At 47.0% G+C, this 72,089-nt stretch overlaps 1 protein-coding gene across 2 annotated transcripts; it reads right to left on the reverse strand.

Annotated features, from left to right (window-relative positions):
• Nucleotides 1-14,336: 14,336 nt before the first annotated feature.
• SLC16A1 (solute carrier family 16 member 1) lies at nt 14,337-50,607 on the reverse strand. Of its 2 annotated transcripts, XM_065404415.1 has the most exons (6): nt 50,560-50,606; nt 43,334-43,389; nt 29,364-29,621; nt 20,488-20,631; nt 19,096-19,968; nt 14,337-18,279 (listed from the first exon to the last, which is right to left on the reverse strand). In XM_065404415.1, exons 3-6 carry the CDS (start codon nt 29,578-29,580, stop codon nt 17,948-17,950), a joined length of 1,566 nt encoding a protein of 521 aa, XP_065260487.1. In that variant the 5' UTR covers nt 29,581-29,621; nt 43,334-43,389; nt 50,560-50,606; the 3' UTR covers nt 14,337-17,947. The 2 variants fall into 2 exon arrangements, with proteins under 2 accessions (XP_065260487.1, XP_065260486.1); XM_065404414.1 differs by lacking the exon at nt 43,334-43,389 and having other exon boundaries at nt 50,560-50,607.
• Between the last annotated feature and the right edge of the window lie 21,482 nt (nt 50,608-72,089).

Raw genomic sequence — 72,089 nt, forward strand, 5'->3', positions numbered from 1 at the left:
CCTTCACCTGCTCCACTGCTCGATACTCATCAGTCGCTCTGCTTCATTGCCAGCCAAAAGGAGAGCGAAATGGATGTACAGAGCCGCGCGAGAAGGGATGCAGCTAATTGCCTGACAGGGAGGAGATGAAAATGAGACACTGATCTTTAATTGCAAACAATTACATTCACAAGAAACAGGCTCATTCTCATGCACAGCATGCCAGTGCTAATTCAATTTTAAACACATGTTTCATTTTCTCCCCCCCCCTTAATTTTCAGTAAAAAGGAATTAACTTTCTTTTCTGCAAGTAAGTCATTAATTAATACTTTGTTAATTATGACCAGTATCATACTGTTTCGATTTACGTAGTGTTATTTTTTTCTTATACAGTTAGTCTCCAGCTCTCAGGAAGTGACTCTTTGGTGGAGGCTGATTCTCCAGACAGGAGTGTTACCCTGGAAGCATTCGACTCGTGGGGCGGGAGTTCACCTCACGCCAAAGCCTTGGGGAACCCACTACCTGCACGCAGGGGACAATCCTGCCCTGGCCCTTGTGGGGGAGCACCCGTAAACAAGCGGTGACGTCAGCGCTCTGTTCCTCTCGGAAGAGCCCAAAGGCCACCCGTCCTGCCACAATTCTCTCTAAATCTCCATTTCCGAATGGGGCAGAAGCCAGAGAACCGAGGCCAACTTGCTGCTGCAAGAGCCTCTAGCCATGTGGGGACAAAAAGGGCTCCCCCAGCCCCCACTGTGTGCCTGCCTCCGGCAATCACCGCTACAGAGCTCAGCCACCATGCTGCTGTTCTGTTAGGCTCTGGCTTCCGAGACGCTCGGACGCCCTGAACCCCGCCCCAGAGTCCCATCTCTACAGCCCCTTGCCCACCTACAAAGTAAGAAAATTCATACCTACATAGGGCCCAGCAGTGCCCCTCAGTGCTGACCCAGTGTGTCCCGCTCCCTCCCATTATTCCCTCCCGGGCTTCCCACACAGACACAGCTGTGCTGACGCCCTCAGTGCTGATCTGCATTCCTGCCCCTCCCGCTATTCCATCCTGGGCTCTTCACCGATGCCCCTCAGCCTTGCTCTTTCAGACAGGGAAGTTCCTGTCTCCAAACGCTGCAGGACTTGAGTTAATCACCACATTTTATTATACAATGTGACGACTAGAAGCTAGTGAGCTAAGGACACACACACACACACACACACAGGGCTCCAGTGCAGAGATCCAGGCCCTGGGCGGCAGACCTCCCTTCACATCCTTGGGAATATCCTGTTGGATCTTTATTTATCCAGCTTGCAAATTAAAGCAAACATCCCCCACGACCCTGGAAGAGCAACTCTGTAAAATGCCTCAGAGAAAATCAGCCACTACCATTCTCCTGCACAAACCCACAGGCAAAGAGGTTGGGGGCCAGGGAACCATTTATTCTGCCCCCTCTTGAGGGCATCTGTGGTTATCCCTTAACTATATGCAGCAACAGTCCTTCCAAGCTAAGCCGTGCGTTAGCGTTCTGGTGTTCAGATTCCTCTTTCTGCACATTCCGCCCGCTCTCCCACGCTATCGGAAAAACAAGGTGGCAGAGCAAGAAACGGAGACCTGCCCGGCCCAGGACAGAGCGTCACCCTGCCCCATGCTAACTGGGCCTGGGGCTGTTTGCTGCACAGCCCCTAAGGAGACCCAGCAGTCCCAGGTTTGGACTGGGAGAGGCGATGGAATTTGTCCCAGGTTCATGCTGCCCCCAATGCTGGGAGCAGTGAAGGCTCCGCATGCCCCGGGTCGCTGTGAGCTATAGGAGGCAAACAATGCTCTGTGTCTGTTATGGGGCCCTTCTGCCTGGGACGCCTCCAGGCAGGGACCTGCTATTTCTCCTGGCTTCATTCCCAGCCTCACACACACTGCTATGCACGTGGAAAGACCCACAGGAGCCTGGGTACAGCCTGGTCCTTGTGCCAGCTCTGCAATAAGCAAACCGTGCAGAACGTTACTGCCAGGACGGGATGCAGGAGCAGCAGGAGAGAGCTGAGACAACATCCCCCTGCTCCTGAGCTTGCAGCACTAGTCAGATGTTGGGAGGTGAAGTTGAAGCCATTTGCCACGAGAGGGCGCCTCAAACTGCTGGATTGTACCAAGCCATCATGCTTAGGGAAAGTAACCTCGGGGGTGTAGTCAGCGGGGCTCCCTGCAGCTCCCCCAGGACCCAGGGCATGGCCCTTTGTGTGCTCAGATGTCTGGCAGCTGATGGCAGTCCATCTCCCGGGGCAGGGAGATCCTGGAGCAGATCCATGGTTACTTCCAAACCCATATCCCAACCATTTTTCCAATGCGAGCGCGAGGGGGGGAAAGTCTGATGCGGCTGCCTGTCACCTACACCCCTGACCAGCCAGACCAGCCAACAGGACCTGAGCGCTGTGGTCTTCAGTGCTACAGACAAGAATAGGTCCCCAAACCACCTGCTTCTCTCTTCCTCATAGGAGAGATGCCTGGGGCTGGCAAGGGAGCCAGTCCCCTTCGAAAACAGAGGGGATAATTCAACTTGGATCATTAGTTCAGTGAATTTTACCTTTTCCTGCTGGAATAATAGCGTCAAATCCACTCCGCAAATATCCAGCCAATCGCAACTAAGCAACACCGTTCACATTTGGACTGTTGAGGGTCTCCCATAAAGCATTTGAATTGCTCGGTCACATGGTGTTTTGTTCTGTTCCTCGAATGGACAGACACCCCTGAGGGTCATAGGGATGTGTGAATGCTGAGCGCTTCACCACTAGGAGCCTGAGCCTCAAGCCCTGGAGCTGAATGAATAACTCCGTTAAGCTGTGGCAGTTGTAGGCTGTTGTCCTCAGTGTGACCCAGGCGTGAGAGGCGAGCATGTGACATGCTGGATCAATGGCTTACACAGGCGTGTCCCCTCTGAATACCTGGGTGAGCCGATTTCACAAATGGTTTCCATGAACATTTGTGCCAATGAAACTTGGTCACGTTGTGGAAAAAGAAGGCGGGTTGAACATGAATGAAGCAAATTCACTTACTAACTCCCACGACTATTGCTGAGGAGCGTTTCTCAGGGTTCACCCAGTGCTGAGCCCACCAGGCCCACCAGAGCCTCTCAGTTCATTAGCCTTTCCCTTGGGCTCCGAAGCCTTGCCCTGCAATGAGCAGACGTTCCTTAGCTGTGAGGTTCAGGGACTCTTCGGAGCGAGCTGACAGATGACCACGCCCTGACACACTGCGGGTGGGGCCTTTTATGCTGGGAGCTGCAGCCCATGCTGATAAACCTGACTGAGCGCGAGCCCGTTTGGTCGAGTTAGGAGCACGAGTTAGCTTCAAGTTGTGTCACAGCCCAGCCTGCGCCCTCCCTGCTTTCAGGAAAGCACCCAGCACTCAATGGCTCAGCAGGCCCCGTACTCAGCTTGACTCACAGGATGACAGTGGGGCCGTCTGTGGGTGGCTGGAGTGTCCATCCCAGCAGGGGTGTGTCATGGGCTCTGGCACAGCTGCAGGTCTGGGAGCAGCACTGGGGCTTCTTGTGACGTGCAGAGACCTTGCCCTGCTGCCGTGGCCGCCCTGGGCCTGAGCCAGGGGCATCCCGGCCTTCTCACTCAGCAGCTGCAGGGCCAGTGAGCCCCTCGCTGGCCTCTCTGGGGTGAAAGGCTCAGACGCAGCAAAGGGCCTGTGTAAGGGCATTCCCATTCGGGGCTGGGCAAGCTCACATGGCCCATCCCCCAGGCATCTCTCCCCCAATGCAACGACATTCCCTAGAGGGCCACCCCGCTGCCTCTGGTGCAGCAAACGTCCCATTCTGCCCCCCCTCCCAGTGCCGGAACATCCCTGCAGTTCATTCCCCTCCCAGTCCCCGCCCCTCTCCATTCCCATCCCCAGGACAGGAACCTTCCTTGCTTGACTAGCCAGTTGCTCTGGAGGGTGAGCCCATGCCGGGGTGGGGGGGCAGGGGCGGTAGGTCCCGGACCCCTTCCCCTCATCTTCATTCTAACAGCGCCCAGCTACTCTGGCTAGAAAGTCCAGTGGCTGGCTCTGCAGTCACCGGCTTGGCACCATTTCCCATGATTAATAGTAATAATTAAATTCATATCAAACAGCAGAGAAATGTAACGGAGCGGCCTGGCGAGAAAGCTGCTGGTCAGAGGCTGACAGCGGAAGACGGATGGGACCTCTCCGTGTGTGGGCCGCAGATGGGGAAAGCTCCCCGCATGGCTGGGTGAATTTATGGCAAGTTAAGTCATCCCCATGATGGAGAGGCGATCTACATATGCCCAGAACGAGCCAAGCCACAGCTCCCCTTCTCCCCTGGAGAGAGCCGAGCCGCTCTCTGCAGGCCCTTGAGGGCTGGAAGGGAGCTGCTGGTGTCCCACACACTACGGGCTCTTCCAGAGGGATCCCTGGGCTGCGTAGGGGAGAGGGCTCGTTTCCCATCACACATCCTGGCATGTTTGTCTTCAGGCCAAGCTGTTGTAGCATCAAACAGCCCCCGAGGCCGGATGAGGGGTCTAGGCCTGGCAGGCTCCCGCCGTGCAATAGAGCACACACCAAGCCAGCTGTGCTCTGTGCCAATGGGGGCAGGCCGGCAGTAACGCCCGGGCACCAGGCAGTGGCTGAACTTGGTCTGTGAATGAGCATCGGGTGCAGAGCACAGCTTCACAGCACGGGGCAATGTCTCTTCAGGCCGCTCAGCAGTACGTGGGTGCTCGTGAAAATCTGGCCCTTAGAGTCTACAGTGACTCCCCCAGGGTTGTAGGGAGAGTGGAAAGCAGAGGTGGGAACAGAGCGCCACAGTCCCTGGTTCTGAGTCCTCTGCTCTGCCCGTGCCTGTCCCAAAGGGCTGGTACATTCCCCCACTGGCCCAGAGCCCTCTCGGTCCCAGCTGGTCCAGTCCCCAGGCTTCCCCCAGTCCCTCCACAGCTTCCCCCAGCAGAGCCTAGAACGCGGCTCTTGTTGAAAAAAGTGAGGGAAACACAAGAGTCTGGGATGCAGCTGCAGACGCTCGCAGAGAATCAGACAATCCGTGTAGACACCTGGCGTTAGCAGGGAGTCCCACAGCTTTGCTGACAAGGAAAGCACTGAGTCACATTGCTATGTGAATCCCATGTGCTTTTCACCTAGGGTGAGGGGCCCATCAGCCGGCCTTGTGGCTCTCCCATTACCACCTGCCGGGAGGGACTGAGCAGAGATGGGAGTCAGCAGGGCCTGGCTTCTATTCCCAGCTCTGCTGCTGAGTATCAGCATGAGCCTTTGCGCCTCAGTTTCCCCACCCATCAAACGGGGCTGCTGCCCCTCCTCCCCAGCGGACGTGAGGATGAACTGGTCAGTGCTATACAGCATTTCATACGTGCTATAACTCAGCATTGTCCCCCCGAGGGATGGGCACACACGTCAGCACAAGGCACGGCCTCAGGGCACTCAGGCGCTTCGGCCACACCAGCTGCAGCAGAGCTGGCTGCGTTCAAAGGGAGGAGCGAGGGAAGTCTCTGCTTCAGCCACATGCAGGATGTGTGCTAATATTAACCCCAGCTGCGAGCACTTGATCTTGCTGTTGTCAATGAAGGTGGGGGGAGATGGGCAGAGCTGTGTCAGGTCCCATGGCCAATGGGCATTAACGGATCTGGGGGGAATGGGGTGTTCCCCAGACTGCAGACGCAGGGGGGGTGCTGCATCTCACACTGAATTGCTGCTCCCTTGTTCCCCTTCCATGCAAAGCTTTGCAATTGCCTGGCTCTGCGAGGAGAACGCACTGCTCACTGCTGTCACTGACCAGAGAGACGCGGAGCTGGGTAAGGCCCCCGCTGCCTCCCGCAGCCCAGTTCTCCAGCAAAATGCTTTGAATGCGAAGGTTCCAGCTGTGAAAGCCCAGAACCAGACAGTGTCGCGAAGGGTCTGCTCCTGGCACTGAAATATAGAGCAGCTGAGCAGCGAGTTACATGCACCCTCCAGGGTACACAAGCAAAGGCGCCATGCAGAACAGGCCTGCGCCCAGCAGAGCCTCAGGCCAGCCTTACTCACGTACACCTACGCTGGCTCCTTGGGCCTGGAGCTGCTCAGAACATGTCTGCACCCGGCCTGGCGCCACGCCAGCCTCACCCACTGACACATGACTGCTCGCCTGCCGGAGACGGAGATGAAGGGATAGGGCTTCCCCTGAGGCTTGGCCTCTGTGCTACGTCGTAATGGGCACCGCTGTGCTTACACTGCCTGCAGGTGCCAGCCCAGAGTGGCAGTTGGCTAACAACCCCCATGCTCCCCATCCAGAGCCATGCACTGCCGCAGGGGCTTCAGGCCATGGAAACAGGCCTTCTGCTGCAGGGTTACAAGTTCTGCCCAGGGAGCACAATGAATCCACGGGGCTAAGCAGCAAGAACAAAGACCTTTCGGGCACCATGCGCACACCCTCCCTCATCCCCCCTGCTGAGGCACCGAGCGCTGCTTGCCCTGAACCAGAACCCGTTTGTCCAGAATAGGGGGAAGCAAGTGGTGATGGGTGGAATCGCCATTCCTTGCCCGGCACGAAGCATGCAGCATCTGTCTACCGCTCGTAATGGACAAGGGACAGGAATGCAGGCGCTCATTAATAGAATATAATGTGCAGTGAGAATCATTGATGGCCATTTTGCAGCAATTATCTGTCCTTGGTGACACTGCTTTGTTAATAATATATTATTGAAGATAATAAGCCTCTCTCCACACAGCTTCTAACCAAGCAGGAGCAAGCAAACAGCTGTCTGCTTAGAATTCTGCGCTGGCTGGCGTCACTTTCCCTGCCCGTCTGGATTCAGCACGAGCAGAGAATCGGTGCCAGGTTTCCATGCAGCTTGCTTTAAATATTGCTTTTGGCACAGAGGCTTCATTGACCCCGTCTGAAGGCTCAATCTGGGACCAGGCAGTTTGCAGCTTCACTTCCTGGGGAGCATTGTGGGGGACAGGGTGAGGTCTGCGTGCATCATCACTGGAGGGAAACTTCACTTGCCTCACTTCCTGCTGTGATGGGCATTCCCATGCAGGGCATGACTATGCGATTTTCAGTCAGACTCTGTTGACAGCATCAAGAAGTTAACAGGTGGGAGGAGAAGCCTTTTTATAGCCATAGAAAAAGGCCTTTCACCAAGGGCTTTGCGTTGGATCCTGCAGGGAAATCAGCACTGTGAAGTCAGCCATTTCCATGGCAACAGACTATGATGTCATGTGCACAAGATGATGCCCTCACTGCTAGATGTGGCAGGGAGGGGTTTGCAGGGAAAGGACAGGGGGTGAAGAGTCGCCCAGGGCTGGGATCAGGAAAGACAAAAGCCCTTCCTCAGCATGGACACTCAGTGGAATATCAATGTCAGACCAGGGCCAGGGCCGTCTCTCTCTTCCTACAGATGTTTTCACTGTAACATGCACCCCAAGGGAAAAGCTGCTGTGTCCCAGGTCAGGACACAAGAATCACTTGGGTTTCTGGTACTCTGACTGGATGGCCATCTGGTTGTCATCCGCTGCCCCGGGACCCTCATGGCCTGCCATTGTTTTAGGTTAGAATACAGCCAGGGCAACCCCGCAGGTTTCCCCGGCCCCAAATGCCCACCTGCCCTTTCAGATCCATTCCGAGTTGCCTTGGGTCAGCCAGCCCAATGAGTGACCCTCTTCCCCATGCCCTCCAGCTGTCTGCGGGGCCCTGCCATTCCTCGCAAGAGCCGCAGGGCCACAGCACATTCCCCTGCCCTGAACAGCTGTGCTGCACTGGGCTGAGGGGGACATGGCTGTGGGGCTGGTGTAGTTACAGGTCGGCTGAGAGGGGAGCTTAGCCACGGAGGCTGGGTTTCAGCATGTCTCCGTTTCCTTGTTTTTCCAAGTCACTGAGCTCTGGCTAAGCCGTGCTTTCACCCTCCGTGCCCCTGGGCTCCTCCATGGAACTCACTCTGGCGTCTCCACAGAGGCATTTGGAATAGAAACAAGTGTCTGCAGAGCAGCAGCCCCGGCTATTCAGCAAAAGCTGCAGACACAGCAGAGCTCCAATTCCCTGGAAAATCTGAACAAACTGCCCTGAACTCGGAGCTGGGGAGCAGTGGGCAGGGACGCAGCTCCCCTCCTCCAGCCCACCACATGAATGAGCTCTGCCACCGTGACTTGGGCTGAACCTTTCCATCTCGGACGTGGATTGCGTGCGCTATGGAAGCGTTTAGCTGCTGGACGGTGGCCTGAATGACTCTGTGTGGGCGAGTTCCAGGGATTGTGGGAGAACAACAGAACTGGCGCAAGGGAAGAGGCTGCCTTATCCTGCAACCTCTAGTCACCCTGCTCTAGACCACTCCCTTTTAGCATGTCCCCTCTAAGACAGCAGTCCCTCTTTTCAATCTCCTTATCATTTCTGCTGCCTTTCTGTGGCCCCCTTCTCTGTAACGCTAGCCTAATCTGTGCTGCGCTTTGCAGCAGAGAGAGGGAAAGCAGCTTTCACCTCTCTTGACTTTTGCAGCTCTGTATCATTTTATCACTAAGGCAGATTCATTGTACCAGCCTCACTATGGCAGTTATAGTAGAAAATTGCTTTGTCCACACTGATAATAACTTGCTTAAAATAGAAAGTAGGAAAAAAGTGACCCGAAAGTAGAGCAAAACTGAAGCATGGCCATGTGCCCAGTCCTGTCACCAGGTGTCTCAGGGTAACGTAAATAAGGGCTATAGGAACCTGCCTAGCATCTGCAATTCCTCTGGGTGCTCGCGTGACTCCTCGCTGCTCTTTGCAAGAACGGCAAGCTGCAAGGCCATTTGTTTTATAGAGGAGCCATCAGTTTCCAGCTCATTTTATTACATAAATAAAAAGTCGGGTTAAAAATCTAGTGGTGTAAAGTAAAACTGCCGCTTGTAAAATTAAAAAGGTTCAGGGTTAACAAGTGGGGAGGGTTACTTTTGACTCAGCTGCCTTAACCGCTGAAGTGAGTTGACATGTATTATCCATCGCTGCAGCTGCATCACGTGTTCTAGCACGTTGCCTTCAAGTGTGAGAGAGCTGAGAGAAGGAGCATTCCCCAGCCACACTTGCACCCCCAGCAGCCACACATCAGAGTCCTGTCCAGTGACTCCGGTGGGAACTGGCTTGGGATATTCAGATTTAATCCCCAAAATTCTTTCCCATGCACAGAGAGAGAAGTTTAGCCGGGACTATTTATCAATGCCATTAAACTAGCCAGAAGCAATCTGACTGTCTCTCACTCTCTCTTGCACACACAGAATGTTTGTCCAACCAAGGCCTCGGTTCCATCTAGCCACACACTGACAACAAGCCGACAAGCTTTGGAATTCCTTGCTTTAGACACATTTTCTTATAACTCACAGCTCAGCTGTTAAAGCTAAATATAGTCAGGACCTTCTCAGTCCTATGGAACAGGGCTCCCTCTGATGCTTTAAAAAAGGACCATTTATTCATGTGAAGACAGCATGCACTCTGCACCAGAGAGCATGCATTACAATTACATTCAGCCAGACACAGTGGCAGCTTGTGGGAAGTGAAATAGGGCCCTGTCCACTTCCTCAACGTTGTGCTTCTCTTTCATGTTTACCCCTGTGGTGGCTGTGTCAGGTGACATCCTGAATCTTGAACATGCCACAGGGACTGGACTTATCTCAGGCCAATGTGTGACACATGCAGGGAAGGGGCAGCATGGGAACATGCATGTTTGACTAACTCGCTCTGAGCTGCAGCAGGAGAGGTTCGCTCTCCCGTGCTGTTACACTAACACCCTTCACCTGTGCTAAATTTATTAAGACAAATAATTTTATAGTGTCAGTCTTAGCCTGGAGCTATGAATACTTTGTCTGGGCTGCTCAGCTGTCCCCACGCCTCCAATGCCAGGTGCATGCAGATTCAACCTCACTCTGGCCTGGTTACCCTTTTGGGCTATTGTATCCATTCGTATGACCTGACTTAGCCAGTCACCGGCAAGTCCTGCCTGCACCCAGACAGTGCCAGTACGTGGGCTGTTGCTTAAGAACACTTTGAACTGCCATGGATAGAATCATTGTGAAAGCATTTCTGGCAGACGGCCCAGAAGAAGATTGGGAAAACAAACGACGCGGGAGTTAATTTCCAACTATTTCTGCAATTGTGCCTGCTATGAAGAGAATTTTTGTTTGTTTGTTTGCTACCGAAAGGGAAGGAGGAGGGGGAAGGCCTGACAAAGCCTTCAAAGAAAATCTCTAACATCCTGCAGGGGCTTCTTCCTCTGGGCTGGTAGAGCATGCCAAATGGGGGCTGGATGCATCTGGCTAGTGAAAACTCACCCACGCTTGCCTCCAGTGGCAGCAGCTAACTGCTTGGGTCGGTCTAGCTGGAAGCACTCTTTGGACAGCTCCCAAACATGTAGGATAATCAAGGTTCTTCAATCCGGGGTGTTACAAAAGCTTTTTTTTTTAAAAACAATTTTCTCCCCAATGTCAGACCCTTCAAGCATAGGAGAATACTGATTATGTTAAAATCCAGTGCATTACATTAACATACAAATTAATGACAAGTCAGAGAACTGGCCTGAATTCAACAAGGTGACATTCAACAAAGACAACTGCAAAGTACTTCACTTAAGCAGGTAAAATCAAACACACAGCTACACAATGGGGGAATAACTGCCGAGGTGGCAGTACTGTGAAAAGGATGTGGTGGTTACAGTGAATCACAAATTGAATGAGAGTCAACGATGTGATGCAGGCGCAAAACGGGCTAATATTCTGGGGTGTATTAACAGGAGTGTCGTATTAAGACATGGGGGGTTGTTGTCCTGCTCTACTCGGCCCTGGTGAGGCCCCAGCTGGGGTCCTGTGTCCAGTTCTAGGTGCCAGATTTAAGGAAAAGAGTCCAGAGGAGAGCAACAACAATGATCAAAGGTTTAGAAAACCTGACCTGTGCGGACAGATTAAAAAACTGGGCATGTTTAGTCTTAGGAAAAGGAGACTCCAGGGGGGACCGGATAAGTCTTCAAATATGTTAAGGCCTGTTACGAAGAGGACACAGGGATCAATTGTTCTCCATGCCCAGTAAATATAGGACAAGAAGTAATGGGCTTAACCTGCAGCAAGGGAGATGTAGGTTAGATATTAATTAGGAAAAAACTTTCTAACTCAGGGTAGTTCAGCTCTGGAACAGGCTTCCAAGGGAGGCTGTGGTATCCCCTCACTGGAGGGGTTTAAGAACAGGTTTCACAAACAGCTGTCAGGAATGGTTTAGAGTTACTTGGTCCTGCCTCAGTGCAGGGGGCTGGGAGCCTCTCAAGGTCCCTTCCAGCCCCAGGTTTCTGATTCCATCCAGGTGTTTCTGTTAATAGTAAATTAGTCCAAGGTTCTGTTCTGCCTTTGAGCTCGGAGGAGCGATTCCCAGCCTGCACAGGCACACCCACCCTAACTCTGCTCCGGCTCACATGCTAAACATAGCTGTGCAGCTCAGACTAGCCACCTGACTACATACCCATCTGGCCCCCTGCATTCGTACTCATGTGGCTAGCCTGAACCGCCCCGTGCTACCCCAGCACCATTTTTATTGTGCGTGGGAATTGCACCTTCCAGACCTAGCCAAAGTGTAAGCGCAAGGCTCTCTGTTAAAGTAAAGCAACCTAGTGGAAGATGCAGACACGGGGGAGGGTGTGTGTGTATACCTCACTGCACGAGTCCTAAAAACAACTGGTGCCAGAGGGCCCCAGCTCCGGCAGGAGAGAGCTGTCATTTCTCCAGCCAACCAGGCATGCAAGCAGAAGAGGTGAAGGCAATATGAAAAGATGTGACCTTTGCTGCCTCTACCTCTTCAACCTCCCATCACCCAAGTTTAATCTGATATTTATTCAAGAAAACTGAAAAAAAAATTTATAATTAAAAAAAAAAAAAGTCCTGGGAAATCTTAAACCAAATAAAACCCCCCAAAGGGCTTAGAGGACACTGGCAGGGCTTTTCCTTGGCATGTTGCAGAAATGTGCCACAGCCATTTTTCAACTTCCTACAGTTCGAGTCACTGCTCACTACCGCTGATTAGGACCATATGCATAGGAGTGTCGCTGCAATGTGGGCCTACTGCTCGGGATGGTGCAGCACCACTGGCAATGCACCAATACCCAACACAAGCCATCAGTGAGTAACCCACTGGCGTCCACCGTACGAGCACCGGGCTGGTGGCTAAGCTACTGGAGGTTGAGGCATTTGTGCTTACTCAGTCAAAGGTGAGGGTGACGCTGCCAGCAATGCTCCCGTTCCAAGCTCTAATGCGGCTGCTAAAAATAGCGTAGGGATGAGCGCTGGCATTAAAGAAACTGCACAGGCAAAGACTTGCTAGAAGTCCAGCCCCTGTAGCCAGGAGGGCTAGAGCATGCAGACTATTCATCATTAACTCCCTTTGATTTTATTAATAGCAGCCAGTGAGTATTCTGCCCAGCATAACTCCACTGCACCCCACCCATGCAAATGGGTGATACTTGTGGGCATTGGCAGCTTTTGTCTTTACTAAACCTCCCTGGCTCAACGCATCAGAGGTGAGAGAGGCAGGTACCCAATGGGTCTCAGTCCATCTCCCTCATCCCGTGCCAGCATGATGCTACGTTCAGTGTTGTTTTCTAATGGGTCAAGCCGGTGGGGTGTGTGGATGGTCCTCAGATGAAAGGGGGCAGTCTGCCTTTGTAGGCACATGACAGCATTTACACATTATCCCAGAAGGGGACAACTTCCTTGCTGAATGTTACTGCCTGATAACAGGGCAGTGAACCCACAGCACTGAGAATTAGACCTCCAGAGATTCCAAGACTGGAAGCCTTGATTGTGATGATCTAGTCTGACCTCCTGTATAGCCCAGGCCACGGAACTTCCCCACTATCATTCCAAGGGCAGAGCTTTTAGAGTAATAGCCAATCTCCACTTTCAAATGGTCAGTGATGGAGAATCCACCACCACGCTTGGCAAGTTGCTCCAATGGTTAATTACTCTCTTGGTTAAAAATTTACACCTTATTTCCCCCTCTGAATTTGTCCAGCTTCAGCTTGCAGCCCTGGGATCATGTTATCCTTTTCTCTGTTAGATTGAAGAGCCCATCATCAAATATTTGTTCCCCATGTAGATAGTTGTAGACTAATCGAGTCACCTCTTAACCTTCTCTTCGTGAAGCAAAATAGACGCAGCTCCTTGAGTCTACATGCATCTACACACGTTCCATCTTCAGTTTCTAGGCCAAAAATGTTTTAGGCCCTGATACAGCAAAGCCCTTAAGCATGAGTAGCCCTATGGACTTTAAAGGGACTGCTGGTCATGCACAGGACCAAGCATGTGCACAAATGCTTTGCCTGACTAGGCCCTTATGCAGTGACTGACCTCTCGGTGGAAAAAAGCCTGGGAGAATGAGAACACAGGGAGCAGAAGCCAGTGCTGGGAAATGGGAGCAGAGGTAGCAGCAAGGCCTTATCCCACAAGGAAGTCCAAGAGCCCAATCTTTAGCTAAATATTAGATTTCCTGAAGTCTGAACAGTAAGTTACAGTAAGAGGCTCTCCACCCTCGTCTGCCAAGAGCTCCTTAAAAATCATGGGCTCTCCCTTTCCTGCTAGGTTTTCACTGTGCTAACCTGTGCACGTTCGCTATCCCACCATGCAGTCCTAGTGGATGCAAGGCACTGTAGTTTTACCGCTAGGTAAACCTAGGCAAGCTCCACCTCAAGCAGTGGGTGGTGCAATGCAGTGTTGACCTCACCAAGTCACCTCATGGAAAGAGCTACCATGTGTCGTGTCCACTAGGATTCTACAGCGGGGTCGTTAACCTGCATTATCTTGTTGTTAAAAACCCCCACAACCTCCACCCCCAAGGTTTTTGGCAGTGAAGACACTGCCTAAGAGGCTCTAGTACTCATGGCACTGTGTAAGATTAAAGATACGGAAAACACACTGCTTTGGCCAAGACTGCAAGAGGGCACAGTGCAGCCATTTCACAGCTCCTACAACCAAGAGAAAAGCAGTGAAACCACAGCAAGCCCAGCACCAGTCTCGGGTAGCAACCAAGAGTTATCACTATATGACCGGCTAGTGACCCAGTTCTAGGTGTTCACATCACCCTGAGTGGCAACCTTGTGGAAAGGGCCAGGGACTGAAAGGGCCATGGCAGGCAATTCCCCATAGAACTAGTCCCTCTAGGTCATGGCTGAGACTCACTGGTGGGGAAGATTGTCCAGCTGGGGACAGAACCTCGTCTCCAGGGGTCAATCTGGTACCTCATTGGTGTGAAATTTTTAGTGTTTCCAATTTGCCTGGCAAGACTCCATTGTGCGGTAAATGGAAGAACAAACCAAGTGCAAGAATATGTAGCAGCTGGTAATTTGTCTGCTCGTATATACAAGAACAGCAACCACACCTTCAGTTCTTTAAAGTTAGTTTATTGCAATGTGAACCATGACAGACATACGGAATTTATAAACATACAATATCTTGGTTTTACAAGGTCATAGCTCAATACAGTACAATAAAATCCGTTTATACAAAATACTCTATTGGCTTTATAAAGTTATTCTAGAGTATGAAAACACCCTGACCTGTTCCTTTTGTAGGTTTAGAATAGACTGCAATTAAAAAAAAAAACTCACTAAGTCAGCAGCCAAGGAAACAGGGCAGAGGACTTCACAGTTCATTATGTAATACTGTCCGGGGCTCCAAGTGACAAAGCTAAGGCCACCTGCTGTATGTTGTATATATGTAAAAAGTCTCAAAAAAATTAGTTTCAACTTTATACCTACTAGCCCTAGATCTGTATGAACTACCCTCACTATTGTTTGTCTGGCATCTTATGTTGTGCAAACTCAGTTCTTCAGCAAAGTTATAGCTTAAAAGTTTCTGGAATATGAAAATTGACCAGGTAAAACCTAGGAGGACAATGGAGAGAGGAAGCTCTAATAGAACTATGGAAGATTTCCCAGGATAGATTATGGAACCAGATGAGGTTTCGTTTCATCAAAAACCCCCATCCTTCAGCTGATTTAACATTCAGGGTTTTTGTTAAGAAATTCAGATATTTAGGCTTTTTCTTAAAACTTAAATTATATATTTTTAAAAGCCAAGACAACATGAATGGCTTCTAAGGCCTTGTCTACACTACAGGGAAAAGTTGATCTAAGCTACGCAATTTGAATTACGTGAATAGCGTAACTCAAGTCAACGTAGCTTAGATCTACTTATCGTGGGGTCCACGCTACACTATGTCAACGGGAGACACTCTCCCATCAACTCCCCCTACTCTTCTCAATCCTGTGGAGTACAGGAGTTGATGGGAGAGCGATCTGCGGTTGATTTAGCGGGTCTTCACTAGACCCGCTAAATCAACCATGCACGCATCGATCCCCCAGTAAGTGTAGACAAGCCCTAAAAATCATCTCTAAAACCAAGTAAGGCAGTGGCCTCACTGTGTGCAGAGTTGCTGACCATCTGGGGCTACAATCTACCCACATACCAAAAAAAAAAACCCCACCTTTCTGCAGTTGAGTAGACCTCTTTAAAAAAAAAAAAAAAAAAAAAAAAAGTATAAGGTGTGTGAACACACTCAGCCCTCATTGGAGCTACAGCAGTCAGTATCTGGAATGGAACACTCCCTTTAGTGTTTTTACTTTCCAATGAGCTTTGTGGGTCTAAGTTTTAAACGGAGTTTGCATCGGGGTGTGTTGTATTCTCCAGACACACAGAGAACTAAAAGTCTTTGTTCTTGTTCTGTTTTTGTTCTGCTTTGACTTAATCTCACAAGAAATGCAGCTCAGATGATCCCCAACATGCTTCTCTGTGAAATTAAGAAGTCTTGTCTCGCACCAGTAAGAGTTTAAAGTTAGTCAGCTTGTCATTTTAAAGAGATTTGAGCAAGAAATGCAGTTCACTTACTGTACCAACCACATTACAAACAAGAACACTTCTTCTGCCTTCAAAGGGAAGGACTGAAGTTCTATTTTTGTTGCTTATTCTCTTGCCACAGCCTTCCAGTGCTCACGGATTAGGTGAACTGCATTACACCACCACCTCTTACGGGCCAACCTGAAAAATCTGTAACTTCAAATATCCCACATGCTTCTCCCCCTAAAAACCTACCAAATACACACCAACTGGTACATCTCTAGAATGTGTCTATGAAACATTATACTAAAATATTTGACTAGGAAAAGAAAAAAATAATCAACATTTGGTGGATGAATTATACAAAAGTTTATTAGAAAAAACCCCAAAACCTCAGTCTCTTACAGGATATCTGTTTAACATTACTAAAACACAAGCACCAGGAGCCTATGGGTCACAGGCCATCTGCTTAATCCTCTTCACATAAGTTGTGATATTTACCAGTGCTAAAAAAATAAATATGTACAAACAGAAGACATCCTCCCCTTCCCCCTTTAAGGGTCTTTGATCTGAGTAGTTAGAAATTGCTTTAAATTCTCACTTAAACAGGAGCAAGTAGAGTTTTTTTAAGGGGCAGTTACGCAGCTTTAGCTATTTTATCTCATGGGCGTATAAGAGTATAACTGTATCTGGCCCCATTTAGTGTGCAAAATATTAGGCCTCAGAGCACACGACAATATGCCACATACTCAAGACCAGCTCCATACCAGTAAGGGAGCCAGCCATGCTCTGAACACAGGAGTGGCTCTGAGAATATGTAACAAAACTGACACCCCCTTGCTAAAAGCCAACTCCATTCCCATGGAAGCATTTGGGAGTTCTGCTGTTGACTTCAAAAGGAGTGGGATCCATCCTAGGCGGCCAGCAAGCCTTTTGCAACATCTTGTTTGGAACAGAGCTCCATGAAGAGTAGAATGCTCGATTTTACTGAGGGGGTGCACAGTTGAAAGGAAGCTTCAGGAAAGAAAAGCCACCTCTTAGGAAGCTCAGGGTCAGGGCTAGGGGAAGAGGAAGGGACATCATAGTACTGACCCACACTGGTAGAGATGCTGATTTCCTAAATAAAGCAGCAGCAGAAGACTTCCAATTCCAAAGCCACACTCACTCAGTGATAGGATTGGAAAGACGGATGCACAGACCCAATACATACCAGCATTGATTCCTTTAGTTATGACTAAAGCAGGTTCCTAACTAAACATCTCAACCTTCTGCATTTGTACCCATTTGGTTTCATAGTGTTACTTTAAAGAGAGGCATCACAAAGACAGAGTTTGGAAATTTCTTTGCCTAGGAAAAGTGGGATGATCTAAACCTGAATCCTTCCTGCATCAGCAAGTGTCATTTATGAAAATGGGATGATCACAATAAAATGAGTCTTCACCCCAAAAGGAGTGGAGTGAAGATAGTTATTAATTTCAGTCATCAATTCCAACCCAAGTGTTTCATCAAAATTTAACTAAAGGGGGATGTTTAAAAAACTACAGTAGATAAAAATGTTTTCAAGAGGTGCTAGAAAAGCCTACAAATAGAGCCAGTTGGTGTCTGGCATCCAAAGGAGTTTGGATTTTGTCTTGTTTTATTTTAAGACCACCCCTCCCACTAACCCACCCCAAAAATATTCCAACTTCCACTAAGAGTCTGGCAGTTAAGAAGTATGTGAAGCAGTATTCATTTTAGACTCAGCATTGAAGCCGGTTGAGCCTCAAAATATCCAGTATCCTTTTTTATGGCTTTAAAAACAGACATACCCTAAGCAGATCACAAAACTAACTAAAACATGGTTTACAGAGTAGCGTTAAGGCTCTTCCAGAGTAGTCTAGAGGTGGAAACTTTAAGGCACCTATTAGTACGTTCATGTTACTGTTAAAAAAAGCCAGAATATAAAAAAGTTTCCCACCCAAGTAAGAGGATATGGCACATTTAGCTGTTACCCCTGTTGAATCCAGATGGAAAAACAACTGAGAGCTTTGTTTAAAAATGAACACCTGGTTTATACACTTCTGATGACTGCTCACTACCAGCACAGCATTTTCCCCAGACACTATTTTAGAGGAACAGCACTTCAGGATTAAAAATCCCTCCAGGATTAAAATCAGTCCCTCACATGCGACTCTCCTCCTCTTTTATGCCATCTTCTGTGTTTTTCTGCGATACGTTGGCCACATCATTGTTTGCCTCATTTTGTTTCTCGGCCTCTTTGTGTTTCTCGGCCTCTTTGTGTTTCTCGGCCTCTTTGTGTTTCTCGGCCTCGTCGATATTAGTTTCCTCCTCTCTCCCTTCGTTTCTCAGCTTGTCCTCTGCCTTTTGTTCTTTCTCCAGCAGCCGGTAGTTGATGCCCATTCCCACAAACAGGTAGATCCCAGAGACGATCAAGATGATTCCACATGACCAGTATGTGTATTTGTAGTCACCGTACATGTCATTGAGTTTACCTGATGGACCAGAGAGGACAACACATTATGTGGCTGACCATCTCCCATTATACAGCGGGAATCACTCTAAGCTAGCATGCATAAGCTCTCCCCAGATGTCTAACTCATAACGTGTGTGCATGCACATGCATCTGGCCACAAGAACAAAATCTCTGCTTAAAAGCTTCGGTTTTTTAAAGCCTTATCTAAGTGTTAATCAAATGTAGTGCTGGTAAAATGGCAATGCACATGGCACTAAGCTCTAATCAATGTCAGCTTAAATTTTAAAAGCAAACCCACTAGGAAGAGGCTGTTCACGCAAGAGCCCCTTTTTTTTGGCTAGTGGCAGTCTTTTTTTTGTATGGTTTGGGTAGACCAGAAAATCCAGCTGTTTTCCAAAACTGCCTAGGAGTCCCCCAGAATTTCCTAGAAAACCTGCTTTTCGGGTGACATTTTTCAACCAGGGTATCCAAGCTGTCACTCTAGTCCCATCTCCCCAAGGTTAAAAACCAAAGTTTGCTTTGCTCTAGGGGAAAAACTCTGAGAAACTTCCCATGGACTCTGAACTTTCATGTAGAAAGAGTGTGGACACTCTCCTTGCAGGAAGACCCTCCCTGCACTGGGATATAATCCACACACACTCTAGTATGTCTATAACCACTGGCCATTCCTGTTGGGAAGAGCCCTCCATGTGTGTTCTGGCTACCCTCATGCCTTTTTGCACCTCTGTGCCTTCAATTCTCAGCCTTCCCAGCAAGTGTCCTTTGGGAAGGAGCAGTAGTTGTTCCCTCCCCACCTTGGTATTCTCACCCCAGGAGGTACATAAACATACTCTACCTAGGAGAGGTGGTCCCAGGAGCACAGGGCAACATTCCACAATTGTCACCAGCCCGACGGCACTGGAGAACCTCTGAGCTCCAACCAAATCCATCAATGTTTCAAACAAGACAGAGCTGAGCCAGCCAAAGGCAAATCCAAAGAACCCAGCGTAGATGCAAAACCCAGCATAGGTGGTGGAAAAGGGTACCAGGAGGTGGCACACTCCATTATACACCACAGAGACAGCAAAGAAATATTGGATCCTCGGTCTGACCCACTTGGTGTTTGCCACCAGTCCCATGGAAGGCCTAGCCACCATGTCTACAAAGGCCAGAATGGAGAGCAGAAAGGCAGACGACTCATTACCAAACTCTTTACTCTTGCCATAATTGCTGAGGAAGACTAAGGGAGTGAACAGTCCAAAGAACATAATCACATTGCCGGACAGATAGAGCAAGAAGCCTCTGTGTGTAAACAGGGACAAATCCAAGAACTTGTTAATAGTCTGGTAAACTGTGAGCTTCTGCTTCTTCGTCTTTCCACCAATGAGGTCCACACTGGCATCGCCAGCTCCTTCATCCGCTTTCATAGCTGACTTCCCAGCTTCCTGCAATACTTCTTTTGTGACCTCTTTCTTCAGCTGATCTGGCTTGGGGCCTATAGGTCGCATCAGAGATCCAGCTACACAGCAGTTCAGCAAAAGGCCACCAAGAATTAAAAAACTCCCCCTCCAGCCAAATATACTGAAGAAAAACTGGTTCATGGGGGCCAGTGTAGACAAGAATACAGGGCTACCTGCCATAGCTAATCCATTGGCCAATGGACGTTTCTTATAGAAGTACTTGCCAATCATGGTCAAGGCTGGGTTCAAGTTAAATGCAAGCCCAAGACCTGGAAAATAAGAGAATACATGTGAGTTTAAAAATGAGAGATCGCTACACATCTGTAGCTTCTGGGATTAATGGATTGGATACTGGGCTGAGTTCTTCTCACATTATACTAAATTTAACTTGCGCTGACCTCAGAAGGTATGTAGGGAGTAACTAACGGCAGGATTTGGCCAGTTATTGCAGATTCTCAGTGATATAGGAAGAAAGTGCCAATTTTGCTAGTGAGCAAACTATTGGGTTTTATTTATTTATTTATTTTTAGAGCCAGAATTGAAGGAGTTCCAGAATACAAGAGATAATGAAGTTTACTAGTGTGAAATAAGTCTGATTTGAGATAGGATGGGGATGTCTAAGTACCAGAACATTATCTCCTTTGATACACACATCCTTCGCGAAGGAGGATTTCAGATTCAGAGTGTGTATAGATATATAGCAATTTATATACTGACTTAGGACAAGGCTAAGCTGAACTTTTAGGATTCTAACCCTAAACATGAGGAGTCATGAAAAGACCACTCACCTCCCACAACCCCAACACAGAAGTAGAGCTCTTCCACAGTGTTACAGAAAGAGGCTGCGATCAAGCCACACCCGGACAGACAGCCCCCAGCCATCATTACTGGCCGACTGCCATACTTGTTCACCAGGATGCTGCTGATGGGACCTAGAAGAGATCAAAGGAGAGTTAACCAAAGGGGAGACATCTTTGGGTGGTAGGCATGCATTACAAAGCAGATGGACACTAATAGGACTGCATAGAGGTTTAGCTTCAGGAGTCAGTGAAAGCGGGGCATGGATGATCAAGATGAGCATTAGCCATTCCTCTTATGTCAAGAGGAGGGGGAGGCGGTATAGAAGCGCAGGAGAGCGAGGTGGATGACATACAACCATGTTGGGTTAAGTGCTCGGACATCTCACTCCAGAGCACGATGTTCCAAGCGGTTTAGAATCCAGACTGAAACAGTTCACAGTGGAACATTGTGCTGGCTCCCCTGCAAGAGCCTGTCCACTCTGCTCTTTGCAGAGTTTGAGGAAGTTTGTAAGTCCATAGGGTTGCAGAGAGCCTCACAAATATGAACTGATGCAGTTCTGCCTCCCCAGGTTTATAGAGACACAAGGGGGCAGATTAAGCCCTGGTGTAACTCCAGGGAATTCAGTGGTGTTATACCACAGATTAATTTGTCCCAATAGCTCTGAGACAAGATCTGGTCCCACCCATCCCTTCCAAGGCAGTGTGGCCTAGTGGATAAGGCACTACACTGGAACTCAGAACTCCTGGGATCTATTCCTGCCTCTAGCCAGCTGGGTGACCTTGGATGAGTCACTTCCCCTTCCTGTGCCTCAGGCTCCTCATCTATAAAACAGGGACGGTACCATGCTGACTCCCTTGGAAAGCACTGAGAGCTCATGATGCAAAGCACTATATAGGAGCTAGTTATTTTTATTATTCTCTGAACCCTAATGCAAACTCTAGCTATTCTGGGAGTGGCTCAAACAACCCACCACACATCTCCCAACACATGAACACCCCTGAATATGCTGTGTGCAACAAGCTGGTCATTTCCCTCCCCCTCAGGAGGGGGTCATGATATACAGAAAGGACATTTTCAAAAGCCTGCATGTTGGGTAAGATTCTCTAGTAAGAGCTTTTAGATGTGGTTGGTACCAAAATATCAATCGCACATGGGGGCAGAAAGGGGGAGATTTGAAGGGATTTTGTAAAATGCTTTAGAGAGTCAGAACAGAAAGAGTCAGGGGGGAGGGATAGCTCAGTGGTTTGAGCATTGGCCTGTTAAACCCAGGGTTGTGAGTTCAATCCTTGAGGGGGCCACTTGGGGATCTGGGGCAAAATCAGTACTTGGTCCTGCTAGTGAAGGCAGGGGGCTGGACTCGATGACCTTTCAAGGTCCCTTCCAGTTCTAGGAGATGGGATATCTCCATTAAAAAAAAAAAAAAAAAAAAAAAAGAAGAACAGTGCTCAAGTGAGACTGGAGTTTAAACTGAGTCAATGGTGGTTTGGGTTTTTTTGGTGTTTTAAAAAGTTTCACTTTGCTTCGGCTACAGAAGCCTGATGGAAACCTGAACGTTTGAGTCAAGCCATCCCACCACTGTGAAACCATGATCTGTTTTGTTAGATCCTGCTCCTTATTTTCCACTGGAGTTCTATACATAAAAAGCCACAGTCACATGGAAATCTTGTCTGCATGCATGTTACCAATCTAGAGAAAGGAAAAAGCAGGATGGTCCCTAAACTAAGTGTTTTTTTCCAAGTTTTCAAGAGTCATCAGTTACTCTTTAAAGCCTTCGACCAACTGACATCTGAATCAGTCTATGATGCTGGCTGTGGCCACCTCTGCCAGACTAGCATAGCTTCTGAAACATCAGCATGATTCATCTCCTGCACTAGCTAGTCACACTAGCTCAGAGTACGGTCTTCCTCTACAGCAGTGTGACATGTACTCCTTTATATCCCAGGAGAAACCTTTTAAACTTGTACATACTTGACTCCTCGGGCTTGGAGGGCAGGACAAGAAAAAAAAAATCTCCTCCCCCCCCCTTTATACCCAAAGAAAATAGTAACATGAACTTTCATTATAGCTACTCATGAAAAGAAGCAAGGGACAGGGGGAGTGGGGATGGAGAGCAGTTGTAAAGAAACTTTCCCACAGCTACTTGGAAACAAGAGAGCTTGTGTTTATTTGTGCTGCATGTGATGCTGTCCACTCTTTGGGGATATTTCTGTCCTGAAGATCAGACTGCAGTTTTCCAAACTGGGATATGTGGGTCTATCCTGTTTGCAACCATCCAAAATTTGATCGATCATTTATATTGTGGTGACACCTAAAGGAGTCAGCCAGCTCAGGGCCCTACTATGCCAGGAACTGTGAAATACATGGTAAGCAAGCATCCCTGCCCCCAAAGGGCTTACAGATCAGGAGTAACATGTGGAGAAAACAGAAGCAAGTGGGAGAGCACAGACAGGGTAACAAAAATAACAGGATGTTTAGCACAGACTAGCTGTGTGCTGAATGCACAGCCAGGGAGTAGCCACAGCTCCAAAGCCCCTTCAGCAGAAACGTTTCACGTGCAGGGGAGGAATTTTTGTTCATTTGTTATTTTAATTACTCCTCCAATGTTTGAGAAGTCAGATTGCTGTGTGCACCCACAGTTTAAAACGCTTCATTACAAGAAATCCTAATCCAAAGTAAACAGTGATCCGATACAGTGGTGCATGCTCTACAGACACTAAAATGTATTTAAATAAACTGAATGAGCACCCATCGAACATTAACAGATCTGGTTTCACCATTAACAGACAGCAAGGTCAACATGTTATTCCCGGCTACTCAGATGTGGCTTGTCCTTTTCACCTCTAGTTGAGCAGAACCTAGAAAATGTTTGAAGAGGATCCGGTGGCAGTGTCAGCAACCTGGCTTCCTATGTGGAGCCAAGGCACTCCGAAATCCCAGCAGGATTCCAACTGGCCTACATCCTCCATCACATGCAGTGCCCATGCAGATACTTCCCAGCAGGCACAGAGCCCTGAACAGTCTCTGTAAGTAACCTCTGCAATTGGAGTTGATCAACAAACTGAGCCAAGTGCGAATCCATAAGGACTGACTTCCTTTTCACATCTGCAGCACTGCATCCAGAGGCTGTGACACTCCCTCCCCCACTCAACGTGTAGGACACATCAGGAGCTTAGCAAAGTTTGAAAGATTTGCCCATTGAACGTGAAACCACTCCCTGATGTCCCTGGAGCAGATCCTGAGGACAGCACTGCAAACTACCCTGCCCCCTAATTACATACCAGGGAATAGTAGTGTGACAGTGTACCCCATAAGGCTTTATGGGGAGGGGGTGCTTATAAATGTATGTATGACATAACTGGAATATGTTTTGTGCTGCCTGTGCCAGGTAACATATCTCCGTAAAGGTTATGGTCTACTATATCTATTCATCCTATTTGTACATATATATATCATTTTCTACTTGAGGTTAAGAATATGGGCTGTATGCTTGCTTGGTTTCTAAGTAAGCTTTGGGAGGCATTTGGTCAGCTTCTTTAGGAAGGAATTCGCCAGGTTAAGTACCTGATCAGGAAACACTTGGGGAACAATGCATCTTGGAATGCTCCAATCCACATAAGAAGTCTTCCTGGAGACATGCAAGATACCATGTGGACAATGGCTTCAGCCTGTAAAGACTGAGTCATGCAGGGACATGTGACTTGTCCAGGTGACTCCAGAACTCCATCTTGGAGCTGGACTTTGCATAGGAGGGAGGTCTCCACCCACAAGAGAGTCTATTTAAACCTGGGGGAGACCCCTCCATCTGGTCTTCAGCTGGCTAAAGAAGGAGCCTCTCCACCCCCCCAGGATACTTGGAGGCAACGGAAACAAAGGACAGTAACTACAGGGGTTGTGAGAGATTGCTGGACCCAGGCTAAAAGGAGATTAGCCTGTAAAAGGGAGCATTCTGGAACTGGTGAGGAACTTATCTGTATTTAGTTTGATTAGACATAGATTTGCGCATTTTATTTTATTTTACTGGGTGACTTACTTTGTTCTGTCTGTTACTACTTTGAACTACTTAAATCCTACTGTCTGTATTTAATAAAATCACTTTTTATTTAGTAATTCACTCAGAGTATGTATTAATACCTGGGGGAACAAACAACTGTGCATATCTCTCTATCAGTGTTATAGAGGGCAAACAATTTATGAGTTTGCCCTGTATAAACTTTATGCAGGGTAAAACGGATTTATCTGGGTTTAGACCCCATTGGGAGTCGGGCATCTGAGTGCTAAAGACAAGCACACTTCTGTGAGCTGTTTTCAGGTAAACTTGCAGCTTTGGGACAAGTGATTCAGACCCTGGGTCTGCGCTGAAGTGGACTGGAGTGTCTAATTCAGCAAGACAGGGTGCTGGAGTCCTGAGCTGGCAGGGAAAACAGAAGCAGGGGTAGTCTTGGCACATCGGGTGGCAGCTCCCAAGGGGGTTTCTGTGATCCAACCCGTCACAAGTAGGACCGAAGGCCTGCTGATATATTGTCAGGGAGCAGTACGTTAAGCTTGGCTTCGTGACGTCAGCTCTTACTGTGGCAAAAAGCAATGCTCATGTCAAGTTGGGTCCAAAATTTAGGCTTCATAAAAAACCCAAAACTGCTCAGGGCAAGAGCCAGATCCAAAGTGCTCTGTGCTGGATGCGACACTCAGCCGTGCTTAAGTATCCTCACAAGCACCCTTCCCCATTCCAATGGGAAGGGGATCTTTGGTTTTGATTAAACAAAAGCTCAGATTGTGGCAGCACTGTAGCACACACCTTTAAAACTGGCCAGAAACTTTATTAACAAAATACCGACTGACAATAAAAATAGACTAGCGTTGAGAAAAGAGCAAAAAGTGAAATTAAAATGTGTTTTTCCTAATTTTATTAGTAACTGAGACAAGGACATTTCAAATTATTAACTTGTGTCCCTTTAACTCACTTGGACCAAAATCAAAGCAGCGAATACAAACCAGCATCTAAACCCAAGTGCCCTCCATAGCATAGGCCCAACTATCCTCTGACCATGGACTTCAGCTGATTCACAACGGTGTCAAACTAGAAAGAGTTCAGAATTAGGACTTGCTTTGCTGCTGCCCATTCGCCTCTTATTCTGGGGAAAGCTAGACCAATTCCCGGTGTCCCTTGGTCAATCTGGCAGCTTTCACCAGAATAAAGCATCCTTTAGACATTATGAAGAAAATTGAGTTCCTTCAAGAATGTGCTTTTCAGGATCCAAATGAGTCTGGGAGGAACAGACCATGCATTGTAGCTGCTCAACAAAGGCACAGCCAAGCAGAGTTTAGTATTCTTGCTGGTTCTCTGCAGATTTGTGAAAAAGCATGCAGAGCAGTAGTACAGTCTGTCTGGGGTGGGGGTGGGGGCAGGGTGAGGAGCTGCCTTTGCAAACGTCACACACCCCGAACTTCCTCCAAAGAGATACTAAAGCAGATTTTGTATGCAAAGCACCTCTCATTCCAGGAAGCAGAGTTAGTCAGAAGTCCTAAGGTTATAAGAAAAGAGTTATTTGGGGAAAGGGGTGGGACTGATGTCACATCTGGTGACTAACGCTTAACTCTTCGCCACACAGTTTATTATTTACTTAACTCTCTTTACAAGCTCTTGGTCCATACTGTAAGAGCTGTGGAAAGCCTGAAGCCAGTAACGCGGTGGTTGTGTGTACTTGTGCCACCCCTAAAGTCAAACACCAAAGCTATTACAGAGGAGCATTCCTGCTCTGGAAAGTTATAGACAGTTTCAAACTCGGGCCATAGTGCAAAACAGCACTTACGTCACATACACATTAACAAACCAGTTTGCAGGACCAGGCACTGGTGAGCTCAGGGCCGGCTCTAGGCTTTTTGCAGCCCCAAGCAAAAAACAACTTTGGCTGCCCCCCCTCCCCCCCCAGCCCTGGGCTCTCGTGCCCCCCCCCCCCCGGCCTCTCTCCCCCCCCGCCGCCCTAGCCCTGGGCTCTTCCCCCCCCCCCCCTTGCCGCCCCAGCCCTGGGCTCTCTCTTCCCCCCGCACCCCCACCCACACCCCCTGCTGCCCCAGGCCTGGGCTCCCCCCCCCCCCCACCAGTGCTGGCTCCGCCCACTCCCCCCTCGCCTCCAGGCAGTCCGGCACTGGCAGGGTCGCGGTAAGCAGCGGGGCTCCTGGGCCATGCCTCAGCCCAGGGTCCCTCCAGCCAGGGCTCCCGCCTCCAGGACCGGCTGGGACCCGGGAGGACAGAGCCGGGGGACCGTCCCGGCAGGGGCCTGAGGAGCTGGGGCAGGGCAGCTCCAGAGGGAGCGGAGCCCCGGAGAGCGGGACACAGGCCCGCACGGCAGCGCCCTGCCCTCTATAGCCCCACTGCTGCTTCTGGCCGCCCTGCCGCAGTCCCTGGGCGGCTCAGGCTGATTCACCCAGCTCCGGCTGCAGCGCTGAGGGGCAGCCGCCCTGCAGCACCTGCAGGCAGCTCCATGTGCCCCGTGGGGCGGCCCCCAGCCCAAGTGTCCCCTGCTCAGAGCCTGCCCGGCCCAGCCACAAGGTGCGGTGCTGCTCCCCCGCAGCACGAACCGCAGCAGCCCCAGGGCGCCCCCCGTGCAGCTGCTGCCAGGGCCGGCTCTAGGCTTTTGCCGCTGGAAGAAGAAAAAAAAAGATGGCCAGAATGCCGCCATGCCGCCCCAAGCACGTGCTTGGTTTGCTGGTGCCTAGAGCCAGCCCTGGGTGAGCTGTTGGGATTTTAAGACCTTTGCAGCCATCATTGTGAAGGAGCAACCCTAAGGCCTGGCAATTGAGGGAGGGAGGCAAATCACTTTAGAAAAAAATTAAGCAGCGTTTTGTTCCAAGAGCAGGTGACTGGTTCCATCTTGCCATGTCTCTTTTAGCCATTACTGAACCTTCTGCATATAGGCTCCCAAGAGCATTCGAGAGAACACATTCTCAGGACCACCAGAGACAGACAGGGAATGGCCTAGATCAGGTCTCATTAAGTCAGTTACAATTTACAAGCTTGTTATAACATGGAGGCAGGGAAATGTGCCGATTGCCTCACTAGCTGAGGTAGGACAAAGCAGGGACTGTTCCCCCAAGGAAAAGCCTCATGCCCAGCTCCTGCCGCCAGCTGCTTTTGATGCACAAATGCAAATATGTGTCAGGCGGTTTGCCAGTTTGGGATAGCGGCAGCACCACAATCGCCAATATTCAGAGCTGCCTCCAGGGTGGACACTATGGCTGTCACAGTGGGAGCTTCTTTTAGCCACAGTTTACCACGCACATTCACAGGCTGCTACAGAATATTGGGGAAGCGAGGACGGGGGTAAGAGCCCACCACCCCCATGTGATCAGAAGTTACCTATTTTAAGGAAAGCAATGTAAGATTGGAGGTGGTTTGGAGTCTTGCCCCCATCTGTCCAAACCCCCAGGATGTGGAAGAAGGGGGCTTCACCAGCATTTAAAAAAAAAAAAGTAACTGTTTGCCTTGTCCAATTGTTTCCTATACTTTTGGTCCTTGCTGCCATCTTTCTGCTGTTAAAAGGAGTTTGAGACCATTCTTTTCGGTAGGTTTGCAAAATGCCCTTGCTAAAGTTAGCCCAGGCAACTAGGACTCGCTTTGACCAGGTCAGATTTCTCAGCACTAGAAGTGAGAAACAGACAGAAAAGAAAAAAGTTACAGGAAGAGCAGGTGTTGTGCTCATGTTCGGGCCAGATCCTCAGCTGGTACAAATTCATAGACAAGTCCAAAAGGGAACACTGATCGTCTGGTCTGACCTCCTGTAGCGCACAGGCCTTAGAACCTCCCAAAATTCTTGTTTGAACTAGAGCCTCTCTTGGAATCTTGATTTAAAAGTTGTCAATGGACTACAACCCTTGGTAAATTGTTCCAGTGGTTAATTACCCTAATTATTAAATATCTGAATTTGCCTAGCGTTGGCTTCCGGCCACTGGATCTTGTTATACCATTGTCTGCTAGACTGAAGAGACCATTATCAAATCTCTGTTCCTCACGCAGGTACTTACAGACTGAGCAAGTCAATCCTTAACCCTCTCTTTGTTAAGTTAGGCTCTAGGAGCTCAATCGATTTATCACCGTAAGGCAGGTTTTCCAATCTTTTAATCATTCTCATGCCTGTTCTCTGAACCCTGTTCAGTTAACAAATATCCTTCTTGTACAGTGAACATCAGAACTGGACAGACTATTCCTGTAGGGGGGGTCACACCAGTGCCAAATAAAGAGGTAAAAACCTCCCTACTCGTACTCAAGATTCCAATTTATACATCCCAGGATCACATTAGCCCTTTCGGCCACAGTGGCGCCGTGGGAGCTGATGTTCCGCTATTATCCACCATGACCCCCCAAATCCTCGTCTGCATTCTTTGTTCCTAGATCTATCACTTTACCTTTGGCCACACCACAGTGTGTACTTCTATTGATTTGCTGTGTTTAGAATCAGCTCTGCAAGCTGTAATTTCTTTCATCTACGCGACAACTTTCTGTAGGGACTCCTGCATTGACCGTAGCATCATACGCTGGTCTTCTGGTAGACGTTCGAAGCAGACAAAATGTCACAGCTATATTCTAACGAGGGCAAGTGCAGAATTACGCAAGTCCTAATTCCTTGGAAAGATTTTACTTATAGCTTTGCAGAGGAGCAGGACAGATTAACCTCATTTTCACACTTTGGGCATTAAATAAAGTTTATGCCAAACTTCTCTAAACAAACCCGTTTAGAAAATTTCACCCAAATGGGAAACAAAGTCAGTTCCTATTAGTGTTTTGAAGAAAGGCAATACAATAGGAGACCATTAAATCAGACACAGAACTAACAATCACCTCCCTTTTGTCTCTAGTCTGCTTGCTTACCTCCTGCGTACATAACAGCCAGCATGATGGAGGAGATCCAGGAGACTTTGCTGCTAGATGCATCGAAGATGGCTTCAATCTCTTTGAAAAACACAGTAATTGATTTGGGAAATGCATAGGAGAAGCCAATGGAGATGAAGGCTCCGACGACCACAGCCCATCCCCATCCTCCTTCTGGTGGGGTGTATCCCTGAGGGCCTCCAATTGCTGGGGGCATCTTGAGTGAACTTGGTGGCAATTAAGCTGGGTTTCTAAGATCTGCAGAGAACACAGAGACGTCAGCACTTAGTAAAGAATACAACAGCATTTTACTCTAGAGTCCTTAGGAAGCAGGTCCCTGGATCTGTCCAACTGTTGCCCTTCTTGGCTTCCTCCAACACACAGAAGAATTCCCCATCAGTGATGGATCAGAATTAGATGCAACACTCATGTGAAACTCAGAAGTTGTTTAAGGAAGTTAGACTGGGGGCAAGGAGGTTACCTGAGGGATTCAACAAGAATCAAGACCACCACCCATTTAAAATAATAAAAGGCAAATATTTTCAAGAGTGACTAAAGATTCCAGGTGCCTTGCTTTTTAGATTCCCAACCTGACACACCTTGAACAGAGCAGATTTTTAGAGGGTGGGTGCCCAGCACATTCAGAAATTCAGGCTCCTGAAAGGTGTCTCAAGACAGTCACTCAAAAGACGCTTTTGAAGGGCTTTGCCATAAGATATTTATAAGCAGTGAATTAAAAGCATAGATAACCCTTTGAAAGCTGAAAATGGAAGGCAGCTTCCTTGCCAACTACAGATCAGACCCGCAGGTTTATTGTAGGGTTGGGCAGCCGGGCTGAGTTATTGGCAGCATTGAAAAAGTCTTGCTTCTGGAAAGTGCAGGGGTTGCACATGCAGTTATTGTAGAGCCATGGCATTTGGCAAGGAATGGTACTGTACAAACACAATCACGCACTGTCATTTATTTTTTAAAAGACAATGTTATGTGGATTTTTGCAAATTAACTCTATTTTGGGCCTCCAATCTGGCTAGTATCCACTTCCTCTTCTAAGCTTTAACATTCACATAGCCATTATAAGTTCACTATCTATCACAGTGGGGGGAAAGACAAAATATATTCCTGCAGAAGTAGGGCAGCACAGGAAATGCAGACTAGCCCTTGGGAGGTGCCAATCTTACCACAGAGGAGGACAGTGTTAAGAGTAGTGGTCAGGGCAAACTAGAAAGTGACTGGAGTGTGAAATAATTTGGAAAGTTGGTTTTGTTTTCTATAGGAAGTTAAGTGCACACTGTTGACTAATATATGCTGGCTAGTACACATATGTTATGCCGATAATACTACCTGCAATATACATTCTAAGCATTTGAAGAATTAGTATAGCAGTTATAACAGGAGTACTTGTGGCACCTTAGAGACTAACAAATTTATTAGAGCATAAGCTTTCGTGGGCTACAACCCACTTCTTCGGATGCATATAGAGTGAAACATATATTGAGGAGATATATATACACACATACAGAGAGCATGAACAGGTGGGAGTTGTCTTACCAAGTCTGAGAGGCCAATTAAGTAAGAGAGGAGGGGGGGAAAAAAAAAGCTTTTGAAGTGATAATCAAGATAGCCCAGTACAGACAGTTTGATAAGAAGCAAGTGTGAGAATACTTACAAGGGGAGATAGATTCAATGTTTGTAATGGCTCAGCCATTCCCAATCCCTATTTAGCCCTGAGTTGATTGTGTCTAGTTTGCATATCAATTCCAGCTCAGCAGTCTCTCCTTGGAGTCTGTTTTTGAAGTTTTTCTGTTTTAAGATAGCCACCCGCAGGTCTGTCAAAGAATGGCCAGACAGGTTAAAGTGTTCTCCCACTGGTTTTTGAGTATTATGATTCCTGATGTCAGATTTGTGTCCATTAATTCTTTTGCGTAGAGACTGTCCGGTTTGGCCAATGTACATGGCAGAGGGGCATTGCTGGCACATGATGGCATATATCACATTGGTAGATGTGCAGGTGAACGAGCCCCTGATGGTATAGCTGATGTGATTAGGCCCTATGATGGTGTCACTTGAATAGATATGTGGACAGAGTTGGCATCGGGCTTTGTTACAAGGATAGGTTCCTGGGTCAGTGTTTTTGTTCAGTGATGTGTGGTTGCTGGTGAGTATTTGCTTTAGGTTGGGGGGTTGTCTGTAAGCGAGGACAGGTCTGTCTCCCAAGATCTGTGAGAGTAAAGGATCATCTTTCAGGATAGGTTGTAGATCTCTGATGATGCGCTGGAGAGGTTTTAGTTGGGGGCTGAAGGTGACATCAGGAATCATAATACTCAAAAACCAGTGGGAGAACACTTTAACCTGTCTGGCCATTCTTTGACAGACCTGCGGGTGGCTATCTTAAAACAGAAAAACTTCAAAAACAGACTCCAACGAGAGACTGCTGAGCTGGAATTGATATGCAAACTAGACACAATCAACTCAGGGCTAAATAGGGATTGGGAATGGCTGAGCCATTACAAACATTGAATCTATCTCCCCTTGTAAGTATTCTCACACTTGCTTCTTATCAAACTGTCTGTACTGGGCTATCTTGATTATCACTTCAAAAGTTTTTTTTTTTTTTCCCCCTCCTCTCTTACTTAATTGGCCTCTCAGACTTGGTAAGACAACTCCCACCTGTTCATGCTCTCTGTATGTGTGTATATATATCTCCTCAATATATGTTTCACTCTATATGCATCCGAAGAAGTGGGTTGTAGCCCACGAAAGCTTATGCTCTAATAAATTTGTTAGTCTCTAAGGTGCCACAAGTACTCCTGTTATTTTTGAGGATACAGACTAACACGGCTGCTACTCTGAAATATAGCAGTTATATAGCCCACATTGCCCTGTACCTTTGTTATAATCCTGTACACTTATGCTAAGTATCCCATAACACTTTGCATTAGCTAAAGTCTTGACTTGAGTAGATCTGATACTGACAGTTTTTCTGACAGATGTCTTCATAGCAACAGGAAAGGAGTTACCCATGCAAATCTAAGAGGTGCCTTCATGCCCCTTAGTACCAGGACAAGTGCTCAAAACAAAAATAAGGGAGCATCATGACCTGAAATGCATGGGTTTAGAACAAAAGATAGAAGGGTATGGTACCAGAACAGAACAAGATAGATAACGGATTAATTCAATCCAGTCTCAAATGACCTATGCAGTTCCTTTTACTGGTAAACAAGTAGGGTGTACAAGGATGGTTTTAGAGATGTAACTTTGGAGAGCACACTTTTTGCGTAAGGTGAACAACATCATGGCACAAGACATGCTCTTTGGAAAGTGGTATCATACAGAACCTTCTTCCTGTACCATATTAATAAACAGGACTGACATTGGTTATTTGGTCTCTTGCGTATATTTCATAACAAAATAACACCACAAAGTACAGTCAAGCAACTGACACTACAATTTATCAACCACCCCTAGAGCCCTTCCTAAGGAGATTGCTTTAGAAGTTAGTGCTGGACTCTCCTCTTATATCCAAAGAGAGTCGGATTTTAATACTATCAAAGGGGAGGGATGACTGGTGGAAGTGGGTAGAGACAGGAGATATAATATCAGATTATTGAAATGTGCCCCTCAGAGAAGAAACAAACATCTCTCCTTGAGCTAGGTACCATGTCAATGTTTCTGTTCTGCTTGTGCGTGAGGCAACCTCTGAAGGTCACTAAATGCAGCTAAACTTAGCAATGACAGATAACAATGGAACGTTTCAATAGGTGCCTACATGCTTTCCACAGAATTCATAGGGTTTGAATTCTTGTCTGCTTTGATGCAGCTCATGTGGCAGCTTCACTATCAGGCCATCCCATTACATATAATTCAGGGTGCTTTAAAGTCTAATTTCACAGGCTGAAACAACCAAAGATTTCCTGCAAGATTTTCCAGTTAGTCTTTGGCAGTTTCTAGGCATTTGGTTCATCCTTCCAAATCTCTCTTCTCTGGCTTTGTTAGTCTCTACGGTGCCACAAGTACTCCTGTTCTTTTTGCGGATACAGACTACCACGGCTGCTACTCGGAAACCTGTCCTTAAATACAATTCTGCTACTCCATCACCCCCTCTACTGGACAGGAGGGAGTGAACGCCCTGGGGTGGAAAGCGGTGCTTTCTGTGCTCAGGATTTTAATCACAAATCTCATGCTATTTGTTGGTTTTGGTAAAGCCCCAGCTCCTAGAATCATGTCGTTACAAAAGTATATCAACTTTCATTTTTAAAGTAGTACATTTCTAGCCATCCCGGTTGCAGAGAAAAGCTCAAATGCATGAAACAAATTCATGCCAAAGGCTCAGAAACCAGCAGACAAATACAGAGGCTAGAATGTTTTTTTTGTTTTTTTTTTTAAATAGTCTCATGATATTTTGGGGCCAGAGTGATGGTTTTCAATGCTTAGGGTTGGCCATACTGAGTAAAATTACACCCATACCAACCTTAATTGTTATCTCAAACTGAACTGACTTGTGACTTCATTGTGGAGCCATAACACAACTACACATTGTAGGGTTAAGATAGTTGACTTTCTTGGGCTCATAATGGAAAAGGAAATTAGTATTTAGACATTTCTGTGTCCCTAGCCTGGAGATCCCTTAAGTTTTTCCCTTGGTCTTTTGTCATGGCAAGTGTTGCTAAAGGAGGAATAGCTGCTCACAAATAACAGATTGCAGGGAGGATGTCATGCGGAAGGTAGATCTCCATGCTGCAGGATGGACATCGCCATTTCATATTATGATGGCCTTGTTTTGACTGAATGCCTCTCACCACAAGAAGCAGCTGAAACAAAGATCACGCACAATTTGAGAGAGAACTAAACATTTGTGCTGACAATGCAGGGAGAGGATGGAAGAACTTGAAAGGCGCAGATGAGCGGAGGGTAAATGCTATTTGTTTATACGTTTGCCAGTGCCTTTTTTTTGTACATGCCATAAAACTATTGACATGCTTAGCTGCAGTTATACTGACAGTTCAGAACAGCACCCAATACCTTCAGACCAAGACAATTGGAGCACCCCAGACAGGAACCACAAACTAACCAGCCCGCTCCTTCAAATAACAGCTTTGCTACATTCCTACATGCACATAGGACCTGCGAGGGATTTACAGTGTAATCTTATGAGCACTTATCTCTCCACCCCACAGGAAGACAGGCTCTTGAAAGTCACCATGGAGGAAATTCAGAGGCATGTGCATCTTTGAGCAGGAAATAGAAGCATCCTTAAAAATCAGATAATTGTCAGTTGGCCCATGTGTGTCAGCACAGTCACTGCAGCTGTGCTATTGCAAACCCAAAACACAGAACAACTATATCAGTGATAACTGAACGCTCTGCAAAGAAGGCATCTCTCAGGCCTGGGAAGCTCTTCCAGGAGCCCATAAGCATGCCCTGGCAGAATAGCATATGGAGATTAATCCTACTCTGGCAAACTGCATCTTGTATTAACTTTGTGAGGAGAGAGTTCCAGGTATTCTGCTGCTGCAGAATTTGGCAGAGAATCTACCCCTTGCTGAGCAGTTGTGCTCCACAATCTATATGTTAAATGAAAAGATGGAAAGACTTTCTAGTCTGTGATTAGAGAGAGATTTTTCAAGGCTGACTGGATGTAAACAGACATAGCATTGTCTTCCTGAACCTGTGGGCAGCCTGAAACAATGGCTCCAAGAGGGGTAAACGGCCCTATTTGTAGCAATGCATTCATTCAATGGTAACTGTGAAGATTAATTCACATAGGACTATGGGCTTTTCTCCACTTATGGGTGGATCGAGGCTGCAGCGATCAATCCACTGGGGGTCAATTTAGCGGGTCTAGTGAAGACCCGCTTGTGACTGTGTACCCCATAAGGCTTTATGGGGAGGGGGTGCTTATAAATGTATGTATGACATAACTGGAATATGTTTTGTGCTGCCTGTGCCAGGTAACATATCTCCGTAAAGGTTATGGTCTACTATATCTATTCATCCTATTTGTACATACATATATATATATACATATATATACATACATATATATATATACATATATATACATACATATATATACATACATACATACACATACATACACATACATACACATACATACATACATACACATACATACACATACATATATATATATCATTTTCTACTTGAGGTTAAGAATATGGGCTGTATGCTTGCTTGGTTTCTAAGTAAGCTTTGGGAGGCATTTGGTCAGCTTCTTTAGGAAGGAATTCGCCAGGTTAAGTACCTGATCAGGAAACACTTGGGGAACAATGCATCTTGGAATGCTCCAATCCACGTAAGAAGTCTTCCTGGAGACATGCAAGATACCATGTGGACAATGGCTTCAGCCTGTAAAGACTGAGTCATGCAGGGACATGTGACTTGCCCAGGTGACTCCAGAACTCCATCTTGGAGCTGGACTTTGCATAGGAGGGAGGTCTCCACCCACAAGAGAGAGTCTATTTAAACCTGGGGGAGGCCCCTCCATTTTGTCTTCAGCTGGCTAAAGAAGGAGCCTCTCCACCCCCCCCCCAGGATACTTGAAAGAAACTGAAACAAAAGACAGTGACTACAGGGGTTGTGAGAGATTGCTGGACCCAGGCTAAAGGGAGATTAGCCTGCAAAAGGGAGCATTCTGGAACTGGTGAGGAACTTATCTGTATTTAGTTTGATTAGACATAGATTTGCGCATTTTATTTTATTTTGCTTGTGACTTGCTTTGTTCTGTCTGTTACTACTTTGAACCACTTAAATCCTACTGTCTGTATTTAATAAAATCACTTCTTATTTAGTAATTTACTCAGAGTGTGTATTAATACCTGAGGGAGCAAACAACTGTGCATATCTCTATCAGTGTTATAGAGGGCGAACAATTTATGAGTTTGCCCTGCATAAGCTTTATGTACTACTAATGTAACTCAAATTGTATATCTTAGATTGACTTTCCCCCATAGTCTAGGCCTGCCCTCCGTTAGTATGAGCATCCAGCTAGTGTGCTTATTCCACTGTCCTAGACTGCCTTGATACCCGCCAGAGTGCCAAAAGTCTCAACTTCCTTTCCCCCAGTGGCCAAAACCTCCAGCAGCTCCTACAACAACATCAATATGTGTCATATCAAGAAGTGAAAGTGCAGGGACAATGCCATATAGACTAAATTTCACCTAAAGATAGAAGAGACCACTATACAGAACATATTGTTCATTTTCATACATGATCAATTAAAAAAACCTTTATTTAATCTAAATGAAGCTGCTGCAGAATTTGCAGCCTGAAGCATCAGAAACCCAGTTGCAGAATTTAGTTCCATCCACCTGCAGATTACAAGGGACCTTGGGTCTAACTCACCCCAGCTGAGAGGTACCTTGGGGACACTACCCAGGACTCCTGAAGATCAAGAAAACTTCTGCTTATCACACCAAGTACCATGAATGGTGATCTCATGGAAGCGTAATCTGGATCAAAACTGGAGGTGAGGTTTTCAGAAGTCACCTAATACTAATTCATTTTCAGGCATTTGTGCCTTGAACCAACATACAGCAGCAGCAGCAAGAGGAAACAAAGCATTGGAGACTGTTTTAATTAAACCTTTAAGACTGGTTTAGTCTATTTGCCAGAGCCACCACTCATTTCTTTTTTGCTAGAAGCATATTTAGACAGCTTTTTGGCCAACACCACATGACCATCACGAGCAGAACCAAGTCACATTGTAGCTCTGACAAAAGAATCATTTACAAGGTATTCCCCCTAAATAAACCCCATTAGTTGAACTATGCTCCCAAGCCCAAAAGGAGTGTTTCTTCTCATTGTACGTCAGGTGACTGCAGCGTCCATTGAGCTCACTCAATACAGAGGGAAGGTCACATAAATTGGAGCTTTAATGCAGATTAAAGCACACAGGCATTCAGGAAAGAGCTCAGGATTTACAGATTCGCAGCCCAGCAAAGTAAGATGCTACACCTGGCTAGCAACAGACAAGTGCTATTCAGACTGAACACTCACATGGCTGACAAGATATGCTTACAACCAGAGCGGAGATTAAAGAGGGTTAGAGAAGGCCCTGTGCAGGGTAAACAACAAATGCCCCAACCACATAAAAATCACAACATTTTGGGCCATTTTCACTCTCAATACCAAAAGCAGACAGTCCATAAGGATTGTTAGCTTTTTCTGTACAATTTAACTTTCAATAGCATCTAAACAAATTTAAGATTTTTTTAACAATGTCACTTTCCAGCAGAGATTGCATGCACTAGTTTCCAACTCTCTCTTCTTTTTAGGTGTCAGAGTTGCAGCCGTGTTAGTCTGTATTCGCAAAAAGAACAGGAGTACTTGTGGCACCTTAGAGACGAACAAATAAATAAATGTGTTCGTCTCTAAGGTGCCACAAGTACTCCTGTTCTTATTTTTAGAGTCATACTGAGCGTTCATAAGGTTCACTGAACTTCCCTTTCAGCTGCTGTTCTACCAAGACTGACTAGTCCAGTGCAGCATTTGAGGATGAGGCTACTGAGAAATCGATCTTTCACCCACTCCGGAAAATTACTAAGCTGACTGATGTTACTCAGACTTGGATTCATTGGTTTGCCTTTTCCCAGAAACCCTCTCCCCTTCATAGCACAGACTAAGGTTACAACATTTGATGAGCAACAGATCTTCTCAGTAGGCTATTTCTCCCCCGCTCCCCCCAATTTAAATCTAAGCAAAGAGAGAATTACAAATTGCAATTCACTGCTAACACTAGATTGAAGTAGGAGTTTCACTAGATCTGAAATCACCAAGCAAAATTCGTAGAGAATAGGGCCAGACGAGACCATTAGGGCTGATTTATATTACCAATTCTGCATGCTACAACATTTTCCCTCAAGCATTAAAAGCCCCTGAGAAGACCAGTTTTAAAGGTTTCTCTCAGGTTTTATCTTTCCTATTTCTTTCCTACCCTCATATGGAAGAAATTTAAACCAAAGGAAAAAAAAACACCTAAAAATAGGAGTCGATTCAACGTGAAACATTTCCCAAAAACCCGAGTAATAGTTATGACACTTCCAGTTCTGTTTCAGAAGAGCTGCTACGTGTCAGACGTGTTTAGAACTCTAATTCGCAGCTGCAAAGCAGTCAGCTACAGTTTGCCCTATTTAGGCATTAAAGTAGCCACATTTGAAGTAATTACGGCTGAGGAGACCAAGCAAGGACTGCAAGTGTCGCATCTTCTATGTTATAAACTCTTTACAAAGCCCAGGAATGACTAGCCTCAGGCACTCCACCTTCCCCATAGCAAAGTATAAGAGCTAGACTCCATTCCTTTTTGGCATGCAGGGCTGCGGACTCCAGAAACAAGCAGGAATCTAGTCCCCTCATGTAGCTAGCACCAGGTCCTTCTGATTGCTATAGTCACCACCCTTTTGTTTTATTTAGAGGTATAAAAGCAGAATATCCAGGATGTGTATTTCTACCACGCAGTAAGTTACTATGTACTGAAACGCCCAGCTTGGCAGAATTCCACAGCCAAAAACAGAAGCTCTCATTTAGAAACCACTGCAAAATGCAATGAAATATTTCTGCAGCAAGCCCTTCGCAAAATCTCCTTACAATGCCCCTTTATGAAGGTCACAGTAGTAGCCTTCTCACAGCTAGGACCAGGAGGGAGTGCTCAGGGTGGGTGTTTGTTGTTGTTAATTTTCTGTATAAGATTATAATCCTGCAAGCATGCATCTCTCATCTTCCCCATCTGCTGGGCTGTTAGAAGCCATCACCATAGAGCAGGAGTGGGCAAACTTTTTGGCCCGAGGGCCACATTGGAGTTGCAAAACTGGATGGAGGATCGGCTAGGGAAGGCTGTGCCTCCCCAAACAGCCTGGCCCCGCCCCCTCCCACTTCCAGCCATCTGCTCCCCTCAGAACTCCCCACCCATCCAACCCCCCCTGCTCCTTGACCCCTGACTACCCCCTCCCAGGACCCCCACCCCATCCAACCCCCCTGCTCCCTGTCCCCTGACTGCCCTGACCCCTATCAACACCCCTGCCCCCTCCCAAGACCCCCCACCCCTAACCGCCCCCAGGACCCCACCCCCTATCCAACCACCCCATTCCCCACCCCGTGACTGCCCCCTGACCCTTATCCACACCCTTGCCCCCTGATAGGCCCCTCCCTGGGACCCCCACACCTATCCAACCCCCCTTGTTCCCCATCCCTGCCCCCAACAGGCCCCCCAGGACTCCCACGTTTATCCAACCCCCTCCTTCCCCATCCCCTGACCGCCCTCCGCCCCTTATCCAACCACCCAGCCCCAACCCCCTTACCATGCCGCGCAGAGCAGCATGTCTGGCAACCACGCCGCCCGGCCAGAGCCAGACACGCTGCTCTACAGGAGCGCGCAACCCCGCCGCCCAGAGCACTGCCCACGCGGTGGCATAGCTGCAGGGGAGGGGCTAGCCTCCCCGGCTGGGAGCTCAGGGGCCGGGCAGGACGGTCCTGCAGGCCAGATGTGGCCCGCGGGCCGTAGTTCGCCCACCTCTGCCATAGAGGATGTTACCCTGAGCAATTTTCAGAGTTCATCCATGAAGGCTGAAAAGAGAGACTTCCATCATTCTGACTTGCAAACAAGACAAAGCCTCAAGTGGGCAGGACCCCAAACTTTGTTCCCAGAGTTCATCACAAGCTCTAGTGTAGACAAGACAGGGATTTTTACTACCTTGCCTCCCTATCCTGCTCTGAGCTTTCTGACTAACCTGTGACCTGTCACTGACAATAAGTATGCAGCTGAACTGGTTCTGAGCACCAATCTGCTTCAAATTCAGACAAACCACATTCAGCCCAATTTCAGAAACAGAGGCCAAGACTGCTTGGTGCAAGGCTTAAACACACAAAGTAGCACCTTGCTAGAAGCTGCCAGGCCTTTTTCTCCACTAAAGCTCTCATCAATGGGAATTTCCCTCCCCAGAATTCCCTGGTAGAGATTCACATCAATTTCACATGCTTTACAGTGTTTGGACACAAGTGTTTTACTTTTTACCTTTTTTTAGTAGTACAGTAGCACAAGAAGGTCCCAGCCAACAGAAAGGCCTCAGTGTGCTGGGTGCTGTCTAAACACATAGCAAGAGACAGGCCCTGCCCCGAAGTGATTATAATCTAAACCCACAGGCTAGCTCAAGACAGGGAAGGGATAGAGAGGTGAAGCGACTGGCCCAAGCTGTCGGAGGGGGCTGGCAGTCAGGAATTATTCCTGTTGCTGTTTTAGAAAGTTTCCCCTTGGCTCCTGTAGCACTAACTGCAAAGTATAACCCCATTCTCACCGTCTACACTTCAGAGGAAACTAGAAAAAAGCCACAGCCACTGGAACAAGGATTACCTACTATTCCTACTGAAGCCAAACGTGGTGTTTTTTCCCCGGGGCCGTAAGATCTGGCGTGCCATTGACCTGTTACCGAAGCCATGGTCAGCGTTCTAAAATAAATTCCTGAGTAAGAAGCTTTTATCGGGCTTTATTTAGGTTTGTCTATCTCCCCACCGATTAGGTCCTCATGCATTTGGGAAATATTTTGCTTCTGCTGCCTCCAGTTTAACTTAATCTGTGCAATAGCCACATGGCATCTAGCGCTTCAGAGACAGGTGTTATCTGTACATAACACCAGTAAATATGGGCATTAGCAGAGGCATGGCCATCTCAGCAAGCCTAGCTCTGCTTTCCATTCACAGCCTTGCCCCTGTACTACAACAGCAAAGTGTAGCGTTAATTGCTCCTTAAGAACAGCACCAGCAGCTGGACAGGAAGAGTTGTCTTTTGGAAGAGGAGCACATGAAAAATGCAACTGGTTTAATCTTCTGCTTCTTTCCTGCTCCTCGTGCAGCATTTTAAAAGCCCTCCTGTTCTTCCAAAGGAGCCAGCAGGCATCTCTAACGCATCCAAATTAGAAACGTGGGCACTTCTGAAAACCTTACCCTTCCTTTTCAATCACACTTTAGTTTCTCTCGCAGAATGTCAACTTGAGCTAAGTGCACCCAGCCTCCGCCAGATCCAGCCCAGGCTCCCTCCCCACCACACACACTCTGCTGCCCTCCCCCAGTGAGAGGGCAGGAGAGGTTGAGTCTGTCCCATCTGATAGCTTCCCTCCCTGTATCCATAAACAGCTAGTCTCTACCATGCCAGCTCCTCCCAAGCCCACCCTTTCCCCCCACAAGAAAAACCCTGCACCCATAGCACATCCCCCATATTGAATAAAAGGAACCAGTAACAATCACCCTCATCTTGTAGCCTAGAGAGACTACAAGTGTCAGAATGCTCTCTCTCACCTTAATTTACAGACCACATGCTAGAACCCAATCAGATACATTCCTCGCAAAGCAACCCAAACTCATTCCCAGGGCTAGCGAATCTCCTATGAGAATGAAAACAGAGGCCTACTAAACACTAAACAACCAAAGCCAAGTCTTACTGCTGTGAAATATAATAGAGTTACTATCCGGAGTCTGCTCAGGGAAGTCTGATTGTGTAATGGTTGCTATTAGCAGTTACAAAACAGTGACATCTGAGATCAGACAAGAAATAAGTGAACTATAGGAAGTGCTACTCTGTGGTAACTTGTTAAATACCGGATTTTCTAATCGATGTACCCGTTATACATCATCACCCCAATTCTAGCAGAATGCAAAGCACTTGCCCCCAAGTCACTTCTGCATCACAAGGTCAGTTTACATAGCTGCCTATCATCCAGCCAGTACATGTCACAGAGCAAGGGGTAATGTTTCACAGTGCAAATTCAGCCCCCAGCCATTAGCTTAGTCTGGAAGAACCCTAAGAAAGAGCATTTCCTTACTGTTTTGCAACAAGAGGGTGTGCTCCTGAGCGAGTCACAGGCCTTTCCTCCAGTTGGGAGCGGTTTATCGCTTCAAACACAACAGCCTTTGCCTGGGCAGGAAGGAGCTGAATTAGGGCTCACTGCAAGCTAATAAAACACCAATTTTGCTGGTTTTAAGCTGATTTAGAGAATTAGGTTGGGGGACAAAAGTCCACTCCGTACCCCTAGCTGGGGGTTTAACCCGGCTGCACGTGGGATGTGTGACTCACGAGGGCTCTGCACTACACAATGGGCAATTGAGGACCTACCCGGCCACAGTATTTGTGCAAGGGGTGAGATAAGGTCAGCAGCAGGCGTTCAGGAAACTTAAGGACATCAACCCACAGAAAGAGCTGCAGACAACGCTCATTGTTTCAGGCTATCAACAGTTTAGTTTGTCCCACAAGTAAATGGCAGTACCATGACACACACACCCCCTCACCCCCAGCCAGGCCGGCAGTAGTTGTATTAAGAATGGCCAGCATCTCTTGAGATGCACTCCAATCCGCAAACCACAGGGTGATAGACTGATAAATGCCCAAAGGCAGCATCCAATACTCCTAAAGCAGACCAGATAGCAGCTGTTCTTATCTGCAGTCCAAAAAAGCAGCCTCCAGAAGCTGTGATACTCTTATCAGAGCGAAACTATAAAAATCAAAGTACTGGCGCTGCCCACTCACCCTCACATCCTTATGCAGTGCCAGCTGTTAGATTGGCACAGATTCCCTTACTGATCTGTTGCCTACTTTATACCATCTCTTACTAAAACAGCCTATGGGTGTTGGCTATAGCAAAATCTCTTCAATCACAGTTGAGGGCAGGATGTTGTTTAAAGCTTGGAATAAAATTCTTAAGGACGTCCTAGGGAAAAATGCTAGAACTCATGAGTCAAACGTGGGAGCAGACTCTACCCCAGGCCCTAGTGAGAGGAGAGTGAATCTCTGGGGCTCAGACTCCATGTGGTCAGAGAGATGAATGCCATACAGTCCCATCTGTGATGGGACTAAGAGGCACAGGGAGTGACTCAAAGACGGAACAGGGGAATGGATGGTATCAAAAAACATGAGCCTTTTTTATATTTGAACATCTGCTGCCTGTGGAAACACTCCTTGGCTCACACACCTTGTGATGCGGATTCAGAAGATTCTCATAGACCAGGGAGATGGACTCAGATCCTCCTGGTAGGGAGAAGGGGAAAAAGGGGAGTGGGTTAGACTGGATTACCCTTGTGGTCCCTTCTAAACCTATGATTCTATGACATGGCCAATGAGCACCCTTTGTGTGTCAAGTGTTTGGTGACCCAGCAAATACAACCAACACTATACTATCAACATGAACCATAACTGCCAATCCCTCATTCCAGACAGGTGAAGAGTCGATACCTTTTGCTCTAGCTCCCTAGTTCTTGAATATTTCACCTTCCGACGAGGAGTGTTAAAAGAGCAGGTTTGCAACAGAATTTTAAGAGCACCACAAGTTTTGGAGAGGAAACACTTCCTTGGCCAAAAGGCTTCCTGTTAACAAGCATTTTCCTGACATCACCTACAGCCAATTTGCCTTCTAACTAAGTGGGGACTAGAGTGGATCCTTAGACCATACTCTGAGGTTACCCAGGCTCACCGAATAGAAAGTTTAGTGGTTGTAGATGACATTGCAGGTGAAGTAGCAGAGAAAAAAAGTGAGGGGCTAATAGCAGAGACTTCACATCAGACCCTAGAAGGTTAAACTGCACAGAGATTAAAGATCATTTAATAGGAAACTTTTAAGTCTGTCCAAGCCAGTAACAGGAATCAAATCACACAACAAAAGGTATTAAATATCTTCAAAATTTAAACACACACCACTAAAAAATATATATATCTCACTACTAGGGGAAATAGAGTCCAGTCCACACTGCAGAGCTTGCTAAAGTAACTATATGAGGCCTTCAGTTTAATTACTGTATTTAACAAGCATGAAGCCAGACCTCTGCAGGGCAGAAATAATCAAAAGCAGATTGTTTTGCTCCTGGCCTCATAGTATGCCTAGGTGCAGTTCCTTCACTTTCACGCTGCACTGGGGCTGATATCAGATATCCACATTTCTATGGCTGGTCCATAGCTGTGCTTGTCAGCCTCTTCTGGGCCTGTGAGGAGGAGATCTAGTACCTCCTTCCTACTCCAGACAGGAGCAGTCTAGTGCACGGAGACAGCATGGTCAGTTGGGCAGCTGCACACAACAAGGGAGTACTGCTGGGTGTGCTTGCCGAGCTGGGCAGCCAGGAAAAGGCATTTCAAAAATACATGGGCTATTTTAAGGGGATGGAGGTGGCTTCCAGACTCTATCCCCTGGGCAGTGGAGTTCACAATAGTGACCAGTGTGGTCACTGTAAGAGAATGGGCATTGTGGGGCAGCTGCTGGAAAATTGTTAGTATCGACGCTCACACCATTTCGAGCTCAGTAGGTGGCTCCATGCCACTCAGGGAGATGGTTTTACTGGGTTGCTGTAAAGGGGAGACAAATTTTAGTGCAGACACATGCACAAATAGGTTGACCCCAGCTGACTTACCCGTTCACCCAACCTTGTAGCATAGACGAGGCTTTAGACTATCAGGGAGTGTTTTAAAGTCACTTATGTGACAACGTTTGATCAGATGCGGCTCCAAGTGTTAAATATAACTGTGCACGCAACATCTCTGAATATTACATAATTGTACTCTGCCAGCTTCTAAATGATACCTCTCATAAATGAGTCATACTGACAATGGTGAGAAGAGACCCACATTTTCTTGTAAAACTACTCAATATAAGCTAGTTTCATGGGGGGAGGAGGGGAAAAAAGTCATAAAAGCTGCAAGTGCAACAATAAAACTAGTGCCACAATGTTTAATTAGATTCAACTTGCAGTGGAATCTCTCCTTAGCCCACGTGCAGCTTTTCAAAAATACACATAAGAGTATGTGGCATTAAGTTGTGCACGTTTTTAGTCCTGCACATGTTTCTGGGTATTTTCCACTTTAGCTGCCAGAAAAGCCAGCACAAATTTAAGATCAAAGTTCAGAACATGGGACATAAGCAAGCAAGCTTCTTTCACCACCAGGATCAGGAATCCACCAGGCCTAAGCGAAACAAGTTTAGATGCTCTCAGTCCAGTACCTAAGGGACCAGGACAGGTCGAGGTCATGTCCAGGGCAGCATAGGGGAGCATATAATGCAGTTGCCCAATGCAACTGGTCTGTAGATTTAATTTTTAAGTCAGTATCCAGTTATTTAGTTTTCAAGCATGAGACAGAGCAAAATTGAATTCTCCTCTTTTATGCTGTCAGAGATCTAAATTACAGACACCCCATCACAAGTACCATGCATTCAGAACCAAAACAGGCACTGGCATATCTTCCATCCATCTTCCCACTTCATACTATGCCCAGACAGTAGGTAGCCTCACATACCGTGTGTCTTGCAATAACAAGGTACAAAATACAGACAATCTGCTTTAAACTGCCTTATTCGTTGGTTTATAAAAGGTGTAATTTAGCCTGAGCAGGCAACTCTTACACTTATATAAGACATGTTCAGGTACATAGAGGCAGCAATGAAAGTAAAATTCATGTTTTACTTTCATGAGATTTCAGGCATCTCTTCATCAAAAATAAAAAAACCACAAAAAATGATGATGAAAATAGCTGAAGTAGATTGATCAGTGTTCAGGGTTATCAGCTAGAACTGGCATCTGGAGATGAACAGTCACACCAAATCTGAGAAGGCATAGAAGGACGGTAGAAACATTTAAACAGCAATTGGACCTCAGTGGAACAGCTCCACCCTTCAATGGGGTCATCCAGCAGATTTGCTGCCTCTAGGGAAGGACAAGCTGCATAAACACCATCTCTACACGGATTTAATACAGCAATGAGAAATAGCAGTTCCTTGGCTTCCCTGTCTGTATCCACCTGCTATCTCTTGTCTTGTACCAAGATTGTAAACTCTCTGGGGCAGGGACAGCCTTTGTTGTGTTTGTACAGTGCCTAGCACAATGGGGTCCTGGTCCATGACTGCAACACGTAAGCACTACTGCAATACAAATAAAAATACAGCAGCGGCAAGTGTGTCGTAGGAGACACAGATGAATTGCGAAATGGGACAGCTAAAGTGAACTTGTACAGTTTACAAAGAGTTACACTTCAGACTTGGGTCCTAGATCTGGTTCCTCATCTACATTATTCCAAGTTTATGAACTGTTTGCCATCTACAGCAGATTAAGGCCAGAAGAGAATCATTGTGCAGGAGGTCAGACCAGAGGAGCAGAACACAGGCCACAGAATTTCACCCAATAATCCTTATATCAAGTCCAATAATGTGTGGCTGAACTAGAGCTCATCTGTCAGAGAGCCATCCAATCTTGTTTTAAAGACTGCAAGTGATGGAGAAACCAGCAAATCCGTTGGTAAGCTGTTCCGCTGGTTAATTACTCTGATTGTTAAAAATGCAGGCCTTATATGGCTTAGGAGTTCTTTGAGTTATTGTAGATCCACTGGAAATAAGCCAGCCAGTTCATACACTAGTCAACAACCAAACAGATAGGTCTCCGCTCTTTGTAGTCTCCTCCCATGCAAGCTTTTATTACTTTTTAGCAATTTCAGTGTCAAGGCTGTAAAATGGCACAAGGGTATTAAAAGAAAAAACCCAAGTGCAATTAGGTCAGAATGGTGAAGCTCAATATTTTTATAGGACAATTCAGTTAACTCTGACTTGATCTTTACAATTCAGTCTTGTCCATTTAGCTAACACTTGAAATTTGTCAGTCATAAAAAAAAAAAACAGATTACTCTGAAGTACCAGTACTTTGTTACCAAGCTAAAAGTGTACAAAAAAAAGGTGGACTAATTCTTACAGCGTAACCGACAGAAGTATGAAGTTTTTAAACTTGCGTTAAGTCACTTTAAGCATGGTTTGTCAATTATTTTTTGTCAAGGTCCAAATTTTTTGGTCAAAGTATAGTCAAGATCTAGATTCCAGAGGAAAAAAAACCCAATAATAATAAATAAATAAAAAGATTTCAGGGTCCATTCAAAAGCATCTGGCGGTCCAGATTTGGCCTGCAGTCCACCTGTTGACTAGCCGTGCTTTAAGCCACTTTCTTTACTTTTACTATACGTAGAAACTTAAGACACAGACTGGATACTTAGAAAATGAAGGCCTACATTCTCTTGGATAAAAAAAATCTTACCAATCAGCCTATGCAATAGCACATGCACATCAGACATCCTGTTGTGTTAAAAACAAACACTGTGAGATCTGCTTAGGGAGTACTGATCTGGTTCAAACTGTTTATTTAGGCTACAATGGTCTGATTTCAGGACTACTGAGCACCTGCCATTCAGCAAAATCCTGAAGCTCTGCAACTATTTAAATAAATAAATCAGGCCATACATTTTAGCACAGGGAGCATGTGAGAGTCCAAAGAACCAGTTAAATGCTATGTCTGTACAGTAATAACAGAAAGTTCTACTCTACTCCACAGGTCATGTCAGTACATAATGAGGTACAGAGTGCAATTTGTTAGGACAATCACCAGTGACTTTTTTTGTTGGTGTGACAGCAAGTAGACTAAAAGGGCTCCATTCATTCTGTATACAAGATATTAAGATACAACTCACTTAAAAGGCCTCGCACTTGACAAGCCTGGTCAGTTTAGGTTTCAGTTGGAATCTTATTTGGAGGGGTTGAGTTCTCAGACCAGAGACCAACATAAGCAGAAGAGCTGCTGTGATATGTTAGTTTCAGTAAGATTGTTTAAATTAAGCTAGCAAGGCAATTCCATCTTCTAAAGCCTGAAATTTTGTATTATAAATCTCAACCCCAGAAAAGGTAAACCAGCAATATTTTCCTTCTTTTGGTACAGGGAATCAAGGAGGCTATTGGCAATGTTATTTTGGGTACAAATGACCTAGAAGCACAAGAATAAACGACACCTGAAGAGCAGAGATGAAGTTTGCATATACTGTACTGTGCAGACCCACTCCTAGCTGGAGTTAAGTCCCTGTACTCCCCCTACAAATAGGCACACAGCATTGGCCACTAAGCAAAGTATGTCACATTTTACTACTTATGACTGCAGTGCTGTTCCCTGGATTGCATCAGTCATGAGACAACAAGTGTCAAGCATTGCTCCCAACAACTCACAGATTGACAAGAACATGAACAGCTGAAGTGCCCTTCCAGAGCAAGGTCTTGTGCCATCTAGACAACAAACAGTAATTGCCTTATATTGCAGTATTATATTAATAGAGCAGATACAAGCACATGGTTAAATGCAAGAGATCAAGAAGCAGGATGCACTCTGCATTTCAGGGTATAACTGACAAAAACTGCAGAAGTTCAAGAGCACCTTTAACTTCCTCTAAATGAATTCTTAGAAATGTTTCATTCGCTCCCTTCATTTCCTAAGAACCCTCTAGTATATAAATTCAAGCAGTCCCCTCACTTGTCCACCCATCCTTACTACTACAGTGACAGCCTTGAAACATGGCACCATTCCTGCACCTCATCAGCAGGAGTGACAGGGGAAGTACAGAGAGAAACAAGCGGAGACCCCACAATGATATGTACCAACATCCACCACTAAAAATCATGAATTTAACCAGTCTCATTGTGCTAGGACCACAAGCTTAATCAGTAGTAGAGTGAGGCAAGTTTTAGCATTGAAATCCGTCACACCATAGACGCCAAGGCTGTACCAGGACTACCACGCAGGGTGACCCACACACACATCATTCTGCTCACAGGAAGTGGCCAGCCAGCTATCCCCCTTTGTTGTTGTTGCAGATATTTGTATAATAATAAGGGCTTCTCCCTTCCAGTCCCCAAAACAGTAACTAGGTTGGTGGATGCATACTTCCATTGATGTAGGTGCGTCTACACCAGTGGTTAGGTCTGCATAGCTACAGAATCAGCGGTGTGAATTTTGCACACCCTTGAGCATTGTACCTATATCAACCTAAATTTAGGCCTAAGTTAGGGTGGAAGAAAAAAATTAAGGTAGGAAAGCTTGTATTTTTAAAAGTTTCAAAGATTTTCTTAGTATGAAAGAAGGGAAGAAATCAGGGACAAGCAAAACATAACACACTAAATGCCTCAGGATGTAAGTGCACTGATCCTCCAAAATATCCAGCAGATTTAAAAATGAATTTAAGAGAGAAACAGGATTAGCAAGTTGGGTACAGTAGACAAATCAAGAGCCGAAACATCCACTGCTCTATCATAGGGAGAGACGATTCCACAGATGTATCATTTTTTCCTGTATCTCCTCCCCTTTAAAAAATTAATATCCTTACTAGATGGAATTATGAGTTCAGGCCTCCGGGAGTAAGCTAGCACCTAAAGAACAAGCGTCCCATTTTTTAAGTGACAAGTCATCTGACTTCTGTAGTATTTTCCAGAGGATTTGGAAGGATTTTATGAAAATTAAGCCTTAGTACCTCTGTGATATAGGCATGTAGTATCCCCAAATGGGGGAGGAAATGAGGCAGACCTGAAACAGAAATCCTCCATTTCTGCCCATATGTAGCAAAGGTACAGCATGGGAAGCATCAGTGCAACCTTCCCACAGCCAGTCCCCCCAGCAAAAGGCCCCCTATTAACCCACTCCCCAGAACTCCCAAACCAGCCAAATCCCATTCCAACTGATGCCTTAGCAGCTAAAGGCCCCACGTCCCGCTCCACAAGCCCTGTGAGCTACTTAGTGCCCCCTGACCTGGGACTAGAGCAAACTGAGGCCCTAGAGAGGAAAGGCCATGTGCCCCAGAGAGCAAGCATCCGTGATAGGGGCCCTCATCCATCAGCCAGCCTAAGCATGAATGCCCCACCAGTGAGCTCTTACCTAGCCAGAAACCCACAGCCCCCACTCCACTGACCCCCATCACCACCACGTCAGGCTTCCATAGGCCTCCCCACACCCAGCCCCTGTAAGTCTCCTGTGACCCACCCCCACATCAGGCTCCCCTCCGTCCCTGTAACCCCCCTCATCCAAGCCTACCCCCAACCCCTGTAACCCCCTCATCCCATCCGGACCCCCCCATCCCATCCTGTCCCCAACCCCTGTAACCCCCCCATCCCATCCTGTCCCCCTCCCGGACCCCACCTTGCCCCCCCATCCCCTGTAACCCCCCATCCCATCCTGTCCCCCTCCCGGACCCCACCTTGCCCCCCCATCCCCTGTAACCCCCCCTCATCCCATCCTGTCCCCCTCCCGGATCCCATCCTGTCCCCAACCCCACCCCATTACTTATAACCCCCGTCCTGCCGCCTCCCCGTGACCCCCCATCTCCAACCCCGAGCCCGCCACGTGGGGACCGGCCCCGCGGCCCTACCTGTGCACACAGCGTGGCCCGCGCTCTCCGCCGCCGGATCTGCTCCCAGGCGGCTCGCGCCGGCCGCGGCTTCTTAAGAGCCCGGCCGGGAACCCGCGCAGGAGGCGGGGCCAGCCCGGCGGGCCCCGCCTCCAGCGCTGAGCGGGGGGGGACCGCTCTCGGGGTTCGGCCCGGGGGGTTCGGCCCGGGGGGGGGCGAGGCACTCTCGGGGTTCGAGCCTGGGGGGGCCGAGGTGCTCTGGGGGGGGGGCTCCTGTGACCCCGGAATGTCCCACTCCTAGGGAGCTGCCCACTCCCGGCCCCTCACAGCGAGGGTCGTTCCTTTTTTGTCAAGATCCAAATTTCTTGGTCAAGACAGAACCAAGGTCCAGACTCCAGAAAAAAATAATTAAAAACGCCAACAACAAATAACAACAATGATCATAAGTCAACAGAAAGATTTCAGGGTCTGTTCAAGTGTCCCCCTGGCTTTGTTGCCCACACACCTGTAGGCCAGGGGTTCTGCCAGGCTCCCAGCTGGCTATGTGGGGGGCCATGGCTGAGGACCCCCCCCCCCCCCAGCAGACCCCAGCTCTTACAGAACAGCCTCTGCAGAGCCAGGCACAGAGAGTGGCACCACGTGGCAGGGCACAGGGCTCCTGTCTGGGGCTAGCTGCAAAACAACATTTCTGTTTGGTGAAAAGTTTAGAGATTTTGACATTTGTTTTTCATTCTGATGTGGAATGAAAACAGAAACCTTCTGACAATTTTTGTAAAACAAACAACCTCACACAAAAGAGCCACACTGGTGATAGCTAACAGCCCTATGGTTAGGGCAGCAGGTCTCAAGTGTGGGTATATGTACCCCTAGGGGAACACAGAGGTCTCTCAGGGGTATATCAACTCATCAAGATATTTGCCTAGTTTTACAACAGGCTACATAAAAAGCAGGAGCAAACTAAAATTTCATACAGACAATGACTTGTTTATACTGCTCTAGAAACTATACACTGAAATGTAAATACAATATTTATATTCCAATTGATTTATTTTATAATTACATGGTAAAAATGAGAAAACAAGCAATTTGTCAGTAAGTGTGCTGTGACACTTTTGTATTTTTATGTCTGATTTTGTAAGCAAGTAGTTTTTCATTGAGGTGAAACTTGGGGTACACAAGACAAATCAGACTCCAGACTGGAAAGATTGAGAGCCACTGGGTTAGGGTATACTCTGGGGATGTGGGAGACCCCAGTTGTTCTGCTGGTCTCAGAGCCACCGAGCCATTGACTATTCAGGGGTCTTGCTTCTCTCTTGCTTTGACCAGGAATTCCATTATGGACCTTAGAAACATTTCACAGCAAAAGTTTTGTGAAAACTGATATCTTTCTGTGAAATGTTTCAGTTTCAACAAATTGGCATTTTCCAATGGAAACACAGTTTAGTCAAATGTTCCTGACCAGCCCTAATCATTTTAGCTGTGTGACAGAATGGGGAGCCAAGCCAGCCCTGTTGGTGTTTGAACCTTTGGTTACAGCACATCTCAGATGTGCTGCATAGACCATGGAATCATCCTCCCACCTTCAAACAAGGGGCTCTATTGCTCATTTGGGGGCTTCCAGGTTTGGTCTTCTATTGGGGGGCAATGGACTCCTATCTGGTAATTTGCCACTGGGCACCTTTCAAGAGATGACTCTAAGCAGTAAGGAGTGTTCCAGTGGCTTGTTTGAACAAAAGGCTTTAAGGACTCTTTGTTTTTAATAGTTTAATAGCAGCCTCTTATGAATGCATAAATATTACCTGTCAGCAAATAAAGCACTTCATGTATTGTTTGGATTTGCACCTTGCACAGAAATGGACCAGATCGGGCTTGTGTACTTAGAATGAAGGAAGTTTAATGCTTCCATTATTTCATCAGAATCAACATGCCTCATTCCCTGTTATATTAATATCTAATTACATCCCTCAGGGTTAATGGCATATGACATTTTAGCTAGCCATGAGACACTTCAAATGTCTGTTAAATTTCCATGCAACATACGGGTATTTTTTTTTAAGTTGTATATTACCTGCAACTAGCTAGACACTTTATAGACATGTAAAAGACAAGGTCTCAGCTTACTGTCTAATTAGAAAAACTGAGGGAAATGGGAGAGAGACAAAATAAAATGTCATGAATAAGCAACAAGTGAGGTAATCATGTTGTTCTGCCATTTTTTCTCTACATGGAAGATTAGATAATCAAGTTATTAGATTATCCCATTGTGCTCCAAATGCAGCTCAGACATGTTGTCTGGGGTTTGTCTTTATTTACAAGGAAACTAAAAACAATATAACATACAATTAAAAGCAAGATAGTTTTGCCTCTATGCATCCGTTTTCAGAGACTTGGTTGTGCTGTACCTTTTAGCTCTTTTATTGTATCAGTGTGTTTTACTGTATTAGTCTGTTCCCACCTTTTGCTCTGAGGTGCTGGAAAAACAGAATTTTCAAACTTTTCTACATCACTCTGTTTTTCCTTTTTTTTCCCTGTTCCCTCCACCTGGCTACGCCACTGAGCAGCTGATAATTTCTTGATCATTCAAGATGGGGGCCATAGCTGTTAATACTAAGTTCTGTCTCCACCCAACAAGAGGGGGTAAGTGTATGGCACTCTGAAGCACCACACCACTCTTCCTTAAAACGGAACCCCAGTTAGCTTGCATATAAATTCTGTGACTTTGATCCATTCCTCCCTACTAGGGATCCCAATTTGATCTAATCCATGGCATTTCTAATAAGTGTTTCACCGTAGTATCCAGGCACTTAGGAGTCCAATGCTTTTGTTACATGTTTTCTACTCCAGCACTTGTAACTTTTGCTCTAAAAGGCTGTGGTATTATTTATAATTTCACTTACAGCTTTATTCCTCTCCCTCACTCACTTTGTCGCAGGCCTAGATTTTGGCTTCTTGCTTTGCTCCACTTGTAACCTGCTCCCATCTGGTTTGTCCAGTTTCCAGGAGAAAGCTTCTGCTTTCCCCTAAAGTGAGGACAAAAATTCCTGCATTCCGTTAGCAAGTCTCTGTGCCAACCAGGAGTTACACAGGATGGGGCAAGTGTCTTGGCTCTCTTTCTAGGACACATAGACAAAAAAAAAACCCAACAACCATCATTAGCAATTTTGCATTTTAGGCATACTTTCCCATCTAATGGCCTCTTTAAGGGAGTATTGACTTTTTCTACTGTTTAGATGAGGAAATAGATCAAAAATAGAAGGTATACAAGATTTCCAATGATTTAGTTGTAATATTCTGAAGTGATGTTAGTAATGGATGTAAGAATTTTTATTATAATTTTTAACCCGATTGTGTCTCTTAATGATTTCAAGTCCATTCATGATTACTGCATGTCACAGGACACAGCTCATCCCTGATGGGTGACTTCACCAGCTGGTAGTATTCTACATATTTAAGAACGTAAAGCACACTAGGATTGTTTTAAATCCAAAAATGTGGTTTTAGGAGGAGGAGATGTATTAATTATCCATCATAATTCAATTCAAAATGGATACAAAATATTTTTTAAAATAAATTACTTTAAAGAAAAATAGAAATTGTGGTGGAAGAGGTGGTGTTGATACACTGTATAGTCAATTTTTTGACCACACTTTGGTTCATTATGAAATATATTCAAGAGACCAAATAACCAGTGTCAGTCAGGTTTATTAATATGGTACTGGAAAAAGGTTCTATATGATACCAGTCTCTGAGGAGCCGTCCCATGCAACGATGTTATATTCACCTTACACGGAAGCTGTGCTCCCCCAAGTTACATATTTCAGATGGTATTACTTATATCATGATTTTACAAGTTACATCTCTCTTTACACATCATTAAAATTCAACCCATCACTTTGTCCCAGTTCCCTGACTTGGTCTGTTCCTTATCTTTGTTTTGGATACAAGCATTCCAGGTACTGATCCGGGAAGGTATTGTGCTAGCTTGTACTAAGACATAGGACGAATCTATCTTGATTTTGACCAGTTTCCTATGCACTTATGCCAAATGCTTACTCCAGCAAATGCAAGGAGTTATGGGATACTTATCATCAGTGAACTAAACTATGGGATAGGCCAGTTTAGGCTACCTCACTGGTACAATGTTTGTGCTTCATGGTATTGGTGCTTAATGCATACTAACATACATACATATATATGATTGATATATATTTATGTGCTAGCCGGCAAATATTAGTCACTAGAGCTGTAGAAAATCATATTTGAGAATATGAATTAGAGAGAGATGTGGCTACTAGTGCAAAAAGGTCACCTACAGAAGCAAGTTGCTGGCATGTAATTGTATCTGTATTGCCCATACCAGTGTCGTCCGAGTCATAATTAGTATTTATCGTTATGTGACCGTTATATATTCTGTACATTTACACTGCACTTTAAAGAATTCACTGTGGAATGCCTGTTCTGAAGAGATTACAGTCAAAGGGCCTAAGATGCTCAGACTGAGTGAGTGACAATTCAATTGGAGATGAGGGTTCTCAGCACATTTCAGGGCTGAGCTGTACATTTTTGAATTTCTGCGCTCATGTAGCTACTTGCTGTTGCTATGAGGCCCATCTGAGTGGGTAATGCAGCAAAACGTCTTCATTTAAAAGATATTCGACATTACGCAACCTGACTACAGTGCTTACATATTCACAGGAAAATTGCTTACTGCTGCTAACCTGAGTGGGTAATTTTATTGTCATGAACCTGGTGACATACAGTATGTGGGATTCCCTTATGCATCGATGATTACTCCAAAGTGATCGATTGGCTTGGACTGGAATCTATCACAAGTAACAGCATCTCTTTGTGCCCTATCCACGCCCTACCATATCCGTACATGCTGCATATGATTGAATGCAAATATGAAGCTGTTCTGTCTGGAAGTCAGAGAGAATGATTCCCAAAACGGAGCGGCCTGTGGCTGGGTGTGTGTTGGGTGTTTTGGATTAGCCTAATTTGCATCTCCTAGTGCTGCTAAATCAACAGTGATATGATTGCCAGCAAGCAAGAATGATAAGAAAGCCAAGAGTTGATGTTTTCATAGCTGTTTGTATCAGTTGGGCTTTGCTTACCCCATTATGGTAACTGCCTGTTGCACGAAGGCATGAAATAGCCCTTATTCCCTGTGTACTTACTGGGACCTGTCACAAATATTGTGAGAGAGCTAATTCCCATCAACAATTTTTCCTCATGCATGTTGCCTACCTTCTGACAACCTGGACCTATTCTGGGGGAACATAGTGAGATAAATTGAGTTAATTGTTTCATGGGTTAAGTTGTTAATGGCTGGTTATTTGCTTTAGATGAGAGAGAAATATGGGTCAGTTTGACTCAGAAAGAACAGTGAAAAAAACACACCGTAAACCAGTGACTCTCAACAGATGGAAAACGAAGCAGCTGCCAAAAGAGGTTAAGTCCCTTTCTCAGCAAAGGAAACCACTGTCCCCCATCACAGCAGCAGGCTCACTTAAGGTGCACTCTGTACATGTCAAGGCACTTAATGGGCCTCATAAGAGAAAACAGTACCACGTGCACAGATTATAACAATTCCATTCACCCCCTTCTAAAATGACCCTCAGCATACACCGACGAGCTAGTGGGCTGAACAGACTTTTTAAACATCTACATGGTTTAAAAAGCAGGGATAGTTTTCATCCTAGCCCTCAGCACTGCTTTTTGCCTGGAAGACAAGATGTGTGATAGCTAGAAAAGGAGACGCTCTGAGCTTACCAAGATATCACTTCACCTTGTGTGTCTGTGGCACCTTTTGTTCTGAAGCAGTGACACTGGAGTTGCTGTATGTGTACGGCCCATGGATTCTGTTCCTGGCACTGAGCTCCTGAGTGACCTTGGGCAAGTCACTCCTCCGCTCTGTACCTTTGTTTCTGGTCCCACCCTTTGTCTGTCTTTTCTGTGTGGATTGTAAGCTCATTGGGGTAGGCACTGTCTCACCCTCTGTGTGTGTGTGTGCATACGGTGTTTAGTACAAGGAGGTCTCAATCTCCTGCCAGAATACCAATACCAAATAATGTTGTGATATGAAATAATAATATGGCCTAGTGGACAAACCACTGGCTGGACTTAGAAGATCTGGGTTCTAGTCCTAGCTCTGACACTGGCCTGCTGGTTGAATGTGGGCAAATTGCTTCATCGCTCTCTGCCTCAGCTTCCCCATCTATAGAATTGGGATTAGGATGCTGCCTTCCTTTGTGAAGCACTTTGAGATCTGCTGATGAAAAGCACTACAGAAGAGCTAGCTATTACTTCTATTAATTATCATAATGGGAACCCAGTCCTCCTCCACTGAAATGCAACCACTTCTGGGGTGGAACTCAGTCAGCACCAGGGACAATACACAACGGGTTAGGACAGGAAGTATAGATCTCATATACAAATGAGACTACAGGGGGTAAAGATAGACAAGAATATATGTACCCAAGTTGAAATTTGAGCAGGACACCAGGGCTAACAGCTTCTGAAAAGTGCCCTGGGATCTTCAATAGGCAGAAATGGTCAGGGCCTTGGTTTTACACCTCATCTGAAAGACAGATTTAATTTTAATCCCTTAAGGAATTTTTTCTTGGAAGGGAAACAGGATGTTGTTTGAGGATATTGATCGACAAAGCTGTACTTTTAATGTAAATGCATAAAGAGCCTCACTTTCCTTCCTGTTAGCTGCAGTTGTGCCGCTCATTAGTCAAGTTTAAAAGTGGCTACAGCCAAACTCTTCTACTTCCAAAATGAATGTGAGGTCAAGTCCAGGTTTTCGGTATTCCCACTGTAAATACTAAAAAGACCTCTAGTAATCCTCAACCATAATTGCTGGCTTTAATTTCCATTGGGGTTAACGTCTACTGCAGGTGTAAAAGTCTAGGACATACTTTTATCTTGGATTCCCAGGCCCTGCCTGTTAAGGGAGGTGACTTGTGACACCAAAACCAGGAATAATTGGAAATCTCATGGGAAAGTCTGTTCTTGTGAGAGATCCATCCCAATTTCCTAACCAGAGAGCTTCAGAAAAACAGCATCTGAACTTTTAGATTCTCACTTCAAAGATTCTCTGAACCTTTTGAGGCTCAGCCTTCATAGTAGCAATCCACCCAATTGGTCAGAAATGTTCTTTATGATGCCCATTAATAAATCATCCACAGAGAATCCACTGGGTCTGTCTCATCAGATTGTAAAGAAGTGATATTGTATAGGATTATTGTGGTTCAACCACCTCTCTGATTGCACAGAAAATAATATGCTTTAGAAAGCATCCAAAGAGGAAGAAAATGTTTGCTGATAAAATACTTAAATTAGCAGTTAATATTCAATATCTCCCTTCCAACTGCAGTCTTAATTATTCTTGTTCAAGTTTTAGACCAATTAGCTAAGAGCTAAGGAAGGTTCATTTTTAGTATTGTATCTTTCACTCTATAATAATGGGGGATTTTGGATATCCCCAGATTGACTAGAAACATGCCACCTCAGGACGGGATACAGACATAAAATTTCTAGCCACCATTAATGACTGCTTCTTGGAGCATCTAGTCCTCGAATGTACAAAGGGAGAGGCAGTTCTTGATTTAGTCTAACGTGGCACACAGGATCTAGTCCAGGAGATGAATATAGTTGAACCGCTCAGTAATAGTGACCATAATGTAATTAAATTTAACATCTTTACAGGGGGCGAAATACCAAAGAAACCCACCACAGTAGCATTTAACTTCCAAAAAAGGGAACTACAAAAAATGAGGAGGCGAGTTAAACAGAAATTAAAAGGAACAGGCAGAAGAGTAAAATGCCTGCAAGCTGCATGGAAACATTTTAAAAACAACATAACAGAGGCTCAAACCAGGCAGACCAGGTCTTGGAGAGATTTTATCTCCACTAAATAGTCCTGGGTCTCTGGAGTCAGAATGCTGAGGATGCAGTGATCTCTGAAGCAGCCAACTTTTATGATGGTGATTGAGAGATTTGTCGGTAAGTGCTTTTCTCATACCTGCTCTGCATGCTTTCCATGCTGACCAGGGTTTAATGTGCTTGGTAGGGTGACCAGAGAGCAAGTGTGAAAAATCAGGACAGGGGGTGGGGGGTAATAGGAGCCCATATAAGAAAAAGACCCAAAAATCAGGACTGTCCTTATAAAATCGGGACATCTGGTCACCCTAGTGCTTGGGGTGGCACTTCTCAAGGGGTGGCATTCCGGCCCTTTGGGGCGGCACCTTTGCTTTGGCGGCGGCACTCCAGCCTTTTTTTTTTTTTTTTTTTTTCCCCACTTGGGGCGGAAAAAAACAAGAGCTGACCCTGTTAATGGTGATGATAGAGCTAATTCCTTGTTAAAGTCAGTTGCATGTGGATGGGGTGACCGCAGACTAATAAGACCTGGTGAGACAAGGTTTCAGAGTGGTAAGAAAGGCCACCACGACACGTCTACTATCCTGTGTCCTAACGGCTGTGACATACCTGGTATGTCTGACTGCCGTGCAGTAGCAGTAGCTGACTAGCTAGGCGAAAGGCAGTCAACTCTGTGATCTTGATCATAAATAGAGAAATCTCATATTTGTCTTAACTAAATGGGAAAGGGCATTGCACTCCCCCGTTAGTTCACCCCTCAGGGTTACACCTGGATTTCTCTTGTGATAAATGCACCCGATGCCCTCCCTTGAGCCTCACCAGGTGTCCTAGTTTGCCCAGACGCTTATAAGAAAACAAAATATAGTGGCTGTCACAGGAAATTGATGGTGCACCCACCTTCTTCTAGCAATGATCCTCACTCACTGCTCCACGTCCCTGCCAGCGTGCTGTTCAGGGAGCATGAAGACTATACTCCCTCACTGAGCCACATGTTCCAACGCTGTGACTCCTTCCTTCCCTTCCCTTCCTGCTGGTTTTCCCACTGGATGCCTGATCATATCTTTTTGGTAGTTCTGAGTCCTCCACTCTGCTAAGTATGCCCCCTTTGGCAAACGCATGCCAACAGCCTTGTTCAAAGGGCAGGCAGCAAGTGCTGCCAATGCTTCCATGCAGGCAGAGATTTGCCTGACATTTGCAGCGCTAGGGAGGTGGTGTGACACCCACTGTAAGCCTCAGGGCAGAAGTTTGGCTAACACCGTAGTAACTGGGCACCATGCCATGCATACAGCTGTACTGCAGTGAGGCATTCACAGCCTCTGTGTGAGTAACAGCCATGGGGGGCAAGGGAAGCTTCCCCAGATCAGGATGACGATGTCTGCCATTGAGGAGTGGCTGGCACACCTGGCAGCTGCAGGACACGCCGGTCTGGCTGGGCAGATTAACCGTCAGAAATACAGCACCTTCCAGAACAAAGTAACCTCTTTTCTGGTCACTTGAAATCAGAATGGGTCCTACAGGTCATGCCTCACTTGGGCAAACCACCTTTAGAACAGCCACGCATGTCTTGTTATTTTATTGCATTTTGCTGAACTCTGCTCTCTCCAAAATCTTCCCAGTGAACAAGCCCCTTGTCTCTCTGTACCCCTCCTTCACCCCCATTGCCAGAAACTGAGTAGGCTGTTTCCTTCTCGAGGCCTTTGGGGAAACCTTTTCATCTGATGACAGTCCCGATTCTCCAGTCCTTCAGATTTATTTTCTGAGGCCTGGAGGTGGGGACCTAGCCCTCCGCAATCAGAGTTGTGCTCTGTGCTTCGTCTTCTGAGTTTTATATGCTTTGTAGTGTCTAGTCCTTTGCTCGTGTATTTATTTAGCATAGACTCTATTGTTTCAACTTTGTTTCCAGGTTTCGCAGCCCCAGCCTCGTGGCGCTGCGCTCCTCAGCTGGGAGTGATTTCCATTATCCTCATGCTGCTTGCACGGTCACTGGCTCTTCCGCCTCTGCCCTCCAAAACCTGCTTTGGTCTCCCAGTGCATTTGCTTCTTCCAATCCCTCTAGCCAGATCGCACATGTGACCTGTGCAGGTCACAGGGATAACATCAGTGAGGGACAGACCAGAGTCCCGAGCTGCTGTTCCAGCCAGCATCCTTCCTTCCCCGCTTGCCCATGGCAGCTTTTCTTTGGGCTGTCAGACAAATCTCCCTCTCAGTCCTTTGGTCCTTTCTCATCCTTGGGGAGCTTGTCAAAGGGACTAAGAGAGAGAAGCCATTTTGTAATTGGCTACAGATATTGGTGGCCAACTTGAGACACCTGGAACTTTATTTTCTAGTTGTGTGAGCACCCGCAGCTCCCACTGACTTCAGCTGCAGTCACAAGTGCTCAGCATCCCGACACTCCCACAAAAGGTGTCTCCGGTTGGGCACCCAATAGTGAAGGAAGCCTAGAGCCCAACAGAGTGTGGGAATGTGCCACAGGAGATTCCCCATATCCAGCAACCCCTACACGGGTCAGAGCCCTGTTCAGCTGCAGGAACAGATTTCTGGCTGCACCTTTCAGCGCAAAGAACATGAGGCAGAATTGGATGAGTATCATCAGCCCTGGGGGCAGGGGGAAGTGTGTGTACTTTTGCAAGAAATGTGTGTGAATGAGAATTGGACCACTTTCACCATGGGTTTCTCTGTCTTTGCCAGCACAGTAATCGGGTTGAGGCATGCTGGCAGGGCAGTGTGTACCTGAGACGCTTGTCCTGCTGATGCACCTTGGATCTTCACACAGATCTTTATTCACCTGGGCTGCCACCTTTCACCAGCACCACATCTACACATGATTTTGTTCTATGCTGAAATTCAGTTATCCACAAATATGCACATTAGCTTAATAATGAAATTGCATTAAATATTCACATGATAGCATGTCACTGTCCCTCCGGTTCTTCCCACCCTAACCCCCCCAAAAAGGTGTAACCCCTAGGAGAGGATGAAAGACCCGTCACTAGGGCCAGGGCTGAGAAAAGAAAGCCGTCAGCAGTGGTGACAAGAGGAAAGGGGAGAAGTGAGGAGGGAAACTGGGAAGAATAGAGAGTGAGTCAGGGCAGCTGAGAGGGAAAGTAAGTGGATTTGTTGTGAAACACTCAGTACCACAATAAGGGCTGCTGCTTCCCCCAACACAGAGCCTGCCAAAGCCGCTCTCCAGGAGACCCGCCTTCCTCTGGCTTTCCTTGCAGAACAGGAAGCAACTAACTCCCTGCCACCATCTGCTCCGGCCCCACCTCACACAGCCCTTCTGTGCTTGGACAACAGGCCTGGCATCCTGAGATCCAGCTGCAAAGCTCAGAGGAATGTTATTTTCCTCTCTTCTCCAGCTGACTCCCCACTCCCCAGTCCCGGGTGTTCGGTTTACACAGCAGGGGGCTAGTGTGGCGTAGGAATGAGGAACCAGGCTGGAAATGGCTGCCTTGACTTGGAGGCTGAAGTGTGTCATTAATTGAGAAAACAGAGGGATACACCAGGAAGGGCCGTTCTGCTTACTCGGATCACAGAGTCCCGAGAGCCAAGTGCACCCACTCCTGGAGCCCGGGCCTGGACACTACCCAATGAAGCACAAGGAGAGTGACTCCATAGCAAACCATCTGACGTGTGCTTCTAGTTAGACAACCATTCCGTGTAGGGGGAAATCCCCTCACTGCATTTATCAGTGGGGACACAGATAGATGAGATCTCAGAGCTGCCATGCGGGGGGGCGAGGCTGTATTCGTCACAGCAGCCTTTCCATTGGCTTTCTTCAGGCCCTCCCCGGTCGGTGAGCCCTTCAGCCCAGGGAGAGTCTTCGGGGCGGACACTCAAATTACAGGACGTGGGGTGGGACGATGATTCTCTGTGGCTCACAGTCCACGTCAAAAACTGATCAAATTGGGGTGAGCAAGGCTCTGCACTGCTCTGGTGAGGGGGACCTGTGTCCTGTATGGGCATCGCGGGCATATGTGATTCAATAGCCACCCCATGAGGGTCCCCAGCTCCTGCACGGGGACCGTTCCTTCCTTACCAAATTCCAGTTCATGGGAGTGTTTAGGAAAGGGCCGTAATTCTGGGCTTGCCACTGGGAGAATATGACTCCCACTCTTTCCATACAGGGGCTGAGTGCGTCAGAGGTTATAGGACACTAGCGCTCCAGGCCCTATAAGGCCTATCTGCAGCTACCTGATGGGAAGCCAAGGCAGGTGGTGGGCCGTAAGCACGGCAGGTTTTAACCCTGTCTGCTTACCTCCCCCTGTCTATCGCCTCGAATATACTGCAGCATCCCCAGCGCTGAGGGTGGCACAGCACTGGGCTTACCAGGGAGTCTGTTATTCAGCAAGGTGCTCGCACCTGGGCCTCAGGCAGGCTGTGATTTTCTCTTGGCATGGCAGGCACCGCATGCACTTGGACCAGGAACTCGCTCGTTTAGGCTCCAGATCCACAATGGCATCCCAAGGGCACCTCTGTACAAAGGGGGGCAACGAATCTAATCCCCTGGGGGAAAATGTGACCCATGGGTTGGGACACTATCCTGGGGGGACTGCCCCCCATATATGCTTTACCATGGTGCTAGTGGGGGTGTTGGGGTCCCCCCTTGCTAGTGGGCAGTTGGAGGTGCCCAGAAAGCCTTCTAGTGTGATGACGATTGGCTCTGCCTGTGGTGGGAGCACCCAAAGAAGTGGCAAGGAATCAATGGGGTGCAAGGGACTGCACTGGGATTTCCCCCACTGGGAACCTGAGATGCAATTTGACTGATAAAGTTGCTGCCTGGTTAAAACCCATCTCACTTGTTCTTGCCTTCTTCCCTGAGGTGAGCACACAAAAGAAAACCATTTGGTTTAGGGGAAATCCCCTAACTGCATTTATCAGTGGGAATAGAGATAAATATTTAAATCTCAGAAGATTTGGAAGTCACACTTTGCATTAACCCCTAGCTGTCGGTGTAGTGGACTAGCCAACGTAGCTTGCTGAGTCCCATTAATATGTGAGCGCAGGGAGTGGGAGCTGCAGCTTATGGAAATCCACAAAGATCTAACTAGCCAAATTCCACACACCCCTTGCACTGCCAAGAAGTGATCCTCTCCCTTAACTCCGTCCATTTCCCTGTCTCCCCCGGCAAGCAGATGGGACAGTTCATAATGGCAGAGAGAACTGGAGCCTGCAGAGCACTTAGAAAAAACAAATCCCCACCAATATTTGCTCTGCAACATGTACATTTCTGTTGGCCTGGCTGATGCTGAAGGATTATTTTCTGAAGTATTTCTAAACCTGCAGCCTGCCAGACACGCTTGGCTGGGAGCTGGGATTTCCCAACATGAACAGCATGGGTCACAGGAGTCCAGGAGTCTGCTTTTTCTGCATGTTTGGGGAAATCCTGATGCCTAGCACCAGGGGGTGAATAAGGATGACTCCACTGGCAGCATTGTGGGAACGAAGGCCTCCGCAAAGCAGGCTGCACATGCAGATCCAGGCAGCCCAGTGCACGCTCCCCTCCATAGATAACCAGTGCTGTCGCTGAGTACCACTCTCGGGGAGAGGTACGGGCCCCGCCATTCCGAGTCCAGCCTCTGCTAAGAAAGCACAGCACACTGCAGCACTCTGCGGGTCATTTCAGACATACCTGGAAGAAAGGCCTGCTGCAGCGCCCCTCTGGTGAGCTGCCCTGCCTGGGGCACCTCTGTCCCAGTGCTGCAGCTCCACTAGCGAAGCTGTCAGGAAGCTGCCACTCACCCCAGGGGCTGGTCCACGACTAGGATTGCTCAGTGCTATGGTAATACAGATAATTAACAATAATATGCTGCTTGGAGAGGGGACCTTTGTCACTTTCTATGTAACATGCACACCAGCTCCCTTGCATGCCCCATTCCTGATTCCTTTACCAGGCAGCCCGATCTTGTGTTATGGCCCATCACACGTTATACCCCTGTACCTCTGGGGCTACACTAGGGCCCCATTATGCCTTCTAGCAATGTGTGAAGGAGCCTTGGGTGCAGAAATGTCCTTTGGAAATGCCCCCTCCTCAGAAAGCCTCCTCCGCAGGTGTATGGGCTCTGTGCCAGCTCTGCTCCCAGCCCCAGGGTCAGGGGAGATGGTTTGGGCGGCTGGGAGTTGGGTCAGAATATAGTGCCACTGAACTAGGACAATGCTCTGCACCCCAGGACTCAAGGGGGGCGCAGGAAACAGCACCTAGGTCAGAGCCACGCTGAGCTGGGAAAAGTCCCAGACAACAGGAAACACAATGGTAACTTTATGTCCCCGGAACCCCACATTCACCCTCATCCCTGTCCCATCACAGGAAAAGAGTGACTATCAGACCCTGCCATGTTATCCCACCACACAGCCCTGTGCTTTGCCATCCCACTAGTTCCACCCAGCCACCTGCGCTGGACACCAGCAGGTTTGCGAGCGAACGAGAGCACACGAGGCACTCTCCTAGCTAGCCAGAGCTAACAGGAGCCTGGTCTGGGTGGCACAGGTGTAATAATCTGTGTTGCCATTAAAATCTTCTCTCAAGCATGAGCAGGATTCAGCAGTTACAGCCGCTGCGTTGACCCTTTCGTTTACAACCGGTAGGTTGTATTTGTGTAAAGATGTATTCCTTTCACTAGTTCCAAACATTTCACTTGGTCCCTTTCTCAAGAGCAGAGACTGGCTGAGGGGAAGCAGAGTCTGTCTGAGCGGCTCTGCTCAGAGGCTCTCATTTAAACAAATGATCCCCGGAGAGGAGCACGCAGAGGGCCACGTATATTTACTGTTGACAGGAATAATAAACATCACCTCACATGGAAATGGCAAGCCAGAGTCGCCCTCCACATGTTATTTTTCTGTTGCCAAGCTAAACATTCCGCAGGTTGCACTTTGTCTCTGCAAAGCCCAACAGAGAGGAGACACAGACGGCAGCAGGAAGGTCTGCAGAGAGGGGACACATGGGAATGCAGTGGAGAGGAAACAAAAGGGGAGACTATGGCACTGGGGAGGTTGCAAGGTGCTTCCCTGGGAAAACTCAATTCGGGATCAGCGTCAGGGTGACCCACTTGTTATCCCAGCTGATCGACTCAGGTTACTCGCCTGGATGAACACAGGGCCAGATCCAGCACCCACCAAAGTAAACCAAAAGACTGCCCTTGGGTGACATCTTGTCCCCACTGAAGTCAATGGGAGGTTTGCCATTGACTTCAGTGGCCAGGATTTCACCCATTGACCTCAGTGGGCATTGGCTCAGGCCAGCAGCGAGTCAGGCAGTGTCCTGGGGGCAGAGCCCTTTCCTCCTAACAAGCTGTTTTGAATCCTCGGTTCCCCTTTGGCTGCTGCTGGGCCTGGGTCTTGCACCTTTGTGCACCTCTGGTCATCCGTGCAACAGCGTGTTTCCTCGAGACACGAGAGGTGAGAGTTCCAAAAGCAAGCGCTCAACGTGAGCCTAATGCTGCCTTTGCCAAAGAGGGTGGGAATTGACCACTGACTTCAATGGGAGCATAGTTCGGCCTGCACTGACCTGGAAAATCTCTCCCAAGATGTATTATCCTTTGGAAGGCTCAGATCTCCTCCTCTGGGGTCATCCATCTGCTTGACATGGGTTCTGAGCCCAGCCACATTAAGAAGCCCATTGATAACATTAGATCTATTCGGAGGAAGTGTAAACACATATATACGCATGGTCCCACCAATGGCATAGTTTTCTGCTTTGGCCTGATGAGCTCAGAGGCCAACAGTCCCTTGGCCTTTTTTCAGCAGTTATCCTTTACTTTAGTTATTCCCATCTCAGGTGATACCACCCGCCCTGTGTGGGCATTCTTCTGGAGTGGCACAGTCCTGCAATCAAAATGTCTAGGGTCCTGCACTAAATAAGGAAGACAGTGTAGAGGGAAGGGGCCTTCCCTAGAAGGGAGCCAGAAAGGGGACAGGGCAGTGTTTGGACTCCCAAATCCTACTGCTTTTTCTTACATCCTTCCACAATTTGTCCTTTCCATTCTCTCCACTGTGCCAGAACACTAAGCCCTCTTTGGCTGCTGCCACACTCCGTTCCTGATTTCCAGCACTTCCAACCATGGCTCCACACCCACGGTTCACATCTGAAACCCATGCTTTTCGGTCAGGCCTCCCAGCCAGCAGTAACAGCCACTCAGCTCACCTTGCTCCTTTTGTTTTCTACACTGATTGCAAGATTGTCAAGACTGGGGCTGCATTACTTTGTAGGGCATTTTCTGTCTGTTGGAAAGTGCTGTTTTCAGGCAAGTGTAGTGTAAATGATAACAAGAGTCGGAGAAATACTGCATAAAGGTGTTTACCCAACACGTTTAATGGATTTGCTTCAGTTCATGTTCACACCCCTTTTGTGTTCACTTTACACAAACACTGGTGTGACTAAGACTTATAGGCATGAGTATTCACAGAAGGCAAATTAGTGAATCACATGCTCAAGAATTCATTGCAGGAAATGCTTGTGCATTCGCCCCATCAGGTGACTGATACAATGTTGTTTGACCGACCTAGCCAGTCACAACTGAGCAACACTGCTGGATTTTCAAATACTTGAATGTCTAATGAACGCGGAGCTGTGTTTGTGACCCATTCATAAAGTAAAGAAACTCAGAAGAAAATCCCTTGAATAACTTCAGTAACAATTTGAGGAACTCATGAATATTCCACATGCAGAAGAATAGGCTAAAGAGGCCTGATCAATTATTTACTCTGAATTATCCACTCTGCTCTAATAATAGTTAATAAAGTTATCTGTTTCTGCTGTAAGAACGATACGCTTCCCTATTGATTCCCAAACCTAACTTCATACTGAACACACAGCTCTAATTTCCAAGTAGAAAGACATGTTGCATCTCAAGATAAAGTCTCCTTCCACCACCTAAATCCTGTTGGCTCCAAGGTTAGCTCAGTGGAGGGGAGGAAATGTATTGAGTGGTACAAAAAGTCAGGGAATATTAGAGTAGGAGCGGCTAATGCAAAGTTAAACATGCCGACATCACTGAGCTTCCAAATGTGTATTTGGAAGATAATTTGTTATCATCTTGGTCCAAAGTTAACCTGCTTGAAACCTGCTGTCTGGCATTTGGCCTCCTGGCCGATGATTGAGATAGGAGTAAACAGTCTAAAAGGGCTTCAAGCTCGTGTTTTGAGTAAATGCTTTGCTGCCAGGTTCAAAAAAAATTCCCCCCCCGACGGAATATGGACTTCAGGACCCCGGCTCTTAGAGTAGTCATGCCTCGCCTGCTTTGCAGGGGTGAGCAGTGACCTAGTTTGGGAACGCTCCTATGCCAGTTCTTTTCCGAAGGGCCTTTTGCAAACTGCTCTTTGATGGCAGCGAAGGTTAGGCCGAGGGGACTCTCTCCTGAAGCTAGCCTCTTTCCTGAGTATGCAGAAGCCCCACAATACAAACTGAGGATGGAAACGTGGGGTGGGAAGTCAGAACTAGTGACATTCTGGCAATGAGGTGTTGTGGGGGCAGAAGGGGAATAAATCACCTGTTTTTCTTACAGATACCTGGAAAGTCCAGGTGCTTTGATGGTAAATAGGTGGTGAGGTGCTGTAAGCTGAGTGTTTCCTACGTAGACAGTGCCCATTCCCAAACTTTAAGCAGAGGTAGGAAGCAGCCAGGGAAAGGTAGGGGGAGTTGGGAAAACTTATATCGTCTTGACTGCCACAAGCTGCACTGCAGCATAAAAATCAAAGAATAGAGCCCAGCCTGCAAGGCGTTTTATCCCAAAGCAGGGGGAAGGAAATTCCAGCCATTACCAGTTGCAACTCACCTCAGTTCAAACTCAGCTCAATCCAGTGACCAGCCTGACCTCAAGCCAGATTCAGCTCAATTTGAACTCAAGTTTAATTCAGTTTAATGCTGCTTCAGTCATTATTATTGCTGTATTGCTCTCTTTGCAGAAGCCGATTCTGTTAAGCTGAATTAGAGCTGGAACACATGTGCAATGTTGAACAGAGGCAGCCCCGTCTTCCTCCCCAGCATGTCAGGAGTTTCACTGTTGCCTGCTGCAGAAACTCCATGAGACGGGAGATGGAGGTTGATTCGAAAGGTGCCATGTCCCACTAGCCAGCCCCCACTTCCAAAGAGTTCCAGTCTGAGTCCTGACTGCAGAGCTGCTGGAACTAGGGGTGTGGCTGCACCCCCAGGCTTGAAGTGTTTCCATCATACACAAGGGTTACGGTTTGGTTCACTGGCTCTCAGCACCCCCACTGTACAAATTGTTCCAACACCCCTGCTTGTCTGCTCCAGTCACAGCCATCACGGCAGCTGCACCAGTGTGAACCCCTAGTGCAGACGGGCCAAGCTGCTCTTTGCACTGGTGCAGTTTTCCCCTGCTTGAAACTGGAGTAACCCTCACCAGCAGGGCTGGCTCCAGTTTTTCTGCCGCCCCAAGCAGCAAAAAAAAAAAAAAACGAGCAGCGGCACTTCGGCGGCAGCTCAAACGCGCTGCTTCTTCGGCGGCGGGTCCTTCACTCCCTCTCCTCCTCTTCAGCGGCAGCTCAAAGAAGAAGAGAGGGACTGAGGGACCCGCTGCCGAATTCCCGCCGAAGACCCGGACGTGCCACCCCGATATCAGATGGACGTCCCGCCCCTTTGAATTGACCGCCCCAAGCACCAGCTTCCTTAGCTAGTGCCTGGAGCCGGCCCTGCTCACAGTGCCAATGGCAGTACTAGGCCTGCTTCTGCTCCCAGTGGAGCCAGTGGCCACAGTGGGGTAGGGCCGGGATCTACACTAGGGGTCTGCTCCACTGCAGCTAGAAATGGAGAAATCCCCAATGCAGACCAGGCCTCAGACTGTAACACACACCAGAGCTTTCTATCCCCTGAGCTAGAGACCTTGGGGCTGAGGAATCGTCAGAAGCAATCACCACATTTTTGTATAAATTGTCCCAGCCGCCCGTTCTCTCCTCATGCTGCTTCCCCTCCTTGGCTCGGCGGCACTCCTAACGCAGTCAAGGCTCTGGACCATGCTTCTCTTGCCAGCAGCCAAGGCGTTCTCCCTCTCCTTTTGTGGCTGGGTTCTGTTCAGCCCAATGCAGGTGAGCGCTGAGAAAGGAAGAAGCATTTATGGACCCGTCTTTCCTGTTGCAGTGGTTCCACTTTAATTAACTATTGATTAGGTCAAAGCAAGAAAGAAAAATAAAAAGCCCTCTGTAGCACAGTGGCTATGGTAACCCCATAAGATGGTGGAGACCCAGGTTCAATTCTTCCCTGGATCAGTTTAGAACAACAGGGGCACTTAACCTTTCCTGTTGAAGTTGTTCCCCTTTAATTAACTATTGAATGGGTCCAAGCAAGTACTAAGAATATGAAGCCTTCCATAGCACAGTGGTTTGGGTATTCACCTGGGATGTCAAAACTGTGAGTTCTATTCCCCTCTGTACCATAGAGAACTTCCTACAATGGAGCTTTGCTTTGGCGTAATTAAAGTGGAACAGCTTCAACAGGAAAACAAGGTGACCATCTTATCCATATTCTTTCAATCCAGGATGATGGACAGGGGAATTGAACATAGGTACTTCACAGCCCAGGTAAGCACCCCTGTACCACAGAGAGCTTTTTATGTTAGAGTTTTCCTTTGGGCCAATTAATAGTTAATTAAAGTGAACCAGCTTTAATAAGAAAGCCCAAAAATTGTCATAGTTCAAATACCCTTTTTCCCTCCAAGCCCCAAGGAAGAATTAAACCAAGCTCTTGGCCACACCAGGTGAAGGCCTTAACCACAGTACTACTAAGGGCTTCCCTTACTTAGTCTGTGCTTTGGCCCACTTAATAGTTAATTAAAGTGGAACAGCGAATTAAAGAGGCAAGGCTGAGGGCACTCCCTGTTCAAATCCCCACCCCTCATCACATAAAGGGAGCAATTGAACCTAGGTCTTTAAGAGCACAGGAGAGTTTCTAAACCATTGCACTATAAAGGGCTTGACAGGTGGCATTTTGCCCAATTAATAGTTAATTAAAGTGGAACATCTTCAAGGGGAAAGACTCAGGGAGCCCCATTGCAGACTGTCATTTATAAGCTACTCTCACTACCTACAGTGTGAGCAGTTTTGAAGGCAAGGAGCAGAAACTCTCAGACATGGTCACATATCAAAGGAGGTAGCCCCATCTCTGCCTGTTGACGGCTTTATAAATTAGGACCATTGCTGTGAATTCATGGCATGGACAGACCTGACCAAACCAGAGAGTTAACAAAGAACCAAGCCGTAGTTGACTCAAGTAGTCCTTGCTCAGTACGAGTAACAAGATTTGAAGGTAGGTAAGTGCAGTCCAACCCAACCACAGCTTTTTCAGAGTCAACAGTCTGTGTCTCAATGGTATCTTTATTGTACAGCCACATCCAGTGGCAACATGGGTGGGTGGGCGGGGGGAGGTGTGGCACCCGGGGCCCTTCTCACTCACATAGTGCAGCTGGCCCCGCTCCCTCTGCGGCAGCTGCTGGAGCCAGAGTTGCATGGGGAGAGGCAGGAGCAACAGCTGGGAGTGGCAGGGAGAGACCACTGCTTTCCAGGAGGATAACTGAGGGCAAGGGGGGGGCAGCCTTGGGGGGGGGTGACTCAAGCTGTTCCAGGTGTGTCCAAACCTTTAAATTGCCCCCACACACTATCAGCAGGTGCAGGTCGTCCCTGGCCACATCTCTGGCTAGCGCACACTGTGAGTTGTTTGCTAAGAACCACCCAACAAGTGAGAAACTGCCACCAACACTGGTCTCCTTCAGCCAGCACCTGAAACGTGCAAATTATCAATCACTCATAGTGAATCATGCAACAGTTCAGTATTTTCAAGTGCCCCCTGCCAACAACAGATGGGCATAGATAGCCTGGGACATCTTGTTCCTACCATGATGGTCCTGCACCTGCTCCATCCGCGTAGCTGTAAGAGTATCTGTGCAACAAGGAGATGCAAATGCCGCAGGGAAAACTTCAGGTGCTCTGATGCATGTAACTGGGGTGGTGATGAGCATAGCAACAGAGTAGTGAACACATCAGACACAGACTCTGAGGGGGAGTAGAAATGTTTCAACTATCTGCAAATTACTGTGACTACTTCTGTGAGCAAATATACCTTGAAGGGGAGTTGCATGAGACGTTCAGTAGCTCATAGTTATATGCAGGGATCCCAGAAGAGCACATGCTTATACTTTGTTATTCACATGATCTATTCATACAAGCCATTCTGCAGCCCCAATGCATTACTGGTATACAAGTAGTTTACATGTATTATCATTTATTCAGTGATAGTAAGACAGAAGATAATTACCATGTGTGCTTTAGACACGTCTCTGGCTAAGCAGATAACATCAAAAATATATATTTTATAATTAGTTGGGAAGGGGTCTTATTATCTGCATAACTTCATAAAAATAGCAGGCAGAAAAACTTTTCTCAAATCAGTCCATTCTACAAATAATGACAAATATTCTAATGTATTACGTGGTACAAACAAGCTCATACTGTCATGTGACTACAGACTTTTGCTTTAACCAAAGGCAAAAGTACAGGAAAATGCATAAAATATATCACATGGGGTTAAATATTTCCCAAGCTTTCCAAAGCAGTACAATTTTGGAGTATGCAGTTGCATTATCAATTGTATTTAGAAGTTTTCTGACAATTTTTGTCAAAATAAAACTATGTTTCTATGAGTCTTGGCCCTTTCTGTGATT

The sequence above is a fragment of the Emys orbicularis genome, chromosome 4, assembly GCF_028017835.1.
Source record: "Emys orbicularis isolate rEmyOrb1 chromosome 4, rEmyOrb1.hap1, whole genome shotgun sequence".
Taxonomy (NCBI): Eukaryota; Metazoa; Chordata; order Testudines; family Emydidae; genus Emys; species Emys orbicularis.

What these genes read in the sequence shown, in the direction of transcription:
- SLC16A1 (XM_065404414.1), bottom strand. Translation starts at nt 29,580, where the DNA reads ATGCCCCCAGCAATTGGAGGCCCTCAGGGATACACCCCACCAGAAGGA. An exon ending in GGCTGTTATGTACGCAGGAG is followed by an intron (nt 20,632 to 29,363) that starts GTAAGCAAGCAG and finishes GATCTCTTCTAG; the next exon opens with GTCCCATCAGCAGCATCCTG. An exon ending in CTGTGTTGGGGTTGTGGGAG is followed by an intron (nt 19,969 to 20,487) that starts GTGAGTGGTCTT and finishes CTTATTTTCCAG; the next exon opens with GTCTTGGGCTTGCATTTAAC.